General features: G+C 41.3%; 1 protein-coding gene across 3 annotated transcripts; it reads left to right on the top strand.

Annotated features, from left to right (window-relative positions):
* The first annotated feature begins 11,882 nt into the window (after positions 1 to 11,882).
* ANKRD50 (ankyrin repeat domain containing 50) lies at positions 11,883 to 50,751 on the top strand. Of its 3 annotated transcripts, XM_072119381.1 has the most exons (6): positions 11,883 to 12,103; positions 13,983 to 14,079; positions 15,475 to 16,307; positions 28,258 to 28,487; positions 43,490 to 47,040; positions 48,807 to 50,751. In XM_072119381.1, the coding sequence occupies exons 3-5, from the start codon at positions 15,832 to 15,834 to the stop codon at positions 47,035 to 47,037; spliced, it is 4,254 nt and encodes a 1,417-aa protein (XP_071975482.1). In that variant the 5' UTR covers positions 11,883 to 12,103; positions 13,983 to 14,079; positions 15,475 to 15,831; the 3' UTR covers positions 47,038 to 47,040; positions 48,807 to 50,751. The 3 variants fall into 3 exon arrangements, with proteins under 3 accessions (XP_071975482.1, XP_071975481.1, XP_071975483.1); XM_072119380.1 differs by lacking the exon at positions 13,983 to 14,079; XM_072119382.1 differs by lacking the exons at positions 11,883 to 12,103; positions 13,983 to 14,079; positions 28,258 to 28,487 and having other exon boundaries at positions 16,089 to 16,307.
* Positions 50,752 to 72,089: the final 21,338 nt, after the last annotated feature.

The following is a 72,089-nucleotide window of genomic DNA, read 5'->3' as shown; positions in this document are numbered from 1 at the left end:
AAAATAATCTTCATTGCACAATTTGGCATAACCAACATGCAGATGGAACAAGACATTTTGTATGGCTGTAATTTATTTCATATATGAGAAGTGATATTTTAGCTCCGAGAGTCCTTACTGGCATAGTAAAATGTTTACATGGCAGTATTTATGTTCCAAAGTAAAATTACCATGTGTCATTCCCATCCTGGCTCCGCAGTGTCCCTGGAGTCAATGCTGTAAAATACAAGACTCATCTAAAGAGATAAATCAAACAAGACCTTTGCTCTGGGATGTTTGTCAAAAATAAAGTTTATGGTACTGTAAATAAAATCAGCTTTCAGGAAATGTAAAGGACATGAAATAAAGGATTTTCAGAATGGACCTTAGTTAGCGGTGTAGTTATTTGTCATGGTTTGCAGTGATTATATGTTTTACAATAGTGTAGAGGTTTATAAGAAGAAGCGCCATGTGCATTGTGAAATGCATTTTTACTATTTTTTAATGGATAATTTGGTGATAAAAATGGTTGATTAACTTTTTCAAAATAATGATTGTATATGGGAGTCAGCCATGAATATCGTTCCTGCTATTCACAAAATACAAAATACGTATAATGAAGAAAAAACTAAGGCGACTGCCGGGATCTGGGCACAAAATCAACCATTAAAATCCATCATGATAAACCAGGGCCACATACTCCTAGATCCAGGCATTGTACCTTGGTAATAGTATTTTATTTGTTATCCATGGCTTCCTTCCTTCTACAATCAACTTTTAAAATTATGCTAATAAGGCAGAAGTATGTTACCAGAACCAAAGGTTAACAAAAACTGACAAATTTAACCAAAACAATTGTTCATTGGGTAAGTATTGACAACAAATCATTCTTTTAGGCAGAGCTATCTTCATGTTGAAAGATGTCAATCTTTTCCTAAATATTTGTCCTATAGTCACTACATGAACATTTCTGCCTGTGTATGATCAGCTGTAAGTCTGTATTATTTCATTCACAAAGCTTTCTACCAGGGTTTAGAATACTTTAATCCACTCACAATATTATCGCTTTTCTGTTTCATCTATTATATTTATTATGAATAATTTATGTATGGAGAAGAAAGCATGAATGTGTTTCTAAAAATGCACATACCAGTCAGGTAAAAAATACAGGTACCATATTTTTCGAACAATAAGGCGCACAAAAAAATCCTTTGACTTTCTCAGAAATCAAAGGTGCGCCTTATAGTCCAGTGCGTCTTATATATAAACCGCACTTATAGACAACAGCTGCCTTGAACTGTGCACAGGTCTGCCACCTGCTGGTCATTCATCCTTATAATCAGGTGCGCCTTATAATACGGTGCGCCTTATATATGAACCTAGACATTTTAGCAGGCATTTATTGATGGTGCGCCTTATAGTCCGAAAAATAAGGTACTTTCTGTGGAAACTCAAAAAGATTTTTTATATTTTATATACTAGAGATACAAACAAATCATGTTTATTACAAAGCTATGCTACATCCACGCACATGGTTTCACATTGTTTTGTATTATTATTTTTCTATTTATGATTTCAGCATAATTGTTTCAGTTTTCCTCAGACTACAGCCATTTGGCAACAAGGTATTTGCTTTACATTTTGTTGTACAAGTTATGTTTACACAGTTTTTAACTATTACATATGTGAGACACTGAATGGGTTAACTGTGGATGGGCGGTATGTTTCCCCTAGGTTTTCATACTATGCGAGGCCTGAGTGCTGAGGTTGAGTTGTCCAGCACCTTGGACACAGGTGATGGGAGCAGCCTAATCAGTCTGCATAAAGCTGCTGAGCAGAGCTGAAAGTGTTGTCTCTCTGAAAGGAGGCTGGAGAGCACACAGCCCTGACCTCTGTGCCTGGAGCAGCGACTTATTTTATGTACTAGTGGTGAGTTAGAGAAACTGTGTTTAGTTAGCACCCTGACGGGTAGGATTTTGTTTGTTTAATGCCTGAATGTAAAGGCTGTTTTATTTTGCTGCTGCAATAAACGCAGGCGAGACCTGTTTTGGACTGTACCTTGGTGTCACTGTCTTGAACTGCATCACAAAACCCCGCTACCACAGTCTCTACTGGGCCAAATCTCCCACACATAGTCCATAGGACTTACCTTCGATCAAGTTTAACCAAGAGATAAACATCAGAAATAATTTTCTGCATTTACCTTAGACAATCATTTTTACAGTATTTTGGAAATTAACCATACATAAGAAAAATATTTAAAGGGAACCTGCCAGCACCCTAAGCCCAGCAACAGTACCTTGTTATGTATTATACATGTCCCCCGGAGGTCCTTCTGTCATATTTCTATGTGCCAGCACTCCTGAAAAATCATCTTTTATTTGAATGTAAGACGTGGTTAAGAAGGTAGGGCTGCTCGTCCAGGCAATCGGGAAGCTCACTTCACAAGCATCGTGCGTAGCAGCCCTACCTGCTAGACTGCGTTCACAGGATTTTTCCTGGCACATAGAAATATGCAACAAGAACCTCCTGGGGACATGCATAATACATAACAAGGTACTGTTGGTGGTCTTAGGGGGATAAAGGGGCACACTGTATGCGAGACATTTTGGTTGTTAGTGTTTACCTCCTTTGTAACAGAGATTCTTTACTAAGCCCCCAATGCAGATGTAAGGCTCGTCCTAGGCCAACTCCACATGGCATTATTTTGTTCAGTATTTTGCATCAGTATTTTAATTTGACAGAAGTAGAAGTCAAATACATCTTCTGTGTTTAGGATCAACTTCTGATTTTGGCTTCCGAATACTGATGCAAAATACTGACCAGAAAATTACTGCCATGTAAAAAAGAACTTACGCAGACCAGTGGTGTAACTCTATTGGGCCCTGGTGCGAACTTTGATTCGGGGCCCCTATATAGCTAAACTCTCACTGCCTGTCCAGCAAATTACACATATTTGCGACACAGAATTATACTCATAGAACCTCCTTATACACCTTATATGTAGTGTCCATCAGCTCTTATTAAAGCAATGCTCACAGCAGCCCCCTTAATGAAATGTCAGCAGTCGCCCCCCTTAATGAAATGTCAGCAGAGACCCCCTTAATGAAATGGCAGCAGCCACTCTCTTAAGAAATGGCAGCAGAGGTCCCCTTAAGAAATAGCAGCAGAGGTCCCCTTAAGAAATGACAGCAGAGGTACTCTTAAGAAATGGAAGCAGAGGTCCACTTAAGAAATAGCAGCAGAGGTCCCCTTAAGAAATGACAGCAGAGGTACTCTTAAGAAATGGAAGCAGAGGTCCCCTTAAGAAATGGCAGCAGAGGTCCCCTTAAGAAATGGCAGCAGAGGTCCCCTTAAGAAATGGCAGCAGAGGTCCCCTTAAGAAATGACAGCAGAAGTACTCTTAAGAAATGGAAGCAGAGGTCCACTTAAGAACTGGCAGCAGAGACCCCCTTAAGAAAGAAAAACACTAAACTCCATGCTCACCTCACCCAGCGATCCCACGGCCTCCTTTTAACTCTGGCAGCAGTGCAGGCAGATGTAAGTCCATCCGTGCATCTTACCCATGCACACACTGTATGATGCGGCGGTAGTGCCGCTGCTGACGTCATCAGTGTGTACAGGCACAATGCATAGACATGCATCCGCCTGCCTGCGCAGCCATTGTAATCAATTGTATGTGTGTCTTACATGAATAGAATTGATTCTTCGACACATCTGATGGAACCCCCAGACTGCCGAATGGCGGACAGCGGGCCCTAGACCAGCTCCGGGCCCGGTCACACCTGCTGCGACCGCGATCATTACTCCACTGACGCTGACCAAAGTCATTGCAAGACATATTTGCACGTTAGACAAGCTTTGGATCGCTGGTGATTGACTAGGGTAAAAAGTCATTTCTAGAGTACTTTGTGTTTTAGCACTGCTTTTTAAATATACTGCACAAGACATAGAAAAGTCATGGGTAGTATTTGTGAGCATGGAAAGTTACTTCTTTTGCCTTCGAGAATCTATTGCCTTTTGAGGTTAAATACTTTCCAATCAATGGTATTGTGCCCTTGAAGTGCATATGTTACCATTTTTGTTAAAGGATTTAATTCCAGGGCACTATATTTAGTAAGTAAAAATTACAGTACCCAAAAGAACTAAACCATCTGCCAAATGGCAAGAGCACATCCAAAATACAAGATGAAAAAGATAATGATTCATGGTCATAAATGAAATAAAAAAAGCAACACAAGCTCTGGGGACTGTTTTAACTCAGACTGAAGCAAAGCAGAAGAAAATGTATTGAATATCTGCGCTACTTCAATCAAGTATCTTTCTCTTGCTCAAAATTATTAATACATTCTCTTTTCAGTTTTACTCTTAAGAAATAAAAACTGTGCATAGTGTATTTGCTGTGGCTTTTCTTTTAAAGGATATTTTGACCATACAAAACTGCAGACTATGTTAAGCTATTGTCCCTGGAGGGCAGTGTAAGCATTCGTTTGTGTTGTAAGTAGCAGCAGGATCATGAAAAATGTATTTATATTCCAGGATTGTAGCTGGACCTGGAGCAAACGTATGCACTTCCCTCCCCTCTGCTTGGAGTAAGAGCTGTAGAAGGCTTTTGGTTTTGTATTAAGGAGAAGCTGGTGAGGAGCGTAATTCAGAGATGCCACAGCAAAGCTATTGAGGTACAGTATTATGGTATAATGGGAAGTCTGGCTCTTTATAGGGAGATGGATCATTAGACTTAGTTCACCGACTCTTATTGTTTATGTAATTGCATAGGGAGCTGTTTTCAGGCAGCCAGTTACCCACCCTCAATCCACTTTTAACCCAAAAATATCAGGTTAAAGGGTGTGTGGTCACAAGATAGTGGGCAGGGCTACCCTTTTGGGGTTGGATTTAGTGAGGAGCTGACTCCTGCTGTTCACCTAAAGGAGCCAGCTAGTTTGATCCATCAGTAATTTGAGGAAATTTCTTCAGTGCATCAAGTCCAGCTACAATTCTAGAGTAAAAAATGCATTTTCCTTGGTCCTGCTGCTCCCGATACATACAAAGTGATGGTTACACAGATCTCCAGGGCTTCTACCTAACACTAGCTGCTGTTTTATAATATAATCTGTATTATGCATATCATTATAGAAATCAGTATTACTCTAAGTATATAAAGTGAAATATAAAAATGATGCATAAAAATAAAAATGAATATAAAATTTGGTACAAATTTCATACATTTAAAAAAAAAACTATATAGGTTTACAGAAAACAGCATTTCCCACAGCACACCCACCTTCAATAAATTCTATGATTTTGTGTATCACGACCTAATAAAAGTGGCACCGAACTCAGGTGTTAACCTTTAAATGCTACATATTTCACCTCTATCAATCATATTTTTTTTCAATCAACTTTTTTTCCCTTTATATTGCATCCAGCAATAAATACTTGTTCCAAATCCTACATGGTGGAAATGGATCTCCTAGATAAAATAAACATGATAAATGTAGTGGATGAGTATCAGTCAATTCTCCTTAGCCATGTTTTTGAATGGCTTTGTCCCCAAATAATGATCCAATAAAAATATTTGTTGAGTCGTTGTCATTGCTCAGGAGCAGAAAAAAACCTTCTTTACATCGCTCTGTGCCCTGCGGTACAAAAATCAATCTGAAACACCATTAACCTTGAGAATAAGTAAGCGGATGTTACCCTAGAGTCTTTTATAAATCTTGCTGGAGACAAAACTATATATTTATTATTTCAATAAAACTGACAGTTTTTGAATCTGGGTAAATGAAAACTTGGCATTAAAATCTCCTAGTAACCAGGGTAATATTATCAGATAGACTGCCCTAAGATTACACTGAATTCAACCACATAACAGGGTCCTGTGCACACAGCATAAAAGGTTCGACTTTTACAGATGCATACATTGGGGCACATTTACTTACCCGGTCCTGTACATTCCCCGATCCGGAGTTTCCGACGATAATGCACTGTGCCGTGATTCCCTTACATCGTGCGCCCGATATCCTCCATGTGTCGCTTCCCCACTCAAGTCTGCCTGAGTTCAACATCTTCTTCCCAGTGTATGTAAGTGCATGGCATGCGACACAATTTTAAAGTTAAAGGCCGCGCTCTGTCCGAATAAGTCGGATCATCCGACGGCCCGCCCCCGGATTTTTGTTGCATGATGCTCATCCCCGCCCCTCTCCATAGAGTAACATAAAGCCCGGCGCTGTATTCCATTGAAAGATAGGATATGTCCAATCTTCTACGGGCTACGGACTGGTACAGTGCCGCACATGTGCTGCACCGTACCGCTCCCCTACCGAGTCCATTGAAGTGTATGGGGGGCGTATATACGCCATATATACGTCCCCCATACGTTTGTGTGAATGTAGCCTTAGGAAGACTAGACATGAATGTGCTTTTTGAAGTGTGATAGTCGTTGTTTCGACAGCTAGCATAAGTCCTCACATCTTTTGTATGAGATAACACCAACAGCCATAGGAGAATATTTCCATTGGGCAAAATTGTAAAGTTTAGTAGAGTAGGGACAATGCTATTGGGTTATTTTTTAAGGAATGACCTAGGCCTTGTTCAACTCCTATTGAACACTAGGAAGGAGAATGTGATCCAGTGATCAGTGTTTCTGTGGAATCTGTGGAATAGCCAGGCTCAGGAGCCAGTCTCAACAGGGACAGCAGAGAGCTTCAAAAAGGGTCTAGATTTTTACATCAAAATAACATTGATGGTTATATTATAATATAGGTTTTTTTTTTCCCTGCATCCCCTTCCTCGCCCATTCACTTTATTTTTTTTAACCATATTAACTATGTAACTATGTATGAATGAGTATAGACAGTCGCCTACTTAAGGTCACCCTACTTACAGACGAGTTATAATAAAGGAGTCCTGGACATTTAGGACAGCCTTTGGCTTATAAATCATAAAAAAGAAGCAACATACACCCCCCCCCCCCTGATCCCCCACAACTGACCAGGAAGCAGGCATCATGTCATGTATAGTCGCTGCACAGAGGAGAAGAGAAGATTCTAAAATATACTCAGGATATTCTCTATTTTCCTGATATTAACCAAGGGACCGGCCATACATTTTCTATGGTCGGGAGGGCAGATTCTTATTAATAGCTTCTTCTGTCTGAACGATGCAGTGTGATCCTGCCCCTCCCCCCTCCATTACAAGACAAGCTTACACACAGACACTTCCTGTCAGCAAGCAGCATCTTGCACAGACTTACTCTACAAGCTACAGGCAAGATCTTTATAGCAGCGGAAGGAGGCATATAATAGAGCTGACTCTGTGGAATAGTTGACATAAAGTAAAGCTGACCGTGTGTGTTATAGGTGAGTTCACAGGGTGTCATTGTGTGTTATATCCATCTCATGGATCTCATCATCTCTGATCCATTTCATCTCTCTTTCTATGTGTCAGATACTACTGAATATTCAGAAACTACCGTATTTTTCGGCTGATTAGGCGCACCGGAGTATAAGGCGCATTAAGGATAAAGGGCAACTAAAACGTGTTGGTGCATACATAAGGCGCACCGGATTATAAGGCGCAGGCGGCCGCTTGAGATAGAAGAAGGTCCGGGGGCGTGGTTTAGATGCGGAGCAGAGAGGCATAGAGGCGACTCAGCAGCGCCACAGCAGTGACCCGCCTACTGTCAGCATGCCTACGACGGGGGAAATGAAGAAGAAAGAACGCCCCAGGCCCCTGCAAACTCCCGAACTTGGCGCCGATCGCCCGTACACATGAGCAGCAAGCCCACAGAGAGTAGCCAGGAGAACGTGAGCAACCCCCGCAACAAGGACACAGGGAGCAGAGGTAAGCGGGTTAGGCGGCCTATGAAGAAGCGCTGTGGCTATTTGGCCCGGAGCTCTTCCCGATTCATATATTAGGCGCATCGGACTATAAGGCGCACTTTTGATTTCTAAGAAAATCATAGGTTTTTTAGTGCGCCTTATAGTCCGAAAAATACGGTAAATGAAAGTGTATATAAACCTTGTGCCCTGTTAATCTAACCACATTGTCAGCACACATAATCTCATAGCACAGGGGAATCATGAAGTGTCTGCTTAGAGAGTCCCGCCCACACTCTGGAATCTTACACTGACCATCACTCAGTGGTAGGAGCTAAAACATCAATGAAGCTGAGTAAAATTGTAAAGTAAGGGGGTTAAAAATAAACCCCTTGCTTTATGTGTTTTTAAAAACACATGGAATAAAACTTGATTTTTTTACAGAATACAACCTGGCCCAGTGTTGAATATCCATTTTTTTCTGTTGTGTGTGTTGCTTCCACTCCTAGCCTCTGGAGTTTCCTTGCACAGTTGGGTGTGAAGAATAGAGGGTCCAGGGCATTGTGCTTATTGTGTTTATATGTTAATGTGCGTATATGTGTTGAATTATAGCGGTGGAAGGTAAGCAGATGTTTGTTTTTGTTTTTCACAGCGAAAAGGAGGTAGGGTGAGTAATTAGTTGGAGTACAGGGGACGTTATAAGTGAGGGGGCTGGAGAAAAGAGGCTATTATAATGCCCCCTTTTCTGTGGCCTGCCCTTATAAGGATGGAGCTACAGAAAAGAGTGCACTATAAAAAGGGGCTACAAAAAAGAAACACTACTACTGTGGGACATTGTGACTATGGGCTAAAAGGGGCACTGTGACTATTGGAGGCACTGACACTATTGGCTACTAGTTGATTGTGTTACTACTGACTAAAAGGGGACACTGTGATTTGGCCACTGTGAGGGGGAAAAGTGACTATTTGCTACTGTGTGAGGGGGACTGTGTCTTTAGGCTACAGTGGGGGCATATATAAGTCATACCGGTGTCTCAGCCTTGTGGTTTCCATCAATTTGCTGATTGTAATGGCAATACTGTAAAAATGTTACTAGTAAACAGCTTGCTTATCTGTTAAGGAGTAGTTAGATTTATACAGAAATGAAATTACAATTGTCCCTTATAAGGCAATCACGAGCTGGTGAAAATGAGTTTGAGTTACAATAACCTGCGCCAGAATTTAGGTGTAAACTGTTGTAGATTCTGTTCTGATACACAAGTGCTGTTGCAGAATTACAAATATGTCAGAGCCTCTAAATACAGATGTAGTGGATTTTATCACCCTAGATATAAATGTAGTAGACTATAAGATCCTAGATTCTGACATAGCAGACTTAATCACCCTGAATACAAATGTAGTAGACTAAAGGACCGTAGATAAATGAATGTAATGGACTTTATCATACTGGATACAGATGTAGTAGACTCAATTACTCAAGATATAAATATAGTAAACTATAGGATAGAGATGTATTAGACTATAGAACCTTAGAGATAGATGTCATAGACTACAGGCGGTCCCCTACTTAAGAACACTTGACTTACATACGACCCCTAGTTACAAATGGACCTCTGGATATTGGTAATTTATTGTGCTTTAGTCCTAGGCTAAAATAAACAGCTATAACAGTTATCATAGTTGTCTGTAATGAAGCTTTAGTGTTACTCCTGATTCTTATGACAACCCAACATTTTTAAAATGCAATTGTCACAGAGACCAAAAAAGTTCTGGCTGGGATTACAATGATAAAATATACAGTTCCGACTTACATACAAACTCAACTTAAGAACAAACCTACAGACCCTATCTTGTATGTAACCCGGGGACTGCCTGTATAGGACCCTACATAAATGTAGTAGACTATATCACTCAAGATACAGATGTAGTCGACTTAATCACTCAAGATATAAATATAGTAGACTATATGACCCTAGATACAGATGTAGTAGACTATAGAACCTTAGAGAGATGTCATAGACTCTAGGACGCTAGGTATAAATGTAGTAGACTATATCACTCAAGATACAGATGTAGCCGACTTAATCAACCTAGAAATAAATGTAGTAGACTATAGAACACTAGATGTAGTAGACTATAGGACCCTACACATAGATATAGTGGACTTTATTATAGTAGACTTTAGACTACAGGACCCTAGATATAGGTATAGTAGACTAAAGGATCCTAGATATAGATAAAATATACTTTATCACCCTGAATTCAGATGTAGTAGACTTTATCACTCTGGATAGAGATGTAGTAGACTATAGAACATTTAATATAAATGTCATAGACTATAGGATATATATGTAGTAGACTTTACCAACCAAGATATGGATGTAGTAGACTATAGGACCTACATTATGATGTAGTACAAAATGAGAAAATGAGTTTGACACCACAGATATAGATAAAGACTTGCGCCTGTTCTGTGTGTTCTACCACTCCTGGTTTGCCTGAGAATAATAGTAGTGTAACTAGAGCTACAGAGTCACAGGTTGAAGCGAGGCCATCCAAATGTACTACAACCTGCACCAGAATATAAATGTGACCTGTTGCACAAGTGCTGTGGGAGAATTACTAAAATGTCAGAGCATCCAAATACAGACATAGTGGACTTTACCCCCCTAAATAAAGATTTAGTAGATTGCATCACCCTAGATAGAGATAAAGTAGACTATAGGACCCTACATATAGAAGTAGTAGACTATACAAATCTAGATACAGACGTAATAGACTATAGGACCCTAGATACAGATGTATTAGACTATCACCCTAGATATAGATGTAGTAGACTATAGGACCCTAGTTATAGATGTAGTATACTATGGGACCCTAGTTATAGATGTAGTAGACTATAGTAGCCTAGATATAGATGTAGTATACTATGGGACCCTATCTATAGATGTAGTAGACTTTAGGACCCTAGTTATAGATATAGTAGACTATAGGACCCTAGCTATAGACGTAGTAGACTATAGAACAGTAAATACAGATGTAGTAGACTATAGGACCCTAAATATAGATGTAGTAGACTATAGGACGATAGCTATAGATGTAGTAAACTATAGGACCCTAGATACAGATGTAGTAGTCTATAGGACCCTAGCTATAGATGTAGTAGACTATAGAACCGTAGATACAGATGCAGTGGACTATAGGACCCTAAATATAGACGTAGTAGAATATAGGTACCTAGTTATAAATGTAGCAGACTATAGGACCCTAGATAAAGATGTAGTAACTATAGGACTATAGTTGTAGATGTAGTAGACTATAGGACTATAGCTATAGTTGTAGTGGACTATAGGGCCCTAGATGCAGATGAAGTAGATTATAGGACCCTAGATACAGATGTAGTAGACTATAGGACCGTAGATACAGATGTATTAGACTTTGTCACCCTAGATATAGATGCAGTAGACTATAGGACCCTAGGTATAGATGTAGTAGACTATAGGACCCTAGATATGGATGTAGTAGACTATAGGACCCTAGATACAGATGCAGTAACCTATAGGACCCTAAATATAGATGTATTCGACTATAGGACCCTAGCTATAGTTGTAGTGGACTATAGGACCCTAATTATAGATGTAGCAGACTATAGGTACCTAGTTATAGATGTAGCAGACTATAGGACTATAGCTATAGTTGTAGCAGACTATAGGACCCTAGCTATAGTTGTAGTGGACTATAGGACGCTAGATACAGATGTAGTATACTATAGGACGCTAGATACAGATGTAGTATACTATAGGACCGTAGATACAGATGTAGTATACTATAGGACCGTAGATACAGATGTAGTATACTATAGAACCGTAGATACAGATGGAGTAGACTTTATAGCTAGTGTTACAGGGACTGACTTTCCCTTTCAGTGGTTCTCCGGTGACGCGCAGCCTCCACATGTGCGGGTTACACCAGGACGCCTGGTCACGTGACGCCTGTTCGCCGCAAAGTGGCCAGAACTACAATTCCCATGATGCCCGGGGCGGAGCCGCTGGCCGCTGTCCAGGCTGTGGGGACGGGAATGTGGCCGGGAGCCGTGACGTCAGCGGGTGGGCGCGGCCACAGGCTGAGTGTCCTCCGCTTCCAGCAAGTTGTATGGCCGCGTCCCCTCCTGCTGTTTGTAGGCGGAGACCCCCGAGTGTCTGGGAGGAGCGGCCGCTGCACACACACAGCCAGACTGTGAACCCGAGAAAGAGGGGAAACAAAGAGCGAGCACCCCGGGGAGAGGAGCGCCCTGCAGCCGCTGCCTGGTAAGTATCCGTGTGTGTGTGTGTGCATGGAGCCCGGGGACGGGTGTGCCTCTCCCTGACACCCGGCCGCCCCCCGCTTTGCGCGACATTGTATGTGCTGTGGACGTGTGTCTGCTCGGCCAGACATGGATGGGAGGAGGAGGAGGGTCAGACATGGCCAGCAGCAGCACCACGTCCAGCCTGTGCCCGGGCATGTGCCACCCTCTGCTGGGGTCCTGGCTCTAAGTTAGGAAATAAGTGCTAGAAGTTTCCCCTGGGGTGCAGGGCACTGGTGGCAGTATGAGGGCACAGCTGGCATGGGCTGTGTGTGGTGCCATGCAGGGCGGGCATGCAGTGTGTGCCATCACATGGACTCTATGTACAGAGCTTTTATACTGGCCCCTTATTACAGGTGGCACTCGTGCCCTCCTGTGCCTTCTAGTAGCCACGTCTTAAGATTGCCCTCATTTAATAATATTCATCCTCACAGCAGCATTGAGATGAATTACTGACATATTTCCATAACTGGGACACCCCTGAAAGCTCCTGACAGCCCGGATGCCAGCTGCATGTTTACAAGGGAAGCTGTAACCTGACAAGTCCCTTTAAATGACACCCCAGCTCAGATTCCCTTATAAAGTGATGTTTTCAGTGAAATCGCATCCATAGACCCCATTACCCTGAAGTGGCCGACCACCCTCCAATACAGGAGGTTTGACAGGTGCCGGTTATTTTAGTGCGGGTTATGTCCATGTTCACATGATGTGTATTTTTATGTCACTTGTAAATTCTCAGTGTAAAGGTGTGTTTTCCCCGCTGTTGATACATGTGTTTGTTATCTCGCTAGCTTTGGGATTTTCAAGGCTGATTTCTGTAAAATTCGTAGTCTTGTTTTTAACCTGCCAGTTTCAACAACAAATCCATAATAAGGCAATCGGTGACTGCACTCGTATTGTGAGAATCTTCTATCTACTTTACACTTGCGCCAAAGCTTTCCCAAATGCTGTTTAGCTGAGTATAAGTGAAGGTTATAGGGTTACGTGTACAGCTCGGAAGCTTTCCGCACTCTTATGTTATTTATAATGGAGAATATCAAGCAGCTGTTGCGCTATTTTTTTCCTCTCTGAATAACGGAAACTCCCCATTCACATGGCAGTAATTGTGTGGCCAGATCACGGTCCCCCTAGAGGTCTATGGTACTTGGTTACAGTGCAGTGTGAGGAAATGGAGCCCTATATTCAACTGCATGGCTTTCAATGGAGACGGAAGGGGTGAAGAGTACTCGCTCCCCATCATTTCTCCACCTGTGGTCCAGTTTGGGTGAGCACTCGGCTGTGTGAATGTGGCTCAAGTGGTGGTCAAAAATGTATATACTCTCTCTGATTTGTTAACGTATTTGATCCTTCCTCATGCACATAATATAGTATAAAGGCTAAAAGAAGACAATAATACTTGTTCTGTAAATCACAGACTGTGTGCTGGCCGGATTGTACACACCAAACACAGTGCTTTGGACTCCTAGCATCATAGTGATATTTGATACAAGGAGCCGTATTACAATTATGGTCACAGTTCACCACTTTCACAGGGAAGAAATGACTATTCACCTAATATTTCACTATGATGCTCGGACTCCTGTTCCCAGAACAGCAGCCTCTGTGTAGCTGGAAGAAGTACAAATAAATGAATGCTGGTTCATTGTGAGCCCTAGGTAGTGGACAGTTCTGTATTTTACTGATTGTATGGAATACTCCTAAACCAGATATGAAACCTGGGTATATCCTGGTGAGTAATGATAAAAGAGGAGTGACACATGTCACATTCTCATGTTGAAACCTCTGGCTACTAGAGGGGGTATATTGGCTACTCCAAGTATCTAATAGGCTTTTGTCCCCCACAGACACCAACACCATACTTATGAGGCTAAGATCACCCCAACGCTGTGTTCTGGACACCTCGAACTGATAATAAACGGAGGACCATGCATTGACTTGCATGTAAGCAAGTTTCCTTTCCAGTAGTAGTGGCAAAAACGGCGGTGTAGTCTGCATCATTTTTGCCAGTGAAAATAATGGAATTTAGCAACTACCACCATGAACACTGGGCCAAACATATCTATGTATTTTTCTAAGGCCTCATGCACATAACCGTATTTTGGGCCGTGAGCTAGCCATACAAATTGTGACTACCTCACAGCCCCCATGACTTCTGTTATTCCCTTTCACAGCCCGTTGTTCGGGGCTTGAATATTACACGCAGTAGTCTGCATGAGACCTAAGGGATAGAGTGTAGGGTAGAGGGACAGAGTGACACTGGTGGGGTCAAGGAACAGGTCCGTGTCCATTTACTCTCTCCTATGATACCACTATTTTCTCCTGAAACGTGGATGAATCTGTGACCATGCTTGTATATTAACCAGCACAATAAGACTAGGGTCACATGTTACATTTGAGTTGCATTTTACAACGCGTTGCAAATACATTGGCAAAAACGCATATAGAAATACATGCGCGCTTGTTTTGTAGACTAAACCTTATCAAAGGCAGAGCCAATGTTTCTGTATACAAAACACAGGCCTTTGATGTAGGTTTTGTCTGTGTTTTTGTCTGTGTGAAGTCTATGACTGGCAGACCTCCCTTTATCAGTCACTGATAGGTCCGCCTCCTTGACAAATAACACTCAATCTTCTCCTGCAGCCTTATATGAATCTGCTGTATAACATGCTTCCTGCTGATTTCACTGCTTTTTCATGGTGACAGATTCACTTTAAATGTATTTTTTTCCATTAATAGAAAGCAGTATAGACCCGCTACACCACCTCAAAGCTTATCACACATCCTGTGCATTAGTGGATTAGTTTTCATTTAATAAAAACCACTTTAAAGGGGTTGTCCAGTCTTTAAAATAACTATATATCTGACTCGGGATGGGGCCTAGGGGGTCTCTTCTCCATCGCTCTCTTTGCCCCGCGATGCCCCCCATCAGTGCCGTGCCCCAGTTTTAGAGGCAGGTGCATCTGTCCGACTACTGCCACTCGCCTGCTACAGCATTAGCTTCAATGCAGTGGACGGGAGGTTGTACATGGCTATGACTGCAATTGTTACTGACTACAACCAATGTAAGTCATTGGGGTCTATCCAGGGAAGTGTTGGTATCTGGTACAGTGTGAACAGAGCCATTGTTTGTGTTGATACACGTGTGTGCGGTGTCTGTCCATTATGTGATGATCTCTATGATACTAATGTTGGTCAAGGAGGATTTACTGATTCGTGACTGTAGTTCTAAAGTAAACTCTTTGTATTCTTTTAAATAAAGTTATTGAGATGCTGCCTGGCTATGACGTGTACATACTAACGGCTGCCTCTTCCCCTTCTCCCCCTTGGTTTTTCCAGATGTATTGTGTCCTCCTGGTAGAGGAAGAATGCACATGTCTATGAAATCCAGATGCAGTGATGAGAGAACTTGACTTTGTGAAGCATCTGCAGCACGTTACACTTGGATGTAGGCAGAAGGACGGACGGGGACCTTACTCCATAGTAAAATGGGGGAAGACGCTGGGAGAATTGTAAGAGGCTTCTGTCTGCACAGCGACATATACTGGAACCATTGACTTCTGCCTGCATTCCACTCCCTGCTCTTGTTTGGGATATGTCACTACTGGAATTCAGCTCTAGTTCTTGCCCCGAGGTTTATTCTACTAAAGTAACACAGTTTGGTGTGAGAGCTGAAATTCCCACCCAGTAGCTAGAATGGCTCAGACGAGTTTGCTGCAGGGGAAGCCTTTCTACTGCAGGGAATGGATCTTCCACAAGCTGCAGCACTGTCTGCAGGAGAAGAGCAGCTGCAGCGCAAGCACAGCAAACAAACTATCACTGGTGGCAAACTCGGGCAGCAACGGAGGCAGCACTGGCAAAGGCACGGCCTGGGGATTACTCTTTGTGGGCGGCCCAGGCTGTGGGAAAACAGCCCTTTGTACAGAATTGCTGTGGCCCAGTTCACCTGCAGGCTTACAGAGGGGCTTGCACCGCCAGGTCTTGGCCTTCTATTTTTGCAAGGCACAAGACTCTGATACCCTATGTGTGGGAAACTTCATAAGGGCGATGGTTGATCAGATCTGTCGAGGAGGGCTGATGCCTGGATACGAGGATAAATTAAATGACCCTTCAGTTCAAAAACTTTTACAGCCTGGAGAATGTGAACGAAATCCTTCCGAGGCCTTCAAGAGGTAGAGTATTGCTGGCATATCAGTGGTTGTACAGTGTGCTGTCAGTGTTTACCTACCTGTGTGTGCTGGCTTAGGGGAATAAGTCAGAGTAGCAATGGCAAACGTATCTATTATCTACCAGGAAAAAAATGATTCAATTTAAGTATTTTTTTCAAGGTTCATAATACTTCTAATATTGGTGGGATCCCCACTGATCTGTTCTGTGTGTAGTGTCTGACTCCGACTAAAATATGAACTGTACTGCCAACAAACAACTTTGTTCTCTGCACTGTTACTGATGGCCTATACTGCGGATAGGACATCAATATCATAAACCTGGAATATCACTTGTAGGCTACATTCACACTGCCCCATGCAGGACGTATATATTGGCGATGTATATACAGCCGATATAAGTTCCCCATGACGCGCTACCGCTCCCTACCCTGTGAAAAGATAGGACATGTTCTATCTTTTCACGGCATATGGCGCTGTGCATCCTATGGAGAGGGGCGGGGGTAAGCAGTGCTCACCTTCTCCTCCTCGTCTCCCCACGTGCTGCCGTGTGCCCGCCGTGCTACGGTACAGCCAAGTGGATATCCACCTTCTAAAATCATAAAACAATCTCTTCCCCTCTTTATTCTCTTGGAGCTCACAATATCACTCTCACAGTCGTCCTCATTTGTGGACAATATATGACCGCTGCAGCCAGTCCATGTCTACGGAGCTGCATTACTAAATCTCCAGGAGGGTTAAAGGAAATCTACTATCCAGGTTGAAGAATTGTAAACCAAGTACACTGACATTCTGGTGTGTGCCTCTTCTGGCAGGATCCACTCTTCCTTTAACTTCTTATGTTCTTGTTTATACAAAAATGGGCTTTAAAAATTATACAAATGAGTCTGAGGGGCTCTGGTTTCGATTAAAGATATGGAGCCTTTTTTTTGTAAAACCAAGGGCATAAGAATTAACAAGAAGAGTGGATCAGTGTGCTTGGTTTACTATCCTTGATTCTGGTGGTAGATGTTTTGGAGAATAACTTTGTTTGTATACTGTTTGCAGAAGGTTCTAATTTAGATATTTTTAGTCATGGATAATCACTTTAATTTTTTCACTGTTCAGTCTATGTGCTATCCCGTTATACACTTGGACAGAAGATGTATGGAAATCTTTCCTATAAGTGTTTAAAGGGACACTGTCACCAGACTTTACTCCATTAAATTACGAGCCCTCGCAGGCAGGGTATGACATATATTATTTCTAAAACTCTCTATTTTACATAAAATCTTACCGGCTTTCAAGTAAAGCTCTTCCCCAAAGGATTGAAAATAATTAGAAAATGGTCATGTATTGCCCTAGATGGGTAAGACTGAGAGGCTGGAGAAACACTGTCCTTTCAGATGCTGATTTCTTATGTTCTGCCATGGTTCTTGTGTCATTATAAACATGAGAATCTCTTCTTACTGAACACATGTTTGCGGTTCATAGGGAATATGAGCTGCAGATAAAGATCATGTCTTTTGCTGGCTTTATCTTATATTCATTCGCTCACAAAACTACAACTATGATAAGATTATTTATTTTTACAATAAAAACAGAAAAGAAAGATGGGACTCGACATGTGACTATGCCCTTTCATACCATAAGTGAGTCGCCTAAGGTAAAAAAAAAGCAACTATTTTAAACTGATTTTCATATGCCTTTTGAGATGATTTTTTGGTGAACCAAATGCTTATGGACAGAAGGGGTTCACCAGTGACAACCAGTTTTGCAGATAGGTGGGGGTCTCAGTGATGGCACCCCCAGAGATCATGAGAACGGGGGTTCATTGTATCCCTGTTGTACTCCAGATGAATGTTGTACTTAACTATCTCTGTCACTGCCATTAACATGAATAGAGCACCTTGCTCATGCATGACTGGTTGCTTAGTTCATCTAGGGTAAAACAGAGATGCAATGGACCACTGTTGTGCTTGTGATCTGTGGAGGTCCCATCACTGAGACTCCAACCAATCGGTTACTTAGCCTCTATTGTGTGGATAAGGGCTAGCTGGTTGTCACTGGAGAACCCCTATAACCCCTGTAACGTGGTCAGGCACTTTCTCTCAGGTTGTCATCCCACTATTTCCTTAGAGGTCATTTGTTCTGTGATGAATGACAAGCAGTGTTCCAGTCACTATGTCTCCTCGGTCGCTGGAGCAGTCAGCCATAGTGTAATCTGCTGTTTTATCCGCTTCATCACTTCAGGCTGATATTCTCATCTGGTAATCTTCACTTGTTTGTAAGGAAAGTAACTTCTCTCCGTTAACAAAAACAACCTCTTCTGTTTAGTTGTAGTCTATGAGTGCAGAGATGAATAATGAATAGTGGATACAACTTCAGGGAGCATGGTGCCTGAAGCCACCCATTTTATATTTCTAACTAGAAAATTCTTAGTCTAATACTATATGATCTAAAAATTATAGGACTTGGTCAGGGCAGGGCTGTATTGTCGGTGACAATTTTGGTGGACTTTTTAAAGGATATTTTAAAATTTCCTTCGTCTGTTCTATTCCTGACCTAAGGATTTAAGCCAGGGGTGAGCAACATTCATTGGTCCCAGGGCCACATTGTCCTACTGCTCAACTTTAAGGGACCACATCAGTAACCAGCACCCTATATATGCCAACAACCAGAGATAATAATGGAACCTAAAACTACAAATACTGGAGACCCCATAGAAGGCAAAACAAATCCTCTCTTTCCTTCTCCTCCCTGCACCGCACTGCAGCCTCTTCTCTCGTCCATGTCCTATGCTGGTTGGATATGGTGGCTTCAGGACCCGGTGCAGAACCGTGGCTGGAGCAGGAGTGGACGTGGGAGAAGTACAGAATAGCTGAGAAGTATTTACCACTCCTGGGTCCTCGCCTGCGGCGCTGTGCTCTGGGTCCTGACCCCGAGCAGTGTCAGGGATCAGGGGACACAGTGGAGCACCAGGAGAGGACCCGGGAGCAGTGAGAACATCTAAACTGCACTTATCGTTACTCGGCCTCCTGCACCAATGAGTACTTCCATCTGTTATGTTACATCACTAATGGAAGTGCTCATTGGACTCTTGACAGTCAGCAGATTGTGGATGGCAACTTTTGACTTGACTGGCTGCTTTTAGTTTTTCCCAGTCATTTTTGAGAAAATTCTCTTTTTATGGTACTCTTTCTTTTTATGCAAATGAGCTTCTCTGTACACTGCTGTGGCTGCTACATTCTAGTTTTTATGCCCTATTTCTTCAGATACTCCCCATCAAGTGTTATAATCAATATACTTTAATTAAAAAAAATATAAATATATATGATATACATACATGTTTCTACCCATTATGCCGTTATCCAAGATTATCCATTTTTGTTACTAGACAAAATCCCCTGGTTATTGGACAGAGAGGGAAGCGGTCCAGGCAGGAGTAGCAGTAAGGACACATCGTGCTGCACCGACTGCATACAAAGTAGAATTTATCCAGAACACCTAAATTGGGAAAAATAATATTTAAGTTTTCTCTTTTCTCTACAATATGTTGCCAACAGGCCGTTAAAAAGAGGGAGGCAAGTGGTCACCCCCTGGTGCACCAAGCTCATTTGCATAAAAATACACAAATTAGTGGAAACTGAAAAGTTATTTCTGGATAGCGTATTTGGTATGCTACATATACTATATTTTTGGGGTGATTTGTTGCCTTATAGATGCCAGTGGTCCATTGAGGACCCCTCTAGGTGTAGAGGATGACCCTGTCTATGGTGATGGTAGAACTGCCTCTCCTCTAGGCGTAAAGGATACTACTTTTCCTGATCACAGGCCGGGGTATAAAAAGATCTTTGGAGAGATTATAGTACTGTCCATTCTAAGCCCCAAGTTTATAAACTGTCTTTGTAATTTTAGTTTACCCATTCCCCTAATAAGCATGGTTTCTCCTCCCTAAACCTGTTCCAGTTGAAACATGTCCTGCTTACACTCTTCTGGTACATACATGACACAACCTCTCATGTTTTATCAAAGAAATGGCAAAGCTTAGACTGGATATTTAGCAAGTGGTACATAATGAGAACAAGAAGAGATGCAGTGTGAAGTATGGTGGATACCCCCCGGGACTTGGATGCAGGTGGTAGGTTTTAGTCGTTTAGAATTGATATTTCAACAAATCTATGGCAGTGCCCGCGTACAGAGGTGGAATGGACACCTTGCAGCGAGGAGATACAAGGTGCCAATTCCAGAGGTTTTGCTGAGTCATTGTACTTATAAAGTTGCATTTAGGACACGGATAATGAATTTGAGCTTCTGTTTTATAACTTAGTTTGTTATGTACGCCTGCAGCTTTTATGAGCTGTAATAGTCTCTCTTGGGGTACTGGATGGCTAATGTAATCTTCAGGTCAGGAGCCAGCCCGGGAAAGGAAGGGGTCAGCACAATCCTAATTGACACTTTACGATGAAGGAAATGGAAACCCAGCTACTCTATGAGCCTCCTTTATATTTGGCACTTATTGTAGTATTTCATTCCTTGTTGTACTGCTGTAAGATGTCTGAGTGGTGTACACATCTTTTTATTTTGTTCTGGGTTTTTTTATAATGCAGATAAACACGGCCTGAGGCTGTAACGCAATTCAAAGGCTGCCGGGAGGAGCTTGGCCGGATTGCACATGCGTTTTATACTTAAATGCATTGGATGGGGAACAAGGAGCACTTGTTTTTCATGTAACAATGAAAGTGTGTTTCATTGTAAACGCATGAGTGCTCACGGGAAGCTCCTCCTCGCAGCCCATTGCATTAGGCGATATTGACATACATGTTGCACAACCATGTCTTGGACATCTCCACTTTCGTTTGACGCCTCTAGCTATTAGCCACAGCTGTGGTTGGCCAGTGATGAATATGGCATGTGAAATGGGGAGCTGTATTAGAGGTCACCAAGGTAAATAGAGGCAAGTACTTTGTCTCTGTATGTTACTACTACTACTATGTTACTACTGTATGTTAAGAAAAAAATTTTACGTGCTGAAATCCATAAATCACAACCTGTAACCAAATGACCCTACTGATGTTTTGTCGATTGTGCTACATTTGGAATTTGCATTTAAATGGTGTGCGACATACAGAAAAAATAATTGTGGAAAATAAAAATGGGAGCTCGAAACTAACAAAAAAAAAAGCTGCAGCATTAAGAATTTAATCCTTGCCATGTACGGGAAAATCTTTATGAAAACCCCTTTTTTTTTGTGGCATAAGCTTTGTGTCCTTTTTTTGTATTTTTAAATTACAGGCGGTCCCCTACTTAAGAACACCCGACTTACAGATTACTCCTAGTTACTAACGTTCTTCTGGATATTGTTAAATTCCTGTACTTTATCCTTAGGCTAAAATACACAGCTATAATAGTTATCAAAGGTGTCTGCAAATAAGCTTTATTGTTAATCCTGGTTCTTATGACAACTAAACATTTTTAAAATCCAGTTGTCACAGAGGCCCTAAAAAAAAATCTGTTTTGGGTTACAATGATAAAATATACAGTTCCGACTTGTATACAAATTCAACTTAAGCACAAACCTACAGACCCTATCTTGTACGTGAATGCAGTATATAGAAGTTTGTGATCCAGCTCGCCGTAAACAACCTTGATGTCCATAAAAGCGGACCTCCCTTCTGCAAGGGTAGAGCAATCTTGAAGAACATTTTCCAACGGTCCAGCTGAGCTGTAGACAAGTATTTCTTTTATTAGTATATTGTAGAAAAATACACAGTGACAATAAAAATCGCCAACGCGTTTCAAGCTACAAACTCTCTCTTAATCATGGCTATCAAACACACTATCTTTTATGTCCATATGTAGGGAAGACACTCCCACCAATGGTGACCTAATCGCCATCAAATTTCCGGTGTGAAGGGGGGTGTTTCCTAAAAGTAACAATATATGGACACGTAGATTGCAAGATGCTTAAATTACTACATCAGAACAATATCTATATCTACCAACAATGATCCATTAGAATTGTATTGTTATAGTATAGATTATAAATATCACATACAGGACAGACCAAAAGTTTGGACACACTAATTCAAGGAGTTTTCTGTATTTTTTATGACTATAACAATTGTAGATTCACACTGAAGGCATCAAAATGAGAATTAACACTTGTTGAATTATATAGTTAACAAAAAAGTTTGAAACAACTGACAATGTCTTATATTATAGGTCAGTGATGGTGAACCTTTTAGAGACTGAGTGCCCAGACTAGAACCAAACCTACTTATTTAAATGCAAAGTGCAAACATGGCAATTGACGTGGTAACATGTTGCTACCTGTTTTGTCACTGCTTTTAATTGTATCAGTGTCCTGAGGACACTAAAACAGTTGCAAGAAAGAGGAGAAATTCAGGTTATCATTGGGGGAGCTCCAATAATAATGCAGCCTTGTCTGTACCTCCGGTAGTCCAGGCAGTTAAGGATGTGTAGCTTTAAAATAGCCCTGATCACAGCGCATCCTGGATGGCCAGGGACTGCAGGAGAAGGTTTTGAGTCCTGTCTGGAAACTCTGTGCTGGGGTGAGGACCTGGGTGCCCACAGAGAGTGTTCCGAGTGCCCCCTCTGGCACCCGTGCCATAGGTTCCCCATCGCGGTTCTAGGTTCTACAAAGTAGCCACCTTTTGCTTTGATTCCTGCTTTGCACACTCTTGGCATTCTCCAAGGTTTTCACATCACAGGTTTAATAAGTGGGGGTTTCCTGCCTTATAAATGGGGTTGGGACCATCAGTTGTGTTGTGCAGAAGTCGGGTGGATACACAAATGATAGTTCTTCTGAATAGACTGTTAGCTGTTTTTTTCTAGCCAAAATACAAATTCTAAGTAAAAAAAAATGAGTGGCCATCATAAAGGTCAGTCAGTGTGAAAAATTGGGAAAACTTTGAAAGTCCCCAAGTGCAGTTTCAAAAACCATCAAGTTCTACAAAGAAACTGGCTCACATGTAGACCACCCCAGGAAAGGAAGACTAACAGACACTTCTGTTGGTCACCAGACTCAGAAATCGCAGGATAACAGCAGCTCAGATTAGAGAACAGGTCAATGCCACACAGAGTTCTAGCAGCAGACACATCTCTACAACAAGAGGAGTTGTCAGCAGCCTTCATGGTAAAATAGCTGCTAGGAAACCACTGCTAAGGACAGGCAACAAGCAGAAGAGACTTGTTTGGGCTAAGGAACACAAGGAATGGACATTACACCAGTGGGAATTTGCACTTTGCTCTGATGAGTCCAAATTTGAGATCTTTGGTTCCAACCACCGTGTCTTTGTGCAAGGCAGAAAAGGTGAATGAATGGACACTACATCCATGGTTCTCACTGTGAAGCATGGAGGAGCAGGTGTAATGGTGGGGGGAGGAGGGCATGCTATTCCATCCGGTTTGCGTTTAGTTTGACCATGTAAGGGTTATTTGACCAAGGAGAGTGATGAGGTGCTACTTCAAATGAACCTTCAGTCACCAGACCTAAACTCAATCATGATAGTTTGGGGGTAAGCTGGACCACAGAGTGAAGGCAAAACGGCCAACAAGTGCTAGGCATCCTTTTCAGGTGCTTACCACTTGAAGCTCAGAGAGAGAATGCCAAGAGTGTGCAAAGCAGTAATCAAAGCAAAAGGTAGCTACTTTGAAGAAACTAGAATATAAGACATATTTTCAGTTGTTTCACCCTTTTTTGTGAAGTTTATAATTCCACATGTGTTAATTCATAGTTTTGATGCCAAACTTTTGGTCTGTACTGTACATTGCATTATATAAGTGTCACAATCAATCAGACACATAAAAATGATCAATGCTGTGATGTTTACAGTCATATAAGAATAGTCGTTTAACATCCTTAAAGTATAATGCAAATGTGTTTCAGGCACACCCCTATCACACCAGAAATTTTATGGCGATTTAAGTCACCATTGTTGGGAATGTCATCCCTACATATGGACATAAAAGTTGGCAAGTTTGATGGCCATGATTAAGAGCGAGTTTGTAGCTTGAAACGCGGTGGCGATTTTTATTGTCACTGTGTATTTTTCTACAATATACTAATAAAAGAAATACTTGTCTACAGTTCAACTGGACAGCTAGAAAATTTTCTTGAAGCATGGTGTGAACACAGCAGAGGTGGGAAAAAGCCCATCAGAGCCACAGCTCAAGTCTCTTTTATGAGCCTGCACAAGCCATGATATTATGTGGCAGAGCTTGGATACAACCAGGGATGTGTCATTATCATTGGTTAATGCTATTTCCAATTGTAAGGTATCATTTTACATCAAAAATAGAAATAGGACATGCCTGGCATATGTCATCTTCCAAACATTAAGTATGTGGAGGAGACAGGAACAGGATATTTCTCTTGGCTTCTGACCAAGATAAACAGAGTGCCTGGCGGGTTGCATCTTAATGTGAGTCTCTTGGTTTTCTACCTGTAAATAACAGGAGATCTATTGATTGCATTGCTTTGGACTTGATGAAGATCTTTATTTTGCTGAATGTGTCCCCCCCCCCCCCCCCCACTGTCTTTCCAATGTCTGGTCATTGGCTAGCCCTGTGTGTGGTAGTTAGGGTAGCCAGTAAGTTCCTACTGATGCCTTTCTTGAGGTTTCTCCTATAGATGTGTTCCCACGTAGACAAGTTTCTTAAATGTTACATGTCACAAAATAATACATTCTCTAATTCAATTTTATAAACCAAAATACAGCATTTCACAGATATAAATCCAACCTGTCTCCATCAGTCCTTGCAATTTCAGTTACCACTGGTTTCCGACCCCTTATCTTCTGACTTTAGAGTCGGCAGCCATATTGTTTTTCTATCTGACACTGTGGAGCTGAGCTGTTCTCTGCTCTCTGCCTCTAGCCCATCCCCCTCCATTACAGGACAGAGCTCACACTGATACACACTGACTTCCTGCCGGCAAACAACAATACACCACATTGTGAGCTACAAGCAGATATGTTTTTTTTTTGGGGGGGGGGAGGCACATCATATCTAACAGTGTGTATAGCTGAGATGTAGCAAGAGCTGGAGAGTGTCACGTGTAATATGCATTTCATGGATCTCATCATCTCGTTTTTGATCTGTCTCCTCTCTCTATGTGTCGGATACTAGTAGAATGTTCAGAAGCTAAATCAGAAGTGTAGATATACCTTGTACCCTAATAATCAAAGCACATTGTCAGCACACTGTATCTCACAGCACTACAGGGATCATGAAGTGTCTGCTTAGAGAGTCCCTGCGCACGCTCTGGAATTTTACACTGACCATAACTGAGTGATTGGAGCTAAAACGGCAATAAAGCTAAAATTGTAATGTCAAGGGTTAAAAATTATCTTTATTCACATTGTGAAACACAATGAACACCAGGTGCCACAGTTTTTTTTATATAAAAATGTGTTTTATATTTTGGTAATTATTTTTAAGGTTTTGGTCACTTATACGTTTACCAGCCTAAGTAAAATGCCCTAATGAAATTGCCCATATTATGTTTCCCCCTGGTAAACTTTCTCTGCAGTCCACGGGAGCCTGGATCATGTGACCCGCCAGGATGCACATCTCTAACACTGATATGGGAGGAGTGTGAGCATTGCCCCCTTGATCCATAAGAACACAGGATGTCACCAGAGTCCTGTGGCTCACGTGACTCCTGCGTAGGGCCAAGAAAGTTTACCAGGTTAAACACAATATAGATGACCCTATTAATATCTTGTACTTGAGAAACTTTTATGGGGTAACCTCTTTAAAGAATAATGCAAATGTTGTGTTTCAGATCCATTGAATAAAAGCATATTTTATTTAACTTGGGGAGTAGTGTTGGGATGCGCTTCTTCTATCCGTCCCTTGGTTATTAATGATCCCACATCATCTTTACGCTTATGACTGTCTCAAGGTCATATTATTGTTCCCGTAAACTGGAATTAATGAATTGCAGAGATAAAAGCAAGTCACATCTACAGTCCTTGTGAATCTTTCAGATTCTGTAAAGCTCGGCATGAAAACAAGGCCCCTTTCACTATGGCAGCGCCGTTTTGTCTCCACTTTGTGCATCTCACAGTGTGGTTTAGTATTGATGCAGATTTAGCCATAGTAACCTGTATATGATATGCGTCGGTAACAAGAATGGCTTTGAGAAGCGGGCGCTTTTCTCGACCTTTGTGCTTTGAATGTTTTTGTATACAGTTCAGCGGGAGGTTTCCTGTTCCTATGTATACACTGCACTCATATCCCAGGCTGGAAATTTCCACTGGTTGCTTGGATTATCTGGATATATGGTGGCCATTTGGCTCTAAACATTCTGTCCTAGACATGTACATGGGCTTTGGAAAATTTCAGTAAATTGCTAAGGCTGTCTGACTATGATGTCCCTCCAATACTTTCTACTATGATAACTCCAAATGGTCACCCACGGAAAGAGGTCCCTGTGTGGTTCCTGCACAAGTAATGCAATCTGTCTCTTGGAAAACATATTTTTTTGGGATGTATTATTGAGCACCAAAACAATGGTACATAAGAGAAAAGATAATGTACAAAAACCAAACTAGTATCCTGAGCTCATTCTGAGCAGAGAAGGCAGGAGAGCCCTTGTAGATGAAGAATACCCAATTATAGAGGAGGGGGAGAAAGTGGTAACTTTTATGTGGAGAGACACTGTAATGTAACCAGGTCAGTACTGATAGGAGAGAGGCTGTGGGAGGATTGGGCATAGTACTACCACATTGAACAAATGACCAAACATGTGCCATGTTTGTCATTGAAAACTGAGGTGTTTTTTTTTTTTTTTTTTTGTTGACTATATACCAATCTAACCTCCTTTTGACTTCTGAGAAGTCAAGACCAGGCTTATCCCAAGATGCTGCTGTAATATGTTCGGTAGCCAAATAAAGGAGATAAGCTGCCGTGAGGCCTGGGTATTTTTAGTGTGAAGTCCGAAGTATAACAGCAGTTAGACATGATGTAGTGTCTAGATGCTGAATTGTTCACTTATTCCTACTCCAGTGTAGATACTTCAATAAAATATCACTGATAAAGAGCTGCTAGAGCATGAGAACTAAATGTAATGGATAGCTCTTTGATATCAGATTGCAAAACAAGAAAGACTTCAGCAAAAGTGTTGGGACCCTGCAGTGTCTTGGGAAGGTCCAGCAGGCACTTGTGACTTCAATTCTTCTTCATCAGTGATGGATGTTACCTCTAGACTACAGGCTACTCTTTATGGTAAAATGCGTCCCTTATCCTGTTTAACAGCAGTTTAGTTTATGGTTTGCTCAGTTTTCTGCTTATGAACTTTTGTTTTTCAAGAACTTGGTGACGAAGTCACACCAGATATCAGATGTTTATGGTTACTGAATCCCAATATAATGTACAAAGGGTACCCATACATTAGTAGTTACTGGCCAAAGTACCCCAACAACTTTATTCTCCCTTTTAGTCATGTTCATGCAATTGGACATTAGGCAGAATATGAATGCATTTTCTTTGGGATTAGATCGGTAGCCGCTTTGGAAAAGTTCTAGTGCTTCTTTCCCTAGAGAGTATGGTAATTTAGTACTATATAGACTTGCTTTGTCTGTTAATATATGTTTGTTTAAATCCACCTTGTGGAAATTTCTGGAATAAAGTTATTACTTGTACGAAATGCTGTTGAATTTATCACCAAACTTCTGAGATTTACTACAGAGAGTAAAATCCATGGTCCTCATGGCATGTAAGCTGACTTTGAGCTAGGGTTTTGCTACTGATATGTGATTCCTCATTTTACTCTGAGATCTGAAAGACACCCTCAGGTAAAAGAACCTGCTGAGCAGGAGACCTGTTCTAAAACCACAGATGATTTATTTGGTTTTGTTTTTTGCTGGTAGAAGATATAGGTTAGGCTGTGGACATTATGAACTAAGAAGTGGGGGTTGGAATATAATAATGTTCCTTCTGTTCGCAGGTGCATTCTTCTCCCTCTTTTGGCCTTGAATGCTCCTCCTCAAAGTCTTCTTCTGGTGGTGGATTCAGTGGATGAAGGATGTAATGTTACAGAAGGGGAGCACCGACCATCTGGCTTATCTGGAACCATAGCTGATCTTCTAGCAACACACCATGAGTTCTTTCCACCATGGCTACTACTTATATGTTCAGCCAGAAAACAGAGTAGAACAGTCACTAAAATGTTTACAGGTATGTGTTAATGTCACAATAAACCATCTGTAGATCCCTTCTAAAGCTGTGGAACACAGTAGCCATATTTGTCTTGTTTCGTTCTTCAGCTTTCAGGTCTTACCACAAATGGTGACAACTTGCTGCCTTATCACTAATATATGGATTGAAGGAGGAAACAATTCTTGTATATGTTAATACCCATTTATAATTAGAAATAAAAGGGCTCAAAAACCCCTCCCCTTGCATCCCACTAGCCAGAATTTCTCAGGGCTTGCTTTTATGTGTGTGGTAAAGTTCCTTTAAGAGAAATTCCAGTAAATCGGTCACACGTTTTATTGTGGCCTTTCATTTTTTAATCTTGTCAGCCTTTTCTTTCTTTAATAGCTATTAACATCACTTGTTTTATTGAAGTCCCGGCCTGTAAGGAACAAGAAAATTTATGGGTTTTGCATAGCTATGTTAACTATGTAAGTTTAACAAAGCGGCCCCAGAGTTCAGTGAAAGACCCCTTTGCTATTTATGAAATGGCCTGAGGCTGCGCTTTTGCTGGTTGCTCTCGTTGGTGGCCAAAGTTCACTTGGCTATTATGTGAGGGAATGAAAGTGCTGAACGTAGGCATAAAGCTTCCATGTGCATAGTAAATTCACATAGCTACCTCACTGATGGGAAGGAGGTGCATAGGATCAAATCCACTTCATTGTGAATATTTTAAATCTTGAAGTTTTTGTTGTATTTTAGATAAAACAGTACTTTGTAGGAGTCAAAATTAAGGTAAAGAGGTTGTCACATTACAAAAGGAGGCATTGGCACTTGCTCTGACTGACTCCAGCTCAATCATATAAATGGCCATTTATTCATATATAATAATACAGAGGCCATGGGCTTCTTCATCCATTAGCAGCTGCTTCCTTGGACTTTCTGGAACAGAAACTCCAGTGGTCAGTTGAATGCTGTTACTATCCTCTTAGAGGAAATCTACCACCAGGATTAAGGTTTGTAAACCAAGCACACATACATGCTGGTGTGTCAGAATCTGTTCTTTTTTTTAGCTTTTTAAGCCATTGTTTTAAAAAGTTCTAAAAATTATGCAAATCAACCTGAGGTGCTCCAGACTCCATTGTCATTTATTGAGCCTGGAGCCCCTCAGGCTCATTTGCGTAATCTTTTAAAACTTTTTTTTTTAGTAAAAACAACGGCACAAGAAGCTAAAAGAAAAACAGGTCCTAACAGAGGAGGCGCACACCAGAATGTCTGAGTGCTTGGTTTAAAAACCTTATTGCTGGTGGTAGATGTCCTTTAAAGTCACTGACTGCACATCACTAAAATAATGTTTAAAAATTGTCTGTGTATTTGCCTAGGTTTAGGTGGATGCCCCTGTTATGAGGGCCTGTCCATTTTGTCATATTAGTCAAAGAAGAATCTTAAAAACGAGATATTTTAGTTAATTTTTGAACCAATGTAAGATAAATGTGTCATAAATATATTGATGGATTTTTTTCTGTTTACCCCAGTGTGTTGAATAAATGGGGAAATGGCGTGGAAAATATGTGGGTACTATATATTCATACGCCATTCACGCTTTAATAGTAAAGGATCAGCAATTGCATTGGTGTTAACCCTTTTGTGATAGTGGAGCGCAACTATTCTAATGTAGTAGGGGTGATGTCTCCCTGTGAATAGTAGGACCGCTTATTTGATGATGATGCAGATTTTTTAGTCTTTGTTCTGTTCCTATTCTTTGTCTGTGAATGATTCAGAACTGGTCGTTTAGGAGCTTCCAGTGGAAAGTGATAGGATAGACATTGCTGAGACGATTAGCAATGCATGTAAAACGTAGGTGCATGTGGTTGTAATTATTTAGGACTGGGTGTAACTACTGCCCCTACATGCTTCTATTTGCATTTTACAGTTAACTGGATAATGTGGCCTCTTTTACTGGCAGATGATGACGGCTATTAGTGTATTGGGACAGCTGTTTTATTATGGACACAGCCCTGAGCATCCTGTGTGAAGAGATTCTGGGGGTGGGGGTTCTCAGGAAGTATTTGCAAAGCAAAATGTTCTCTGCAGCACATGGAGCTGACCATCTCTAACTATGAGATCAGGGCTAGACTCTTACAATAGCCCTAGTAACATCCTCCAGTCATGGATGGTTCCCACACCTTCTGACTTGGGAAGAATACGAATCTGGGGACTCGCCTTACCATTTTCTAACAATAAGATCACAACGGCTCACCTCGGGCAGGAGAAACAATGGGCTCATAGACGAGAATTTTTACTGCAGAAGTACATACAATCTTGCACCCATTGTAATCCATATAGTTCTTAATGCCATAATTAAGAACACATAGAGCGTTTAGAAACACTTTGGAGGGACTATATTCCACCTACTGGAACTGTATCGGGATTATGTTTTTGATTTGTGATTATGGGCGTTAAAAAATAAAGAGCTATTTGGATTACGACAGGTGCTGAACAGAAATGACTTCTGCAGTTAAGTTACAATGTTCTAGCATTTTCCATAAAGTGCGATGGAGAGACAGCTGCCTAGGCCTCTCTATTGGAGTCTATGGGAGTTGCAGGGTCCTTGTTCTTCCAGTAGGAAAAAGTCTCAGGCCCAACCATGTGTGAATGAAGCAACAAACATAACTATAGGGATGTAGGTTGAATGTACTGGTTATTAAGGGAAGATAGATACTCCTTACCTACACCTTGTGCAGGGGTGGCCTAAGAAACATGTTGTATGTGAGAACTTCATTAATTATAATTTATATATTCTGTAAACTACGCCACAACTGTCTATGGGCTATGCCTGGTTCTGCAGCTGCTCTACACATGTTGTCCAATATACAATACATACGTTACTATCGGCAAAGAATTAGATGGCATGCGGTAAATATGCAGGATTTCTGTTGTCTCCCATGTACATGAATAGTAGGGGATCTTTACTTCCAGCATCAGCTACAATGGAGGGTTTCATGGTTTCTGACCTATGAGCCAGGTAGTAAGCGCTAGGATTTGAGGAATTATCTGTCAAGGGTCCTCTTTAAAGTTAAGGTTTTTAGAGAAATCCTACAACTGATGGCCGTCTTGATAAAACTAACGATTGTTTGACATGAGAAGAGGAAGGAGGCCGCTGAGTAATGGGCTGCTGTCCCCTGAAGTTACATTCTGGCTTGGCTGTGTAATTGCTTGCAATGGTTATTCACAGGTTAGATCTGCAAATTCTAATTGCGTTTTGTCTACTGAAGAGTCCTATTGACAGTAATGGATATTTATCAAGGACAGACGGCTGCTCCGAAGTCGCCACTAATTGTTGGGGGATCGGGTTTTCACATTGGATACAGGATGAGCCGCTGTTTAGGATTCCAAGAAATGAAGAGGAAAGGGTTAGCTGGATGGAATGCTCCTAATGATTAATGTCCCGCTCCTTCCAAGAAAGCGGAGACAAAAGGCTCTGAGCTGATGAGAAACAGCTGTTAACTTGGCATTAGATAACTCTTATAGGTGTAATCGCCCTGCACATATTGATCCTCTGTACCAAAGTTCACCGCAGCGTTAAATAATGCATTTTAGATTGTATCTTTATTTTTTCCCCCAAGTACAGTTGTGCTTTGGTCTGCCTTTGCCAAATTTTATTTAATCATGGACACCCTCTCTAGGTCATAATGCGGTTTGCCAAGAACACGTGAGAGGTTTCACCTGTTGGCATGGGTAACACTTAACCGGTCGTCTAACAGATTTGTAGCAAGTCGGAATGCCACTATTATGTGTTTATGCTTTTTATATTATAATGTTCTAGGTATGATAAAATGTTGTCACTATGTGTTGTAGTGTGGCTTTCTTCTCCTATAACATTATGTTTCTTATTCCTTGGAGCTGTTTTACGGTGATTCCTGTAATCTGATATTCTAGGAGCCATTTAAGAATATTCAACCTTAAAGGGAAACTGTCACCAGATTTAACTACTAGGACCCTCTTATGACAAAAATCTCCCCGTTTAAAAAGATCACCTCCAGTCATGTGAAATTGAGCAGAGAAGAGTCATAATTGCCCGAGATGTTTATAGGCTGTCTACATAGTGTCATTTCAGACATCCCTTCTTTGGTTCTGTAGTACCTACAAATATTCCTTTGGTATTGTATTAAAGATAAGAATGTCATCTTTCAAATCGCTTTAGGCTTGTGGTTCTGTAGTTTGAGCTACAGAACCTAAGATACAGGCAGCTAAAAACATAGTTTGGAATGTGAACTGCAGATAAAAATCCAATTCTCTTTTTTTTTTTTTTTTTCTTAACTTCCTGCCTCTGTGGCTCTCTAGATCACAGAACCAAAAGTGATCTGAAAGATGACCCTTATCTTAAATATGACCTTGTTTCTAGATGCTATAGAACTAAAGATGGGTGTGTCTGAAGTGACGCTTCCTCTGCAACCTCTCATTTTGACTTGTGTCATAAAAATATGACTCTCTTGATCATTTTCACGACATTGGAAAATATTTTAAACAATTTTTTTTTATCAGTAAATCTCATATGTTTGTGGCCTTAATTTAAAAGAGAAGCGACAAACCTGACACTTGATAGGTGCGTATGAGCCACAAATGACCCATCTCTGATACTACCGGTGCCTTGGGAGCAGAAAATTGGGTATGTCTTAATTTGAAAAATTGAATTGGGGAAACTGGATTTCTCCCATCCCCTTTCCATAAAGTGGTAAAATTTTATATTTTGACCTGACAGGCTCTGATAAAATGTTCTCTGTTTTATTTTGTGCAAATGGCTTCTGTAAACTCCATTTACTTGCAAATTTGTGCTTCTGTGTGACATACATGGTGTGGCACACTATCTGGCCCTGATACCATCCACCAGATACACTCAAATAGTTTCTTTACATAGGGGACCTCTTTCTGATTCTTTTTATTGAAAGGGTCCTATTAATATGGGGGTCAGGTAATATGCTCTGTATTCTAGTGATCACTGTATTATAGCTGGCAATAACTGAGGTGCTCATCTAGTACATTATTTCCCTTTCCCTATATGCCGTTTCTTTTTATATGGAAACGAGTGGTGTCAGGTGAGTACAGTCACAGCCTGAGGTCCTGGACAGACTGTGCAGCATTGCAGCAGGACTATGACTTTCTGCAAATCATCCAAAAATAAGTGGATACTTCCTGAACCCAAATGACTCTTTCTTGATATTCATAAATCTCACAGAGAACATCTACAAGAAATTACTTCATTTTCACAGCAGCCACATAATAATAAAAAACCTTGGAAACATAACCTAAAAGGAGGAGCTGGAAGAGAGGCCTTAGCGGAGCTGCTCTGTCATTGTTTGCCTCTAGAGACTACTCCCATCGTGTTAGGAGAACTTGTCTTCTCCATTGTTGTGTATATTCAGAAATGATTACAGCGCCCACATTACAGCACTTTGAGAACAGAATTTTTATGTTACGTAGTGACCCCATCTCCTTGACAAGCGAACGGTGACACCTACTTTTGAGGAGGAACAGTACAATACAAAGCTATAAGAAGAGCTGCTCAAGAAATTCTAACTCAAAGCAGATACAATTATCATGTCAGGAGGGGTTGATCACAGCCGTGTGTGTGGATTTTTTTGTTCCTCTGCACAAGGTCATATCTTTACTCTTGCTCAGTAGGTAATAGTCCTTCTACCTCTGCTCCGCTCACCACAGGCCATCTCACAGGGAAACGGGTAACCTAGATTTGAAGAATGGGGAGGGGGTTTTTGAACACTCACAGGCAGGTAAATGGGAAGTGCAGCACACATTCATCTCTACTAAAAGGGGGATCTGGGGTGCACAAGGTATGCCAACAGTCAGGTCCTGCTGATAGTTAGCGTCTAATGAACGCTTCCATAACTAATGTTAAATTATAGATGGAAGTATTCATTGGGTAGTAGTAAGTGCGGCTGAGATGTTCTCGATGCTCCCTGGTCCTCTTCTGCTGCTCCACTCTGTGTCCTAATTCCTGATACTGGTTGTATGCGTCGGGAACAGGACCCAGACCAGAGCACCCACAGGAGAGGGCCCAGGTGTGCTAAATACTTGTCAGCTGTACTGTACCCGGGTCCTCTCCTGCTCCAAGCGCAGTTCTGCTCTGTGTCATGATGCTGCCACATATATCCAACACTGAAAACAGAGCAGAACGGCACATGGAGGATAGAAGAAGGTGCGGTGCAGGGAGGAGAAGAGCCAGAAAAGGAGAGGATATATATATTTTGTCTCCTCTGGGGTCTCCATTATTATTATTATTATACACTGGAGGTCTCCAGTATTGTCTTCTCTGGGCTTCTTCAATATTATTGTCTGATCTGGGTTTCTTCAGTATCGGTATTTGTCTGCTCTGGGAGTTTCCAGTATATTGTTGTCTGATCTAAATGTAGTATTTCTTGGGTGGTAGTTATTGCTGTACTGTGCCCTGTATAATTTCTATGGTAGCATTTTGTGCTGTGCTGTGGTTGTTGGTGCGTCCAGGATGCTGGTTACAAATGTGGCCCCTTAACGGACATCTACCGCCAGGATCAATGATTGTAAACCAAGCACACGGACATACTGATGTGTGCTCCCTCTGGCAGGATCCGATTTTCATTAAGCTTCTTATGCCCTTGTTTTTAAGAATAAAAGGCTTTAAACCTATGGACCCTGGAGCTCCTCAAGCTCATTTGCATACATTTTTTTTGTTGTAAAAACCAGGGAATAAGAAGCTAAAAGAATAGCAGATCCTGCCAGAGTGGGCACAGGCCAGTATGTCAGTGTCCTTGGTTTACAATCCTTCATTCTGGTGGTAGATGTCCTCAAAAGTTGAGCAGCATGACAATATGTCCATTGGACCAAGTGTTGTTCATGGCCCATAATCACCAGTGCAGCAATTGTGAGACACACTGAGGGAGCTGCAATGACACCTGATCTGTGTCTTGGACAGATTATATAGTTAGGACTCACTGCCGTAACCCCGTCGAGGTTTTGTGCGGCCCCAGCAAAAGATGGACTCTAAATAACATCTAAGCAAGGGGAAGAGGTGCAGAGTTCTGTACTCAAAGCTTTCCTAATAATTGTATGTGGGAATGATGAAAGCTGGGTATGCTTGCAGAGCTATGTGTATGGACGTGTGAGCATAGCCTCGGGAATGCGCTTCCTAATTTATTCCATCATGTTTATTTTTGAACTTGTTAAATATAACATTGTGGAATCTAATCCAACCGGATTGTCTAGAAGGGTTTTCGGTTGCAATGCCATACTAGTTAGTCACATGGATAAATTTGGGTTTTGCGATGGTTGTCATGGTAACAGGGAGAAGTCTTATGCGCAGCAGGTGTTGTGCCAGGTGCAAGTCTTTGCTGTTTTCCTCATATTCTCTCGTAATAACGTTTACCTGTGCTCTTCGCAGGCCAGGTGCGACTTTCTCTTCAGAAAAAACGTGCTGCGCTACACAACAGTGAAACCCTCTAATGCTCTGCATGTGATAAGACGCTTACACATTAACCTATGTAGTGTGTGCCTTGTGTCCTCCTGGGGTTTGGAGTGGACTGTTATGGAAGGGGGTTTCTATTTAAGCGACCAACTGCTTGATCCTTTTGTAAGATTATGTTTCATACTGTGGAAACGAAGCATGGGTAGAAAATAGTCACATATTCAGTAGTTCAATGAGCTTTCCAGGAATTTTGTTTGTTTTTGTGAATGATAAATATGGAGAATTTTATAAATATGTGACTTCTGATCAATAAAAGGCCAAAACCCCAGTCCCTCACTGATGAGCAATGGAGCAAAGCATTAAATAGTGCCTTGTGCCATAACTGCAGACATGACTTCCATTAACTGGGTGATGCACCTGTCGATGTCTTGCAGCCACCGATCTTGAGACTTTATACAGTAGATAATGAAGGCCCCGGGCAGTAGCCATAACACGCCGAAGAAGATCAAAAGACCTTTTTGACTACATTTTGGTCTGTTGAAGTGTCCATTTTATTGTGGACAAAAGAAGTCCTTCTTTCAATACCTTTTTGTTTCATAAATTTTAATTGAATCTGCCCTGGTAACTGCTTTATATTGATACGGCGACAATATTCCGCCTCCTCGTCTCCTAGCTCTTTTCCCTTTAGCTTATAACCACAAAAGTTCTAGAGGCTAATGGTTAATGAAAGGGATGGAGCATTGTGGCATATACAGGCAGATCCCGGGTTACCAACATGATTTGTTGTTTGTAAAATGTCTTTTGTCCAAGTGACAATTGGATTTTCAACATTTTTGTGCTGTAATTGGACCAAGGATTATCAATAAAGCTTCATTACAAACACTTTACGGCTGATTATTGCAGCCTGGGCCCAAATTAAAGCTTTAGTGGACAGAGAGGTCAGTCTGTAAATATGGGTTGTCTGTAAGTTGGTTGTACTTAGATTGTGGACCACACGTACATCTAAAGAGTTTTCTGTGACTTGTGTTTCTATTACTTTGTTAGGCTACATTCACACAATCGTCTGGGGGACGTATATACGTCCCCCATACACTTCGAGGGCCTCATGGCTGGAGAGGTACGGTGCGGCACCATCTTGTTCCGTAGATGGGTCATGTCCTACGATATGGCAGGCATACATCGTGTACATGTAGCCTTAGGATGGAATCTAAACTGTTGGTAGCAAATATTCTTGTAGGTAGTTTGCCAGTCTTTCTATATTTTTTGTGCTTTTGTTTTTTAGTAGATATTATTATAATACTATTCTTTATTAGAGCATCTGTATCCTATACTACTCCTTACTCAGTGGCGTAACTTGAAGCTGATGGGCCCCAGTGCAAAGTCTGTGCCAGGCCCCCCGACTATAATTTATGGTTTATAGTACTAGTCTTCTCATATGGGAAAGTGAGACCTTATGGGCCCCCTAAGCCTCTTGGGCTCGGGTGCGACCGCACCCTCTGCACCCCCTCAAGTTACGCCCCTGTCCATACTACAGCATCCGTCTCCTATACTACTCCATACTAGAGCGTCCGTCTCCTATACTACTCCATACTAGAGCGTCCGTCTCCTATACTACTCCATACTAGAGCGGCCGTCTCCTATACTGCTCCATACTAGAGCGGCCGTCTCCTATACTGCTCCATACTAGAGCGGCCGTCTCCTATACTGCTCCATACTAGAGCGGCCGTCTCCTATACTGCTCCATACTAGAGCGGCCGTCTCCTATACTGCTCCATACTAGAGCGGCCGTCTCCTATACTGCTCCATACTAGAGCGGCCGTCTCCTATACTGCTCCATACTAGAGCGGCCGTCTCCTATGCTGCTCCATACTAGAGCGGCCGTCTCCTATACTACTCCATACTACAGCATCCGTCTCCTATGCTGCTCCATACTAGAGCGTCCGTCTCCTATGCTGCTCCATACTAGAGCGTCCGTCTCCTATGCTGCTCCATACTAGAGCGGCCGTCTCCTATGCTGCTCCATACTAGAGCGGCCGTCTCCTTTGCGGCTCCATACTAGAGCGGCCGTCTCCTATGCGGCTCCATACTAGAGCGGCCGTCTCCTATGCGGCTCCATACTAGAGCGGCCGTCTCCTATGCGGCTCCATACTAGAGCGGCCGTCTCCTATGCGGCTCCATACTAGAGCGGCCGTCTCCTATGCGGCTCCATACTAGAGCGGCCGTCTCCTATGCGGCTCCATACTAGAGCGGCCGTCTCCTATGCGGCTCCATACTAGAGCGGCCGTCTCCTATGCGGCTCCATACTAGAGCGGCCGTCTCCTATGCGGCTCCATACTAGAGCGGCCGTCTCCTATGCGGCTCCATACTAGAGCGGCCGTCTCCTATGCGGCTCCATACTAGAGCGGCCGTCTCCTATGCGGCTCCATACTAGAGCGGCCGTCTCCTATGCGGCTCCATACTAGAGCGGCCGTCTCCTATGCGGCTCCATACTAGAGCGGCCGTCTCCTATGCGGCTCCATGCAAGGGATCCTATTAAAAAATACAAATGCTCACCCCCATATCCATGCTAGTTAGGGCAGTACAGTGGCTCAGTGGTTAGCACTACAACCTTGCAGCTGTAGGTTCATGTTCCATCCAGGGCAACATCTGCAAAGAGTTTGTATGTTCTCTCTGTGTTTTGCGTGGGTTTCCTCTGGGTCCTCTGGTTTCCTCCCACACTCAAAAACATACTGGTAGGTTGAGTAGATTGTGAGCCTCATTGGGAACAGGGAGCGATTTGGCAAGCTCTGTGCAGTGCCGCAGAAACTGTAGGAGATATAAAAATAAAGGAATTATTATTATTTATTAGTTTTTAGATCCAGCGTATACATGAGGGTTCTGCTGTGGATGGGTCCTAATGCAGGGACATTTGGGTCAGTCAGATGCAATCATGCAAGATATTGCAGATCACATGCCTGGTTTCTGGAAGGTTCCTTCTGTTTCTTTATTAAAAGGTGACCCGTAAAACTGATCGCTGCTTCTTTATAGGGTTAGAGTTTGTCATTGACATTTGACAACAAAGTAAACTGTATCTAGTTTCTTTTGATGTGGATGCCAAGATCAAAAGTCAAATTCATTATTTTTGTTTCTTGGTATTTTAGCATGAATAGAGGCATCAGTCTGAACCAGTGTGATTTCTGTTCAGCCTGAACAATGTCAACTATTCCAGTCCTTTCCATGTCCATAGATGTGTGACTGTACACACAGCGTGGCCACAATGGCTTCCCCACTGCGCTGACTTGTGAGCCACATACATATGCGCGCAACAAGCTTCTTGTTTGTGTTGGAACTGCAACATTTAGGGATCATATCACATAGTAAATATATATTTCTTTATATTGTGATGAATAAAACAATGCCATCTCTCATGTACTGCTGGAGGGCCAATGGCCTGCATTCTCCACATAACAGGTTTATGAGGGCATTTCCTAGCAGCAGGAGGTCCGGGTTTTATCTCTGCATGTGTTCAGCAGACACTTGTGAATGCAGCATATACTACTACTGGATAGGGGGGCTCTGGAGCCAGGTAGTAGCTACTCATGAGCTTGTGTCTGAGCTTTCATTTTTTTGGATGGAGAAATGGTATGTGATGTAGAGACCCCAGAGATCTAAATAAGTGTTTTACATCTGTCCAAAGCTTCGAAGACCGACAGAGGGTCCTGGAAGATGCTTTTATTTGTGATCTATATTTGGATATTTGATCGGCTTATAGAAATTATAGCCATTTAACCTTTAGTTATTACTTTTTAGGTTGTAGAAGCTAGTTGGGCTCAGTTCACACCAGCGCTGTGGTTTTCAGTTACACCCTCCTTTTTAGAAGTTGAACATAAGGTCTTCCATTAATCTTCCATTCCCCGTAGGTTTAAATGCATCTTCCGTTATTTATAGTGGGAAAAAAGATGCGCCATTTCCTCCTCTATTAATAAAGTGAAGTGGAAACTGCCAAACTCAGGTGTGAACTTGGCCTAAGATGTAAAGAGAATCCTCATTCATTAAAGAGCGGCTGTCCCAGTGACTGCAGGACTATAGTGGTAGTAATAATCTCTAATAAGACATTAGAGAGTAATAACATGGTTATATGAAACAATAGTAGTGAGGGCCCGATCGCAGGATGTTTTCTTCCCTCTGTATGATTTCTATTGGGACCCCCGTGTTATCATGTCATGCTCCTTACGATTTGTACCTTCACATCAGTGATGTGCACGCTTTGTCTTTCCATCTGGTTTTGGAGCACAAGTCTCTGCATGTAGTGACAGTCTGCAGCCTTCTTGGCATGCTGGAAATGTTAGGCTCACAACAGCTGGAGTGTAAACATGGGCTCTTCTCATTTATGGTTTTTTGCATTACTTGGCTTTAATGTGTCAAATGCAGAGGGAGGGGCTGGGGAATCCTGTGGAAATGCTTCTAGGGCCTCAATATACCGAAAAATTCCTGTACAACAGGCCCTGAAAATTAGTACAAATCCAGGTGGAAAAGACATCTCAACCTCTTTTGTCATTTCCTCCAGATCTCTATTTGCTGTCAGTGGTTTACAGTATTTTTGTTTGTCAAGATGCTGTAAAACCTGCCCAGACGTGTTCCTTCCTCCAGCACTGAGCTACCATAGTCAGATGGGCTTCTACGACGTGGCAGAGTGTATAAAATGTGTTGGTGCAGACATCATTATATGTGTAATTTTAGAGCTACTCTATAATAAAAGCCTTTTGCGTGATGCCAGAGCTTATAGTACTCTATAATGCCTTGTTGTTGACCACAGCATAGGACATAAATGTATTACTGCAGGGGCCCAATAGCAAAATTCTACAAGGACTGCAAATTCCAATTTTCTGTGCATCATGGGGCCTTAACAGGTTTCGGCCAAACTATGAGTGAATCCAAAGGTCTCTTAGGAGAGAGCAGCATCCTGCCCTCTATTCACTCACTCATGGGGGGAGATTTATCATGGGTCTCTTAGAGCAGAACTGTTCTAGTTGCACATGGCAATCATTCAGAGCTCAGCTTTTATTTTCCCACAGCTGTTTATTGAATTAAAGCTGCGCTCTGATTGGTTTCCATGGGCAACTAGACCAGTTTTACCTCAGAAACTTGATGATGAATCTCCCTCATGGTGTTTGCAAACCCTATACAACAACTGAGGAGAGAAGATTTGCCTAATTACATCGCTGTTAATGTTTGCGTTTATGAAATGCAAAAAAAGAAAGTTTAACTCGCTTGTTAATATTAGGATAAAGCAATGCATGCATTAACATCACTTTAATATTGCTTTTGTAAACCCAAATGTTAATAGCAATGTAATAAGACAAATCTCCTCTCCTTAGCTGTTGTGTTACGTTTCAAAACGCAATGTAAACGACATGTGTGAACGCAGTGTAACCCGCTCCACACCAGTAAGTCCTGCTAGTATGGAGCAGGTAAGTAGGACTTTCCTCCCTCTGTTTTGTGGGTTGTGAGGGTTTTGAAGGGTCATCCAACAATCATTCATTTATCTCCAATCTAGAATGTCAAAAATTGTAAACACAAAGGGGCAGATTTACTTATCCGGTCCGTTCGCGATCCAGCGGAGCGTTCTCTGCGCTGGATTCGGGTCCAGCCGGGATTCATCAAGGTAGTCCCTCCGCTGTCCACCAGGTGGCGCTGCTGCGCTGAAAAGCATCTGAACGCACTCGAGTTCACCGGGCCGGACCAAGTGAAGTTAAGCGGGTCCCAAGCGACACATTTCTTTTTTTAAATGCGGCGGTTTTTCCGAATCCGTCGGGTTTTCGCTCGGCCACGCCCCCCGCCCCCATGTTTTGTAGCTTATGTTACGTCAAGTGAAAGGGGGATGGATACATTGTCTTTTGGGAAAAATTCCTTTTTAAATGTCCATACAAAAAAGAAAATCCAAGTCCGCACAGTGAATGACCTGTCCAATCAAAATTGAGACAAAACTCTATTATCCTACATGTTCTAGGCTGATAGTGACCTGTCCACAGTGACTTAAGGTTGTTGCTGTGATTCAAAGGTGCCTCTAATAAATACTAACTTGTGAGGGATGGTTTAAATAGTTATTTATTAAGTTGCGATTAATCACTGTGTAGACTTTTGCTTTCCCGTTCACATTGGAGTCTGTTTTTCTTTTGATCGTTGTAAAAAATCTAATTAAATCTACTGTCATGTTGTTACACAATAAAACATAAAAAGACGAAGGGAGATGAAAACCTTTTATTGATGCCTTCCATAAAATGGTTGTGTCTTTAAGAAAGCTTATATAATTGTAATGTGTGCTGCAGATAAAAGCAAAGTCTAAAACATCTGATGAAAAGTCATTCCACTATAAAATCGGAAATCAGCTCTGCCACTGGAATGCACAGTCGTGTTTCTTCTCTTGACTGTTTGCTACATGTAACATAGTTACATTGGAGCTTATTCAGACAGGCTTGTCCTTTTCTCAGCTGTAAAAAATGCATGTGTGGTGTCCGTATTTTATCTACATACATTCCAGGGCTGTGGATAAAATGGTCCGACTCTCTGAGAAGATTTACACTTTCTTAACTACAGGCAGTCCCCTACTTAAGAACACCCGACTTACATACGACCTGTAGTTACAAACGGACCTCTGGATGTTGGTAATTTACTGTACTTTAGCCTTAGGCTACAATAAACAGCTATAACGGTTATCACAGGTCTCTCCAATGAAGCTTTATTGCTAATCCTGGTTCTTATGACAATACAACATTTTTAAAAACCAATTGTCACAGAGGCAAAAAAAAATTTGGCTGAGGTTACAATTATAAAATATACAGTTCCGACTTACATACAAATTCAACTTAAGAACAAACATACAGAACCTATCTAGTACGTAACCCGGGGACTGCCTGTATTTGCGCTACTGGGTAGATCCCAGCAGCGTGAATAGAAATATGTTTATTAGGAGCTGTGTCAGTTTTGGTTTACTCATAAAATTGGCGTTATTCAAAGAAAGCCCAAGTTCTCCAGGGGCGTCACCAGAGCCCCTCCAGAGCCTCCATGGGCTCTAGTGATGCCACCCAAAGCACTTGGGCCTTATTTGAAGATGGTTAAACAAAATTTTATGAGGAAACTAAAGGATCACAGCTCCTAATAAACATATTTATATCCGCAAACAAATCATCATAGTTAATAAAGTGGAAATCTAATGATGGATTTCCTTTAAAAAGGCTAACACACACACATGTATGTATTTGTTAAACACCTTTTTAATGTAAGTGTACTCACGTTTTATAATTGCTTGCAATTAATATAATACAGGGTAAATGGATTTTTTTTTCTACATTGTTCTTTAGTCTTCAGGTTATGGAATTTTATTAAAATAAATAAACATAGGAAGTTCAGAGGTGGCGACTTAATTGTCTGAAATGATGTTGGAATGTTACTTTTCCGTAGTGACAGTAGGATTTTAAAATCTGGTGTATTTTCTGTGTTTGACTAATTCTAAGAATATGTGTTCTAAGAAAACTGTATGTAGTTGTAGGTTTCTTTCAGATAAATGCCTTCCTAAGCTTAAGTAAGCATGTTCTTTTTTTAATTACAGGTTTTCGCAAGATAAGTCTGGATGATCTCCGAAAAGCCTACATAGTAAAAGACGTACAGCAATATATTCTGCACCGTTTAGACCAGGAAGAAGCTTTAAGGCAGCATTTAACTAAGGAAACTGCAGAAATGTTAAATCAACTACACATAAAAAGCAGCGGGTGCTTTCTTTACCTGGAACGTGTATTGGATGGCGTTGTAGAGAATTTTATTATGCTTCGTGAAATTCGTGACATCCCTGGAACTTTAAACGGTTTATACCTCTGGCTCTGTCAGCGGCTGTTTGTAAGAAAACAGTTTGCAAAGGTCCAACCCATCCTAAATGTGATTCTTGCCGCATGCAGGCCTTTGACCACCACTGAACTTTTTCATGCAGTTTGGACCAAAAACATGTCATTGACCCTGGAAGATTTTCAACGAAAGCTTGATGTTCTATCAAAAGTCCTTGCAGATGGGTCAGGAAACACTAAAATCCTCTTCCATTACAGTTTTGCAGAGTGGTTGCTGGATGTAAAGCACTGCACTCAGAAATACCTTTGTAATGCTGCTGAAGGCCATCGAATGCTTGCAATGAGTTTTACGTGTCGAGCAAAAGAGCTAACACCAGTGGAGGTGCAGGAGTTTGGGTTGCATCTTATACATTCAAACTTGCAGTTGACAAACTCTGAATTGGCGTTATGGATGATCTGGAATGGAACTTGTGTTAAAGACTCTCTTTGTACTGTAATACCAAAAGAACAAGAGGTGCTACAGTTGTTGGTCAAGGCAGGTGCACATGTAGACAGTGAAGACGACAGGACTTGTTGCATTGTAAGACAGGCCTTGGAAAGAGAAGATTCTATCCGCACCCTTCTAGATAATGGAGCCTCAGTTAATCAGTGTGACTCCAATGGAAGAACTTTATTGGCCAACGCTGCTTATAGCGGTAATCTCGATGTTGTCAATTTACTTGTTTCCAGAGGGTCTGATCTTGAAATCGAAGATGCCAATGGACAAACAGCACTTACTTTAGCTGCTCGTCAAGGACATGTAAAGGTTGTTAATTGTTTAATTGGATGTGGTGCAAATATAAACCATTGTGATCATGATGGCTGGACGGCTCTAAGATCTGCCGCATGGGGTGGGCATACTGAAGTTGTTTCTGCACTTTTATATGCTGGAGCAAAAGTTGACTGTGCAGATGCAGATAGTCGAACAGCTTTAAGAGCTGCGTCCTGGGGGGGACATGAAGATATTGTTCTGAATTTGCTTCAGCATGGAGCAGAGGTTAATAAAGCTGACAATGAAGGTAGGACTGCTCTGATTGCTGCTGCATACATGGGACATCGAGAAATTGTGGAGCATCTTTTAAGTCACGGTGCAGAAGTTGACCATGAAGATGTGGATGGACGGACAGCTTTATCAGTAGCTGCTTTATGTGTTCCTGCAAGCAAAGGTCATGCATCAGTAGTAAGTCTCCTGATTGAACGGGGAGCAGAAGTGGATCATTGTGATAAAGATCTAATGACTCCATTACTTGTTGCTGCTTATGAAGGACATGTAGATGTTGTTGACTTGCTCTTAGAAGGTGGCGCAGATGTTGATCATACTGACAAAAATGGCCGTACCCCCTTACTTGCAGCAGCCTCCATGGGACATGCATCCGTTGTTAATACTTTACTTTTTTGGGGTGCTGCAGTAGATAGCATTGATAGTGAAGGTAGAACTGTTCTTAGCATATCTTCTGCTCAAGGGAATGTTGAAGTTGTGAGAACACTCTTGGATAGAGGCCTTGATGAAAACCATAGGGATGGTGGTGGCTGGACTCCGCTACATATGGCTGCCTTTGAAGGTCATAGATTGATCTGTGAAGCATTGATTGAACAAGGTGCTCGGACGAATGAAATCGATAACGATGGAAGAATTCCTTTAGTATTGGCTGCGCAGGAAGGTCATTATGACTGTGTTCAAATTCTTTTAGAAAATAAATCTCCAGTTGATCAAAAGGGATATGACGGACAAAATGCTTTACGTGTTGCCTCACTAGAAGGGCATAGAGACATAGATGAGCTACTTCTTAGTCATGGTGCAGACATAAATGCCAAAGATGCGGATGGAAGACCGACACTTTACATATTAGCGCTGGAGAATCAATTAACAATGGCTGAATATTTTTTAGAGAATGGTGCAAACGTGGAAGCGAGCGATGCTGAAGGAAGGACAGCTTTACATGTTTCCTGCTGGCAGGGACATTTAGAGGTGGTCCAGTCTCTCATATCTTACAGGGCTGATGTCAACGCTTCCGACAATGAAAAACGTTCTGCCTTACAATCAGCGGCATGGCAAGGTCATGTGAAAGTTGTTCAGCTGTTAATTGAGAATGGTGCTCTTGTTGACCATGCTTGTAACCAAGGAGCCACTGCACTTTGCATTGCTGCCCAGGAAGGACATACTGATGTTGTACAAGTTCTACTAGAACATGGTGCTGACCCCAACCACGCCGATCAGTTTGGAAGAACTGCTATGCGTGTTGCAGCCAAAAATGGACATTTACAGATAATTAAACTGCTTGAAAAGTATGGAGCCTCAACTCTGAATGGGTGCAACCCTTCTCCTGTCCACACAATGGAGCAAAAAGCCTTAAATCCATCATCTACAAAAGTGCAGTCTTTAACAATAAAATCAAACAGCTCGTCCAGCACCGGAGGCGGGGATGTACATCCTGCAATGCGTGGTTTATGCAATGGTCCATCTCATGCTTTTAGCTCGCCTTCAGAATCTCCAGATTCTACAGTGGACAGACACAAGTCATCCCTATCAAATAATTCCCTAAAAAGTTCTAAAAACTCTTCTCTTCGTACAACCTCCTCTACTGCGACTGCACAAACTGTGCCTATTGATAGCTTCCATTGCCTTTCTTTTACAGAGCAGATTCAGCAACATTCACTTCCACGGAGTAGAAGTAGGCAGTCAATAGTATCCCCTTCTTCAACAACTCACTCTTTAGGTCAGAATAATTCTCCTACGAGTGAATTTGAATGGAGCCAAGTCAAGCCTAGTTTAAAATCCACAAAAACAAATAAAGGGGGCAAAGCAGAAACCTCAAATAAATCTAGTTCTGGATCAAAGAAAACCAAGCAAAGCGGCTGTTCCCAGACTAAGGTATTAGAATACGAAATGACTCAGTTTGACAAAAGAGTACATATTCCAAGTCCTGTGACTGGTATGAATGTACCACTAAAGCAGATCCCTGAAGACACATCAAAAATACAAATTACCTCAGTGCAGCAGGAGGTCGGTCGTTCGCAGCAGCAGTTCCTCATCCAACAGCAAAGTGCGGAGCAAAAGAAGAGAAATGGAATCATGACCAACCCCAATTATCACCTTCAAGGAAACCAGGTTTTCCTTGGTAGAGTTTCTGTGCCGCGGGCAGTACAAGGTCGGGGGCATCAGGATGTTTTGGATGGCTACCCTTCAACAGAAACTGAATTAGGCCTTAAACAGTCCCTGAAGCTTCAGATTGATGGAACAGACCCTAGCTTTAATTACAAAAAGGAAACGCCACTATAAATGGTAAGAATTTTTTTTAAATAAAACATTTTGTTCAGCATTTCCATAATATTTATCATCCAACAGTAGATGCGAAGCAGATAGGACACCATATACAGTCTGCAAGCAGCATGTTATAGAGTAGGAGTTCCTGGGCATATTGTTCCTTGTGTTCAGCTGCAAGCAGCATGTTATGGAGCAGGAGTACCTGGGCATTTTGTATCCTGTGTCCGATTTATGGCTTGATATAGAGCAGGAGGAGCTGAGCATATTGTACACTGTGTTCAACTGCTAGTAGCATGTTATAGAGCAGGATGAGCTGATAGATGGTGGGTCAACAAAGCGCAGGGATGTCCATTAGAGTTGAGGTGAGAGGTATAACAAAAGCTAAACATACTGCTAAATCACAGTTTACATTTTCCTCTACGCATTACTCACATGTTTCATGGCGATTAGATATCTCATACATGTTACTGGGTTTTATTGCAATACTTGAATGCTAAATAAGATTTTGTAAGTCCTGATAAAAATGAAGCAAAATACTAGTACATATACACATTTATTCTGCCCCAAGGAACAAACGAATCCTGAATGTTGAAATCTTGTTTGCCCACTTCTTCCCTTGGCGGTTTGTGGCCCTTACACACTTAGATTTGTTTACCAGTCCTGCTGACATTAGGTGGAGGGCTCAGGACTTATTGTCAGGTTAGAAGGTGCTTGTGGTAGAAATCATAAACTTTCACTTTAATGTATGGGGGACGTATATACGGCCGACGTATGGGCTCACGTACGGCACCGTACCGCTCCGTAGCCCGGGAAAAGATAGGACATGTCCTATCTCTTCCCGTGTTACGGCGCCGTGCGCTGTATCTCCCTATGGAGAGGGGCGGGGGGTGAGCAGCGCTCATCCCCATCTCCTCTCCGCAGCGTCGATGTAAGCCCGCCTTACTACGGTACAGCGGGCATACATCGTGTGAATGTAGCCTTACACTGTATATACTGGCAGCAAATTACCATGAAAGTGTTAGCACATACATTTTTCCTCTGGAGGGGTTGCCAGTAACACTTATGTCCTATCTAAACATGGTTGTCTGGTTGAAGATTACAAAAGGATACCATGGGGGAAGGTTATCATGGGTTGTACTCCAGGTTTTCCCCTACGTAGGTGTGCAAGGCCAGTCAGATCCTCTTGCTATATCAAGCACTAGCAAAGGGAACATCACGACTGGCGCAGTCATGATAAATCCCCCCCCCCTTCCGCTATAACTTCAGAATGGGACTTGATATCGTGGCATAGACTGACTTTCAATATGGATTTTATATCAACAATGTGTCATTTTGGACACAAAATCTGTAAAATTGATCCTGGTGACATCTGTGTAGAAATCACCGCTGTCCAAAAGTTATGGTGAGACTCTAGTTTATGCCATCTGTGTAGTTCAAGCACAGCAGGGAGGAGCCTCTCCTTTTAGCCCTGTTAATAAATAATTATATATTATATAGTTAGCATATTCTGAAGCACTTTTACAAATCACAGATCACAAATGCTGCATTACAGAATACAGACCACATTATGGAACGATGGGAGTCTCTGTTGCTCTTTCCCGATTTGCATGTGATTAGATGTAAATGTCTGTGATCAGGAGAAGCTCCTCCCCACTGTGTTTGAATTAAGTTTAATGCAGCGTGTGAACACCGACTGAAGGTCTTTCAACCTCCCAGCATTGCACGTAAACCTTTTATTGCGAATGTAAAAATAAACCTCCTAAATTTATCCTTTCCTTTTACAGGTTGCAAAAGCACACGACTATAGTATACTGGAGAATAGAAGACTCCCAACAACCATAAAATTATTGGTTATGGCTTCCGTAACATCTGCAGTGATATTGACTTGAAAATCCCTTTAATGTGCCTACCTGTAGGCAGCGTAATGTTTAAAAAAAAAAAAATGCTAAAAATGTGCTTAAAGATGTTTTGTGCACAGAAATGCACTTTGTAACTGCACCTAAAACCCTATTTTTTCCTGTTTCCTCCATTTAAAAACAAGTGCAGCTTTTCAGATGGAAGTGAAACATAATAAATATGCATGTCCTGCCATGAACAGAATTACTCCCCCCTCTCGTCTTGTTTCTGCTGTGAAGTAAGAAGACGTGCGGCTAAAAGAAGTCCAGTCCTGACAGCGTCTGAAAATAGAACCTGTGCAGGAGTTGTAAATGAAAAAAGCCTATATTTTCTGCAGTATTTACCTCCAGTATGTAATTAAGAACCCGCGTCTTGCCCGGACATGCCCTGCACAGTCAGAGTCACGCAGTGCCCATCCCCCTTTGCAGTGGAGTTGAATGTATTAAAGCTCAACTTTCCTTGGATCCATATTTATCCACCACTGACGGTTTCAGTGTTATGTATTTTTCTGGTGTTAATGTTCTTGATACTTATTTAAAGAAACTTTGTAACCAGTTATGTTGTCTTTGTCCAGTGAGAGGAAGGAGTACATATCTACCTGTTTATGTCAGCAGTGGACAGATACAAATGTGTCAGATACTAACCCTAGTTCCCTTACATAGTAATGTTGAGGCATATTTATTTTCCACGCGCCGCTCCTGGGTAATACTATAATCGTGACGCCTCTGCTGAGGGATTGCAACATGTTATCAAAGTTTAGAATTTTCTTGTCCCTGTGGGACATGTACTTAGTGATAAAAACAAGTTCTTAAATAGTAGCCTTAAGAATGCTAATGGCTCATATGAAAAGAAGCGCAGTCGTTTTCCTGTACTGCTCATTCACCGCTCTGTTAAGGTTTAAAAGTTGCCAATTTTTACGGACTGTTGATTTAAGTGACTATTTATTATTTTTTTTGTACCAAATAAACTGTGTCTGTCTGTGCCTTTCTGCCCAATCAAACTAATTCCAGCTCCATATAGTGGACTAAAACCCTTCTACTGGAAGAAAGTGGACAAAGATGTTGACAAATGCTGGCGCACTCCTCTCTACAGGCCCCCATATGCATGAAAGCGATTTCATCTGACTCCTATGGCCAACTGTGGTCAGTTTGTGAAATGTGGACAACGCGCTGGCCGGATTGCACGGACCGGCCACAGTGCAACTCCATGTATCATAGTGCTATATGTAGCAAGGAGTCCCTGCTTCCCCACAAAACTTTATGATTAGAGGGTAAGAAGGGACTCCTTGCATCATATCAAGATGACACACTGAGTCCCACTGACACACTGAGCGCTGGGTTTTGGTCCATGATTCTGGACAGCGCAGGGTTAGTTTTTCACAGACCGACCATGGTGGTGGAAAACCTAATACCTATGCATAATTTTCTTGTTACTCTGTGTCACATCTATAAGTAACATAAGGATCGGGCAGTTTAATTGGTGGATTTGGACGGTAACCGTGCTTAGCAGCGCCCCCTTTGGTCGTGATTTTTATCTGGTGCCCCTCCCCTGCACTGAGATCTCCCGGGATTGCACTACCCATGCACAAGAGTTCAGTGTGAGGCACTGTGGTGCCAGATGGTACTGGTGATTACATACAACACCATAGCGGGCGGCTTAGGGAAAGGTTTAGTGAGCAGAGGGCAATAATTCTGAAGATTGGTACCACCCATTAATATTATTTCATAAATGACACTTCAGCCACTATATGGTATTGTAGTTTCATAGGCAGAAAAGAGCGGATAGACTTCCATTAACAGCTAATTGACAGTCGTTCGTTATTGGTTTTACATTTATTTTGGCTTTCAGTCAGCAGCTCCATTTCAGAAAAACGTACCACAATCGGGGGAAGGGTAAAAACAAATATATTTTTCTCTTTTGGTCATTTTTACCCCTCCAAGAACTTGTTTTAACTGGTAAAACCACTAGTATTTTTTTTTTTTGGTTAAAAGATGCATCAGCTGGAAGAAGTAAGAGCTCTTGAATATTTACATTTACCCTATTATTTTGTATCATCCAATGTGCTTTATTATTGGTGGTTTTGCTTACTAAACTCGGCAGTATTTCATTTGTCTGTATAATGTTACTTTACAAATCATTTACTCTGCTATGCAAATGTATTTTGCTCCATTCTTTTATGGGAAAAAAACATTCATTTTACATTTTGTTCTGTTCTTGAATGTAAATATCTAATGTAAATTGAATTGAAACATTGTAAATTTCTTTTTATTTTATTCCTTGTATGATATTCAGCAAAAGACTCCTATGTATATTAAAGTGCATAATAAATATATTTGCTTTTCATCAATTCTCATTACTCTTTTATATGTCATTTGAGGGTGTTGTCCCATGATTTAATATATAACAGGAAGTTTATATAGGAGAAAACTACTTTTATCTGTATCCAAAAAGAGTACTTTTATCTGTAGATATTGCTGTTACTTAACATATATTTTGGGACTATATCATGTTCTTTATAGCAATAGTCAGGAGGAACCAGCACTGCCTCTCTCAGCAGGATGTCCCACCATTATCTTCAGTTTCTATTATCAGCTGAAATTCATCAGACAGTGATTTGCCAGAAGCTTGTCTTTGATGTGAATAACACTCTCCTAAAGTTTAAAGGGAACCTGTCACCAGGGACCTTGTTTTCACTGAAGACTAGTTGTAGAAGCCCATCACACCTGCATTGCAAATACGCCTTTCTGTCTTCTCTAAGCATTTGCATTGAAATATAATTGTGTGTTATAACTTTCCTTGCACCCTGACAGTATCCTCTGTGTAGTTACATAGGTTGGGCTTTGGTTTGGATGCATTTCAAAAAACAACATGTGACTTGTCTGTACTGCAGGCTGCCTCCATCTTTGTGCTCCTGTACAGCTCCTCCCTCTCCCACTGATGTCAGCACACCAGGATGTGAGTTCTGTGAAGGAGCAGGAGGAGGGGGCCAAGATCTGAGGAGTTTGCAGCACAGACAAATCACATGTTTGTTGGGGTTTTTTTTAACTGCATCCAAACCAAAGCCCAACCCCTGTGACTACTCAGAGGATTTTGTCAGGGTGCAAGGACAGTTATAACACACAATTGTATTATATAATGTAAATGCTTATAAAAGGCAGAGAGGCGTTTTTGTAATGCAAGTGTGATGGGCTTCTGCAACCTGTCTTAAGTGAAAATGAGATCCCTGGTGACAGGTTCTCTTTTACACCCTTCTAAATAAGTCATGAAAGTTATTAAAGATTTCAATACTTTAAAGGAAATCTACCATCAAAATCCATTATGATAAACCAGGGACACCTACTCATAGATCCATGCACTGTGACTGTGGTAATCTTCTTATATTTGTTATCCATGGCCTCCTTCACTCTAAAATCTACTTTAAAATTCAGCTTGAAGGGCTCCTGGCAGTGGCATCGCAGGGGATGCGACCGACCCTGGAAACCGGTCCGCACCTGCTCACCGTTCAGACGCTGATTGCATTACTAGGAAAAGGCTCCCACTTCTTAGTGTACATTTGCACCCTGTTAGCCACGGAGAGCCGAAGAAGAGTGGAGAAATCAGGGAGTATATTTGCTGGTGAACCTTCGAGAATACTAGTTTTCTTCGTCAGAGACCACTTTGTAAGGTTTGAATCTCTGCATTAATTTATACTCCCATTCTTTTCTTTTCCTCTGTGTCTTGAAATGTCTCATTAAAAAAGTAGTCTGCAAGTCTTCCATAGTGCAGTCCTCTGTGGAGAAATATGCATCTACTCGGAGATCTTTTCTTACATATTTAATATCAAATCGGTGCAAGCTCATTTGTGGAAACGGGCAAGTTCTGGCCTGTTTCCCCAACATAAATGCCTGTGGTTGGACACTGTTCACACATAATAACATATACCACATTAGAAGACCTGCAGGAAAACATCCCCTTGATCTTATGTACCTGCTGTGATTGAGGTACAGGTACATAGTAACCCGTGCTGACATGTTTTACATCTGTTATGCAGACAGGGTGAGGTACCATTTTCTGATGGGGTCTCAGGGCACTCCGGACAACAAGGTATGGTGGTTGCCAGAAGTAAAGAAGAGGAGGGACTGGGAATATTTCTTTACGTCTTGAATCTTTATGCAGGATCGTTTGAAGTTCTTTGTCAGTATGAAGTAGGATCTCCACGAGTGGGCTGTAAGTGACTACTAGGGGTACCGTGGCCTCCTGTTGCGTCTCCTTATGTGTGAGTTAATGGTCTCTGTTGATGGCTGCTTTACTTATTTGGTCTTCAGTCACTTTTGGTCTGTAGCCCAACTGTAGAAATTCAGACCTGAGCTCCAGGAGGTGTTTTTCCAGGTCTGTCTTCTCTGAGTATATATGGTTGTAGCTTATGGCCTGGCTGTATATGAAGGATTGTCTGGGGTGGAAGCGGTTATTTCTCAGGTAGGCTGTTCTGTTGGTTTATGGTACATTGTTGTGGTGTAAGTGTATCTCATTATCTGAGTAGCTTAATTTCACATTGATGGCGGTGTGAAAGTTGTAATCCTCACAGAATTTAAGCAGGGCCTCCTCACCTACAGTCCAGATGATCACAATGTCATCAATATAACAGAGGTAGATCATGGGTTTTGTGGTGCATGTAGATGAGTAAGCACCTTCCAGTTCAGCCATAAAAAGATTAGCATACTGTGGTGCACACCATGAACCCATTGATGTTCCCATACACTGTAGGTACAGATCCTCTCCAAATGAGAAATAGTTGTGGATGAGCACAAATTGTATGAGATCTGAGACCAGTTCTGTTGGTAAGTTGTGCTTCTCCATGTGTGCCCGGCAGGCTGTTATTCCATCATTGTGGGGAATTTTAGTGTAAAGAGATTCCACATCCATGGTGGCCAGTTTTGTACCATTAGGAAGAGGGCCTACTGCCTTGGGTTTATTTAAGAGGTCAGTAGTGTCCTGGCTGTAGATTGGAGTATTACTGACCAGGGGTCTGGAGCTTCTGTAGTCCGCTAAAATCTGCTAATTTTGTCATTCTTCTCTATCAGGCCTACAAGAAATAGGTATATACTGTAGGTATATGTATATATATCTACAAGACAGATGTTTTTATAGACCACACAGAATGGGAGAAAGATGCATTACCATTCACATCTACTTCTCTGCCCTTATTTTCTCTAGTAATATTTCTTTAGGCTTGAGGGACAACAATATAATAAGCAGAATCCGGCTATAAAGTAGCATTTGTTACTAGCAATGAATGACTCAGTCATAGCAAAAACGTGTTTTGTTTAAGTACAAGAATCTTAAGAACTTCATTTTACAAGTAAAGTAAATGAGTAGGTTGTGAATAAGTCCTCCGCAAACAGTGATCTTTTTATTTCATGGGAAAGAAAGTAGCGTAGACCAGCAATGGGGACAATCACCTCAATTGTATTCTCATCTATCGTACCTCAGTTCTGCTGTGCTTGCAGGAATACTTGTCAAGTAGTATGAAATGTATCCAAAAGCATGGCTATCGTATGGTGTCTAGCACTAAATATGACCTTGTCTTAAAGGAGTTTTTAGCGCCAAACAAGTTAGGCCCTATCCACAGTATAGGCCTTAACTTGCTGATCGGTGGGAGTCTCAGCAATCTCTCTCAGCTCCATAGGGATAAATGTAGCAGAACAGACAAGCTTGGCTCCACTCATTTGGGGGAACGATGAGGGGTGCAACTGAGGTACCACGGACCCCCCGTTCTCGTGATCTGTGGGGGTCTCTGTGATGTTAGGCGATCAGCAAGTTAGGCCCATCCTGTGGATAGGGCCTAACTTGTTTGCTGGGAAACCCCCTTTAATAATGCATGGGTAACTGTGCTAGCAAATGGAAAGCACACATCCCAATAATAGGTTCAGGTGCAGGAGGCCTCATATTTTGTATTTTAGTAGTATAATTTTGCTGATTTTGTTGTTTTTTAGGGGGTAACAATTCAGGAAAAAATTTTAAGAAAAAAGAACAATTTTCAAGTTTCAAATGTTCTACCTTTTTAGACAAAAGTCATGCCACAATTTATATTTTTGGTGCCAATTTAGTTTGGAAGTGCCTTATATAAAGGTGTATGTATTATAAACCCCCACAAGTTACACCATTTTATGAACCTAACATCTCAAACTATTCATATCCATATTTTGGTAGTCTGTTAATACTTTTATTTTATCTCAGGAATCAAACAAATATTTTGGATTGGAAATGTTTACATTTCAATTTTTGTATAAGAATATTCTCATTTGGCCCTAAAATGTACACATTCAGAAGTTATTAAAGGTAAAACAGAGACAGTTTGGAAACTACACTCTTCAATGAATTTATCTAGGGTTGTACAATCATTTTAACCCACGAGATGCTGGCCAAAATGTAATACAAAGTGGAAGGTACAGATTAAAAATGGCTTTTTAATCTCAAAAGTGCCATTTTAGTGATGAATGTATTTTGCCCAACTCATGCCACTACAGACAAACACCGCAAAAATCATTCTGCAGGTTGTCCTGAGTACTGCAATACCCCATATGTGGCAATAATTGACAGTCGCTGCACACAGCAGGGCCCAGAAGGGAAAAAGCTAAATTTTGATTTTGGAGCTCCGTTTTCACTAGACTGGTGTTGGTGTGTCCCTGAGGTACCAGTACAATAGAAACCCCAAAGAAGTGAAGCCATTTTAGGAAAGGGACCCCTCAAAGACTTTGTCTTGGTTTATATGAGCATTTTAACCTCTAAGATGCTGGTTCAAATGAAATACAAAGTGAATGGTGCAAAATAACATTTTTTCTCAAATATGCTATGTTGGTGCCAATGTATTTTGCCCAACTAAGGCCACTGGAGACAAACACCCAAAAATAATGATGGTGGTTCTTTTGAGTGTGGCAATAATCTACAGGATGGGCACATGGCAGTGCTTAGAAAAAAGAACTGGCATTTGGAGCACAGACATTTTACATATATGTTTTTTGCCATTATGAAGCATTTGTCCCAGTTCAGTAGAAACCCCTGACAACTATCCCTGTTTGGAAACTACACTCCTCCATAAATTAATCTAGGGCTTTAATAAATGCATAGTATAAAATATCCATTATATCATCTTGTACCCTGCTCCTGCCACTGGAGACAAACACCCCAAAAATCATGATGCTGGTTCTCCCGGGTACAGCAATACCCCATATGTGGCAATAATCTACAGGCTGGGCACATAGCAGGGTTCAGAAGTAAAGGTGCGGCATGGGTCATGATGTATAAGCTGTGCAGAGTACAATAGGGTAAATCATCCAGGACATAAAAAATGACATATCCAGGAAGGTGTGTTAAACCCTAAAACAATCCTTCATACATAATCCAGGTTTCTCGGGTCACATGTAAAACTGGTAAAAGGTTTGCCTCCTTATACCCCTTTTAGAGCGCACCCTGCACCTTTTTTGGTCCTTCCCTTGCTGGTAATTTGTGGAAATTCTCCTGGAAAGTGCTGCCCTGGTACAAACTGTGTGGCCTGGCTTCCAGAAATACTAGTACTCCCCCTTCCTGGTCTCCAAAAATCAAATGCTTGACAACCACCTCTTGAAATTCCAGGAAAGTGCCCCTCTGGCCTGCACATCGATGTAACACATAAGCATTATATAGTGCTATCTGTATGATGTGCACCTTGTACCTATTGTAGTCCAATAATCAGTCCAGCTTTGGGGGTTTCCGTACTGGTACCTCGTACTGGGACAGAGGTGCTGGTGTGCCCATTTATTGTTGTTAATACAAGGACCTCTCTCTTGTCCTTCTAGTTAACACACAATACTGAGTCGTTGCAAAGTTTTTCCCCTAGCAGCGACTTTGGGAGACCTCTCTGATTCCTTCTCACAGTGCTGCATGCCACAGTTTTTCTGGAAGTGAGGCTAGTGTTAAAATTGTCTACATAGAGGTGCTACCCCTAGTCCAGTAGTGGGAACACCAAATCCCACACTATCTTCCCTGTAACACCCAGGAAGGGGGGATGGGGCATTCTGGTGGGACTATTCTGGAGTCCTTCCCTTCATACACTCTGAACTTGTATGTGTACCCTTTTGTACTCTCACACAGCTTATACCTTACCCTCTTATTTGGCAGGTACAGGCGGAACTGAAGTCTCCCTTTGAAATGTTCCAGTGACTCGTCAATAGATATGTATATAGTTTCATAAAATTGGCACTCAGATAGTCTATGATGGGCCTGACTTTATATAGACAATCATCTGGGGATTGTCGGCATAATGTAAAAACTTATGGATGGCCTCAAAGCGCATCCTGCTCATCGCCATGCGGAACATCGGGGTGAGGTACAATATGGCTTCTTTACTAGCCCCATAAGCAGTACTATACCCCAATATTTCTCCATCTCTGCTGCACTGACAAGGGTCCCCCTGTGGGGTTGTGCATAAAAAGAAGTGGGTTTTTGGGCAATATGTTTTGGAGCTTAGAAGTTGGTCTGAAATACTATCATATCAATTAGGTCTTCACTAAAAAAAAATCTCAAGAGTCCAAAGGCGCCTTCTCGTGGGTTCCTCTGTGTCATTATGGGATGACAAATAAAGTGCATTGTAGGGAAGTATAAATGAATAGGGAAATATATCATACAAATTGGTTTGTTGGGGAAAAGGAAGAGGGACAAATATAATATGGTGGAATGCATGGGAAATGTGCACATATCACATATCAAGTATAAGCATGCTCAAAGTAACAAACATAGTAAATGGAGTTCATTGGTGGATAGACGTACGAGGGGGAGAACTGAAAGAAGCAGTCGTGCTGCTAGGAAGGGAGGCAGAGGAGAAAATACTGCATATAGCCGTGCAAGTGATAGGCACCGGAGCTCAGTATGAGTTTCCGGTTAAAATTGCTGAGGGTTTGGAAGTAGAGGTTGAGGTGTGAAGGCACAAGCAGTCTCCGTCCTGCAAGTACGTCACTAGGCCAGACAGTACAGGTGCTAGAAGTCGGAACAGCGGCTGAGGGTTCTTGTAGATGTGTAGTAATATGGTCAATAGATATGAAATAAAAAAAGGGGGGAAGTAATGGAGAATGTATTTAAAAATGTAAAAAATGTATTTGGGGACTCATAGTGTGGATATATAATTATGTGTGATAATGTGAATATATATGGGTGTGGTATGTAAATGAATATGGGTGTACAATAAAAAAAGTATATGATATGGTATAGGAATGGATATGGGTATGTATTGTCATAGAGTAGGTGTATGATGTTGTAGTGAACGAATGGAGAAGAAAAGGAACAGAGGAATGGAAAGGAAATAGAAGTATAAAAAAAGGATTACCAAGAAAAGAAAAGATAAGATAATAAAAAAAGAACCTGGAGCAAGGGAAGGAGTGGAGACCTAAAGAAAATACCTCGCCAGTCCGGTGTTCTATCAATTATTCACATATCTATGCAGGGCCAGATTAAGGTTGGTGGGGGCCCCTGGGCACAAAATCTGGTGAGGGCCCCCACTGAGTGTAGCATACATACACTATTCTCATAGCATACACTGCTCACTATCCACTATCCCCGCAGTAGCACAGCTACATACAGCCCCCTCACCCCCAGTAACACAGCTACATACAGCCCCCTCACCCCCAGTAACACAGCTACGTACAGCTGCCTCACCCCCAGTTACACAGCTAACAACAGCCGCCTTGCCCCCAAGTAGCACAGCTACATACAGCCGCCTCGCCCCCCCCATAACACATCTAATATACAGCCGCCTCACCCCCACTAACACATCTACATACAGCCGCCTTGCCCCCAAGTAGCACAGCTACATACAGCCGCCTCGCCCCCCCATAACACATCTAACATACAGCCGCTTCACCCCCAGTAACACATCTACATACAGCCGCCTCAACCCCAGTAACACAGCTACATACAGTCGCCTCGCCCCCAAGTGGCACAGCAACATACAGCCGCCTGGCCCCCAAGTAGCACAGCTACATACAGCCGCCTCGCCCCGAAGTAGCACAGCTACATACAGCTGCCTCGCCCTCCATAACACATGTAACGTACAGCCGCCTCACCCCCAGTAACACATCTACATACAGCCGCCCCACCCCCAGTAACACAGCTACATACAGTCACCTCACCCCCAAGTAGCCCAGCTACATACAGCCGCCTCGTCCCCCATAACACATATACATACAGCCGCCTCACCCCCAGTAACACCGCTACATACAGCCGCCATGTCCCCAGAAACACAGCTCCATACAGCCGCCTCTCCCCCAGTAACACAGCTACATACAGCCACCTCAACCACAGTAACACAGCTACATACAACCGCCTCGCCCCCAAGTAACACCGCTACATACAGCCGCCTCGCCCCCAGTATCACAGCTACATATAGCCGCCTCACCCCCAGTAACACAGCTACATACAGCCACCTCATCCCCAGTAACACAGCTACATACAGCCGCCTCATCCCCAATAACACATCTACCTACAGCCACCTCATCCGCAGTAGCACAGCTACATACAGCGCCCCGCCCCCAGTAACACATCTACATACAGTCACCTCATCCCCAGTAACACAGCTACAGACAGCCGCCTCATCCCCAGTACTACCGCTACACAGAAGCTGCCTCAACCCCAATAGCACCGCTACACACAGCCGCCTTGCACAGTCCCATGTAACATACACCTCAGCCCACACCCGCACACAGTCCCATGTGACATACACCTCAGCCCACACCAGCCACACAGTCCCATGTAACATACACCTCATCCCACACAGTCCCATGTAACATACACCTCAGCCCACACCAGCCATACAGTTCCATGTAACATACACCTCAGTCAGCACCAGTCATGCAGTTCCATGTAACATACACCTCAGCCACACCAGCCATGCAGTCCCATGTATACTGCCACTTACCCTTCTCCACGTGTAGTTGTAGTTTGTCACAGCACAGCTCCTGCTTCCTACTCCTGCACCGAGAGGAGGCTTCACAGGCGGTTCCGCCCCTTCTCGTGACATCACAGTTTCCCCACAGGTGTGGGGGGGTCGCGATCGCAGGGGGATTGTTGGGATCGCGGGGGGAGGGGCTTTGAATTTCATGTTCACGATTGAGACCTAGTAGAGTCAATGTGCATAATCTATGGATCTAATGGGGCACATTTACTGAAAACTATGCAGTTTGCACCAGATTCAGTATTTCTAGGGCTCATACTTTATGAATCTGGCGCCCTATGCACTTCTCCGACAGAGTGCTCCACTTTTATTTTCATGGGCCATGCGACACAATTCTGTTGGACTTTGAATGATAAATCTGGCGCACGGTCCAACTGAGCACCGGAACGCCCCCTTCAGTCTGATTTAACCTTTCTCTTTTACATTCATAGATATATGAATAATTCATAGAACACTTGATTCAAACTGTACTTTATTTTCTGAACATATATTCCCTATAAATGTAATTTCTTAAATCAGAAGCCTAGTGTTCCAATATGTGATCCAAGATCCAAGGCTTGTTGACTCAATTTACCGCTTTAAAACATTTTGCACAGGCTGCTTGCAGATTTTAGAGGTAAATGACACCCCATAAGGTCTTCTGTGATTTTAAATAGCTAACAGTTCATATCTCCCATAGATGAATGAAGTAGTCATAGAGTATGGAAAGCTGAAGTTGGCAGAGATAGATGGCCGCAAGCACTTGAAATGGTGAATTCCTTCATGAGGCGATTAAGGATCTCTTTTTAGAGTAAGACGTTGTTACCAAGTCACAAAAACATCAATGTCCACAAGTCAGTCTTGTCTTTATGTAAGGTGTGCTGACCCCAAATAACATACCTTTACACAGAAAGGTAAAATTAAATAGGTATTCCCATTTTAGACATTTATGGCATATTCAAATAAGAGGGGTTACAATTAATGTTATCTGCAATTCCAAAGATTTTATATTTTTTTTTTAGGATTAGGCTGGCACACAGTCCCTTAGTAGTTTTCAGAAACAGGTTAAATATACATACTGCTGGGTCAAGGGGGACATCAATCTCCAACATGTCGCATGCAATTAAAGCTTTTATTGTTTTCACCTTCATACAACCTCATACGTGTTGTGGCCAGATCTATAAAACCCTCACAGCTCAGGCAAGTTTTTAGAAACTATTTGGGCTTGCTGAACACTATATTGAGGTCTTCTAAACTGTGACATACCCCCATTGGAATCTGACCAAGCATTAGCTATGGAATCTACTGGCTCCATAGGTATTTTGGACCCAGCAAAAGCTAGTGGCAGGTCCTTAGTGCTAGAAAGTATCAATGGAATCTGCATTTTTAATATATAACTTTATGCAGGTGCTGTTTAGTTATATACAAGCTATAGTATAGATTCAGGGGTTTAAAGTATATGGTTTATACATGGAGGGCACAGTGTGGTCAGTTGTGATGGTTATATATTATGTAGTAGTTATCAAAAAAATTGAGGCAGCACTCCAAAGTGAAGATGAAAAGAAGGAAGGGTTTATTCCAAAACCAGCGACGTTTCGGTGTTTATCACCTTTTTCAAGCCTTCATCTTTCAATTTTTTTGATAACTATATCCATGTAAGTTTCCTACCAGGACTGTTGAGTCTCTGCACCCCCCCTCATTTTTAGGGGTCTTTTTTGACATTGTGCTGCTGTGGACTTTTTTTCTTTTCCTATATATATTATGTAGTAGTTAGATTTATCAGAGACACTATACTGTTTGTTAGCCATCATGTTTCGTCCAGTGATATCGATTTTTATTTGGCGGCTGTATGGCCGCTTCATTTACTTCTATGGGCTCTACACACTCATGCATCGTTGTCTGGACAGTCTTTTGTTGTCATTGAATGACACACTGGTTGCAAGCAACCAACAGTCTATTGGACAATGAATTGCTAACAATTACGTGCAGAAGGGCTTACTATGGTATTTTTAGCGACATGGTGTGGGGAACTGCAAAAGCTTAAAACATCTGGTGTAAAATCTGCAGCAATGGCTTGCTATGTATTCATGTACCTAATGGAGTCACTATACTTCAAGAGGTACCATTCTACAGGGAGTACTATAAAGACTACAATATTGTGTGGGCTGAATTGAGAAACACAGTGAAAAGAAGGAGAAACGTCAGTCATGAGTCATCACATATAATTATACTATAATTATGCAGAGAGGTCTTTTTAATTTTTTTTTATTTTTATCAATTTTGTTTATTATCTTTTATTTGGAATCAGTATGACTATTCAGTCACTATGTGTTGGTAATGGTTGTGGTCTTGGTGTGGCGGTATAATACAGAAGTGTTGTGCTGCCATTATTCATTCATGCTGTAGTGGAAATGGTAGTGGCCATGGTGTGGTAATATTATTTATCAGTATGGTGATATTATTTAGTCATTATGCTGAAAAGAGTTTGTATGTTCTCTCTGTGTTTGCATGGGTTTCCTCCGGGTACTCTGGTTTCCTTCCACACTGCAAAAACATACTATTAGGTTGTTTAGATTGTGAGCCCCATGGGGACAGGGACCGATTTGACATGCTTTGTGCTGCGCTGCGTAATCTGTAGGAGCTATATAAACAAAGAATTATTATTATAATTATTATGTTGTTGTAACAGTAGTGGTTACGGTATGTATCAGTATTTTACTGAAGCATTATAGTAATTTTATGCATTTATAGTAGTGGCCATAGTGCAATGTACTACTTTTCTTCCAACTAATGTGGAGTACTGGTAACCTTTTATTGTATAGTGGGTTTTTCAATTATCTTCTTTATTTATTTATGTTGCTAATACTAGCATAAAAAGATATATTTTTTTCTTTGTAGTTGTTCCATATGACCAACATTTCCTTACTCAGTGATCTCTAAACTAGAATGGGGATCTTGTGGCTTTGCATGCTATCTGTTGTGGTTTTTGCTGAGCTTACATTATATAAATATAAATCTTTCTTAAAAATCTTTGGGGCACATTTACTAAGAATGTTGGAAACTGCACTCAAAGTGCTCTGTCCGTGTATAATGCTGGGTTCGACAGATTCATTAAGAACATGCACAAGAAATCTGGCGCTTCCCTGCGCTGTCCATACAGAGTTCTTCAACTTTTTTGTGGTGCACCATTAACATAGGTTGTGCGACAGACTTTGCATGTTAAATACGGAGCTTGGTCTGACTAAGTCCGGAACACCCCCTAAATTGTGTCGCATGGAGGCTAGTGCAGCTGCGCCACAAAACGATCGCGTGCGACATAATAGTGGAGCGGATGCATCTAAAAATCCTTTGCAAGCAGTTTACACCTAAAACAACGTGCAAAGTCTGTCAGAAAACCGACGCAAAGCCTTAGTAAATGTGCCACTTTGCATGACATCTACATGTAATGGACATTGGAATATCCTTTTAACTATTCCCTAACAAATGATTAGACGGTTTTTCTGTTGTTATTTTAATTGGCGTATCCCCCTAACTGCTGAATAGACAAGAGCACCAGATATTTTTTAGTAATATTTGTTTAAGCCGTGGCCTTGTTTCCTACCATGGAAGGGAAAACATGATGGAGTATTGATCAGTTGTCCTCCTGTCTAGCTGCTATTGCTTGTTCACATGGTAACTCAAGAAGTACTTGACAATCTATCTCCATATATGAGTGTCAGATCTCAGCCTTCTTATTAGAACGCTCTGTTATTTCTATGAAGATACCTGATGTATCATGAACTGCAAGGGAAATAACACGTTTCCTTGCTTTGCTATTGAGGTTACATTATTACTTTTGATGTTCTTATTCTCGCCTGAGGTTGATTTGACAAAACGCTTTCATGGCAGAAACTCTAGTCTGTTACAGAACATTACAATCAATTTTCCTTTTCAGAAATCATTTAAAGGATGCAGCGCATTCAATAAACCTTTTTTTCTAACTAAGCATAGACAAATCTTCTCCCACAGAAACCTCATTGAATATGGATTTTGTCTGGCATGTTATCCTTCGATACATCTGCTCACACAATTTTTATATATTCTAATGACTTTCACTAATAAACATTGTGCTACATCCAGGCTGTTAGTGACAAACAACTATGGAGATGCCACATAGTTTCACATTTAAAAAAAAAACTACATTATTAATGTGATTAGTATGATTAACCAATTCATTACACTGAAACGCATAGTGTGAATAAAATACCAGCTTTTTTAAAATATAGTGGATAGAAGCAGCACCTTATTCTCTGCTAAGACCTCTTTTGTGTACCACGTTTCACTACACAGTAGTTGACTACCTAGACCAGTGGTGGCGAACCTATGGCACGGCTGCCAGAGGTGGCACTCGGAGCCCTTTCTGCGTGCACCCAGGCCATCACCCTAGCAAAGACTTTGCCAGAAAGCACTCAAGGCTTCCTCTTGCAGTCCAAGACAGCCCAGGACATGCCATGCCCAGCGCTATTTTAAAGCGACACCTCCTTGGCTGCCAGCACTACAGGAGGAGCAAGAAGGTATGGACAGCGATGGATTATCATTGGAGCTCCTGCTCTGGGTCCTCTAATTCTTCCTCTTCAGGAGACCCTGGAGGGAAGCTAAAATCCAAATTTCTTTCCTTCCTCAGGACACCAATACAATTGAAACTTGTGATACAGCAGAGATCAATAGGTTAGTGCTGAAATTGCAGTACTAAGTTACTAAGGGTCCATCAGACGCATTGCCCTTGGGTTTCCCAAATTCTCCGTTTTGCTCTGAATTACCCCGGGTTTTTGGCGCACGCGATCGGATTGTAGCCCATCGGCGCTGGCTTTCATGTGACACAAATTGGAAGGGGCGTGGCCGTTGGACAACCCGACTGATTCGGACAAACCACGGAATATAAAAATGAAATTGTGTCGTAAGATCAGCACTCACATGCATCGGGAAGAAGGTGAACTCCGGCAGACCTCAGCGGGGAAGCAACATATGCAGGAAATTGGACGACTGATCTTAGTGAATTGCGGCAGCTCTGAATCCTCGTCGGACATTCCGGATTGGCGCCATCAACAGGACGGGTATGTAAATGTGCCCCTCTGTCTCTAAAAGGTTTGCCATCACTGATCTAGACCATGTTATGGAGTGGCCCAGGAGCTTCATGTTACTCCAATGCTACCAATAGGGGGTGCCCAAAATGATGACAAAATTTTGACCAATGTCCTAATCTTAGCTGTTGTGACCCGGGAAGGCCGTGGTCACCCTCCAGCAGGTCATGTCATCCATATATTGCATCATTGGCATTCAACTTGAATGCTACATTTTCTATGCTGCCTATAGCAGTCCCTCTAAAACAAACCTTAGTTGTTCTACTTTTTTCTAGGACGGAATGCCCATTGCAGGTTTAGTATTTTCTTATTCTAGTTTTATTACAATATTATACCAGCTCCCCTGCAGCCACCAATTTTACCTTGCAATCATAAATTTCTGAAGAAAGTATAAAATATTTTATGTTATGAATTTCTACCCCAAATAACTAAATATTATCTTCAATAAAATATAATGTTGAACTGGTAAATGGAGACTGAGGAATCCTTAACAATGGTGTTCAGTCCCGGGCACACATCGCGAATGAAAGCACATCTGAAGTAATGAAGCGTGGAATAAAGCAATCTAAGTGTAAATGAGGAATGGAGGGATAAATGAAATTGTTTCTATAGTATAATTTGCAGAAGCATAAGACATAGTTTTATACTCCCCCATTGTATGTATATAACATAGTAATATATATATATAAAACATTATTATAAAATTAGGAAAATCACTTTTGCTTTGGTTTATATTTAATTTTTAGTGTCTTTTCTAGTCTTAGATTTTACTCTGTGATATTATTAGGCTTATCCAATAGATAAAAATACAACATAATAGGCCATCCTACTCCAGACCACTGAACCTGTTCACACTTGGCCCTTCTTTTGACATGTTAAATACTTCATTACCTCCCCTGTGTGATGACTTTGTACAATGGAAAAGATGACTGGACTGTACATTCACGCTTGCTTAGCCTAAAATAAAATATATACACGACCGATTAACTGGACAAACTGTTTCTAATGAGTGTAAAAATAATGGGAATGCAGGGAAATATGAATGATTGTGTATCATATTCGTGTCGCCACAAAAAGCCGTAGCTTATGGATACACAATGCCTTAGAAAAATTTACAGGAATTGATCATGTATTTTATGTTCATTACTCATATAAAGACATGAGTGTCTTCAAAGATTCACTTTATAGAAGCTTAGCCAAATTTAGATAGAGATCCAAACCTATTCAATCCAAATAATATTGGTCCAATTGTCTGGAAATTGGTATATAATCTCTTCTTGCCCTCTGAAACACCGTTTTTTTGTGCAAGCTCCTAATTTTTTACAGTTTTTTTTTCAATTTCCCCTTGCCTGTTCACCATCCCTAAGCTCTGGGATGAGGGCAGTAGTATTTTACAAGATTCATCTGAAGCAAATCAGAAAAGATTTGGATTCAATTTGGTGCTTGAAACATTGGAGATTTGTATAGAATCTCTGAACCAGTGAATATAATCGCTCATCCCTATACATATATAATTATTCATAAGTAACTCCAAACGTACATCTAAATTTATTACATGCACTTATATAACTATTTTCAAGAAATAAACTTGAGGAAATAAGATCAATCCTGGTTGGCTTTAGGGCTGTGTGTCTTGTCTTCAGTGGGTTCTCCTCACTTGGCGTTACAATTATGACCACCATAAATTGTATCAATATTTCTGAGATTAGTTAGTGGTTACAAGCTAGAGATCCTCTGCCCTTAAGATTATCCTGGCTCTATTTCAGGGGTTGAATGGGGTCAGAATATAGGTCTGACCAGGGTTAAGACAGTTTGTTGAAACGCTTCAGTCTATACTTTGATGGATGCTTTTATATGGATTCAAATAAAGGACTTACGACTTTTTGAGCTTGCTGTTGTGTCTCTTTTCTTGGATTATGTGCCCCATGTTTTGGGCACAATCGGTCCACACTGGGTGATCATTGGTAATGGAAGTGGAAACATTTTCAAGTATAATTAGCCTGAAAATGCCTGCAGTATATAAATAGTTTATGTGGTTAAAATGATAAAAATATTTAACTTCACTTCACTTGTAATACAGGATCTTAGCTGTAATTGCTATTAACCAGTAGTGGGTAGAGGATGTGTGTTTTGCAGAACAAGATTTGGGATGTTTTTCATCCCATACTAAGTCCTTGGCTTCCGTAGCTATAGTGACATTCAAACAAACAGGAGCTCCAATTCACATCCATCTACATGTATGTAATAAATCAGGTTGTTCATTTTAAGCCAATATGGGTTCTTTAATTTAATCTTTCGGCCAAAAATATCTCAAGCCCACTAAGCTTTATGTGCCTTGCCATCCTTACCAATGCGCAGCTTGACATTTAGACAATCGTCATTCAGCTGTGAAGTCTCAGAGGCTTTACTTCCCTAATAATATGAAACATTTTCCACAGACATTACTCAGTTTCTTGGCATTGGTCTGTGTTTTTGAAAAAAAACCTAATTCTATTGATTCAAGCCATTCCTCGGGGGAAGTTAAGCATCTTTATGCAGCTGTAGCTCACAGCTTTCCCCTGTTACTAATTGCTATCCCGACAGAATGTGTAATGGTGGAACAAAATGCTGCGATATGATGTTGGATATTATCTAACCATTTACCATAGGCAGATCTTATTCCCATATTTCTTTTTAAATGGAAATAAATATATTAAGTTATCCTGTTCTGTGTAGTGGAGTCACTCTAATGTTTCTTCATTACAATGTGATTGTTTTTTTAATTAAACTATTGTAAAGATTGTTTTGCATGAAATGTCACAGGCAGTTTAATGATTTGCTATTTTGCTTCCTGCCTTTCCTGGAAATTGCTGCTGTCAAATTTAGAGTTTATAAAGATGGAGAGGTATGAAAGGGATATAATGAGTCTTATACTTGTATGGAGAATTTATATGGGAATTTTTATTCCATTATTTGTTTTACATTTTTTTACATCGTCTCACATTTTAGTGATTCCACAAAGGTAACACCTTTAATTAGAGCAATACATTTCCTTTTCACTTTCTCTCTGAAAATATCATCCTTAAGGTAAAAGAGCAGAATGAGAAAGTAATAAGGAAAATACATGCTGTAGCTCCTATAAACGTCATATCTGTCTAACTATAATTATCCTAAATTGAAAACCTTTAAAGGGGTTGGCCAGTCTTTTACATTAGTTGCCCATGTGGCGTTACTGCCTTTAATAAGCCCTGAATGCTCATCAAGTGATTCAGCATTCCTGATACTTATTGTGCTGCCTGCAGACTCTCCATGATTCTTTGTTTACACGTATGACTACTGTGTCTGTCGGTGAGAATGGACTGTGAGAGAGAGACACGGTGGGTGACTCCATGAGGGTGGGCTGGAACAGTAGGAGAGAGGAGGCTGTGTATATATGCAGAAAAGGCTAAAGCTACAGGTACATATACATGCAGAGGCATGTCTAATGGAAGTGATTTACTGATTTTAGAGGCCAACCACTTTAAGGGATCTCCTATGCTAATGTTACTTTTTTATTCAGATGAGAATACCATATAATGCTCATTCAAATTATTAGGCCACATGCGCTTGACTGTATTATTCATTATTAAGAAGACTCAGAGTAGATGCCACACAGATGACACACAGCTATCACCCATTTGAATTTGCATATCAATTGCCATGTAACACAATCATGTGAGCCTTTAGGGCAGGGACCAGTAATTAATTTTCTCTTGGGGTTACATGAGAAATTGAAATGATTTTAGAGGGCCAGACTAATATACTAATATACTTACCTTTACACTTCCTATGTACTATATTGCGTACATAACCTATGGCTACAGAGAAAACTGTAAATAAGACATTACAATGATTCGATGAATATGTGTAGGACCTAATTACATCATTATATAATGTAGGGGAGCTAAAATTTTTCATCGATCTCTTGTGGGGCGGTCAGAGATAGTTATAGGGCCGAATGTGGCCCTCAGGCCGTACAATGCCCAGGTCTGCTCTATGGGGTTGGAAGAAGATAGTGACATAATTTGTCTTTCTCTAGCTTTAGAGAAGAGGTGGTTCTACGAGACAAGGGGGTCTCCTCTACACCTAGAGGAGAGGCGGTTCTACCATTGCCAAAGACAGGGAATCTGACAGAGACTATGGAACTCTCTGCCACAGGAGGTTGTTATAGTCAATACTTTGTACATGTTCACGAGAGGCCTGGATGCCTCAAACCACTTGCTATTTTTGATTGATGCTTTTTAACATCATACTTTTTGCTATTTATATTCACATTGTGATAATTGTTTTTTTGATGTATCTGAATTTCCCTGCTTTGACGCAATTCACACAGTGCATTTTTATATACACCTGTAGTTGGGAATAATCATCTCATATCATGAATTCAATGACTAGTGCACCAAGAGTAATGGCCTGCTGTAGGTTAATTTTTAAAATGGTATTAATAATTAAATAATTTGGCAGTACTAAGTGGGCGTAGTCTCCACCGGTTGGGGTCAAACACACCATTGGAGCGCTGTGCTCCCTGGCTACTGATCTTACACCCTCCGCAATGGCAATCCACACTATTTCCTTTATTCATTATGCTGAGACCAGTTGGCTGGTGCTTCTACCTATAATGCATTATAAACATATACTCACTTGCAATTATTATGTCTCGCTACATACAATAGTAGGTAACGTTATTCTGTTTTGTAGTTAACTTTTATATTCAATGCCAATTGTAACAAACATGCACATTCAGAATTGCGGTTTAGAATCATTGTACATGTACTCTTTGCATTGATTTGAAAAATTTTAAATAAAATCTAAACTAAAAAAAAACATTCAAAGGGGAAAAAGTTGAGGTGCAATATTAGAAATTGGTGTGGATTTATTATATGATGGTAACCCTGCTCCCTGCCCCCGCATGATACATCGTGCTGCTAGGTACGGCTCCTCTACTCCCCTCCACACCTACTTGATGTGTAGTTGGCGCAAGGGGGAAACTTGTGGTAAAAACTTGTGACTATTTCTGGCATACAAGCCTTGATAAAACTCTCACATTGCATAAATCTGCCACAACTTTAATTTTTACTGAAAATATATAAGTTTAACCACAACAGAAAAATATTAGGGGGAGATTTATTAGGGCTTATATGCCAGTTTTCTGGCATAGAAGCAGTGAAAGAATCCTAATATGTTTGCGCACTGCGAGAAATTGCAATTATTCTGGCGACTATGTCACCTCAATGACATTAGGGCGTGGATGGAGGCAGCTGGGGGTAGAGTGGGCAGGCTGGGGGCATTTTAGAAGGTCAGCAGTGAATGTTTGCAGGTTTTTACTCAAAACTACTCAAAGTCCGACATGGCGTATTTTTGCGCAACATGGCCAGCAGATACAACATGAGGTCTGAACTTCATGCCGCCATGGAGGTGGAGGAGGGACTTTAAACCCTTTGTGTTGCAATGTTTTTTGTTCTTTTTTTGCTCATTCAAAAATCTATAACTTTTTTAAATTTTTTGTGCACAGAGCTGTGTGAGGTCTTATTTCCTGTGTAACAAATTTTACTTCTCAGTGACGTTATTTATCCTTCCATGCCCTGTACTGGGGAGCAGAAAAAAGATTCCAAATGTGGTGAAAAACTCATTTGGGTCACTCTCATGTGGGTTCACTCTTTCACTGTGTGCTCCAAAATCTACGTTGACTTTATTCTTTAGTTCGATATGATCACCAACTATATATTTATAATATATTTATAATATATATATATAAGTTTTATTGTGTTTTAATACATTTCCAAAAGTTAAGAAAAGGTGTACAAAAACAATTTGGTTTCGCCATCTTCTGGCGCTAATAAATTTTCATACTTCGATGTACAAAGCTGTGTGAGAAGTCATTTTTTCCGAGATGAGCTGACATTTTCATTGCTACCATTTTCAGGATTGTGCGACTTTTTTATCACTCTTTATAAAAAATGTTTATGTGATGCAAAATGGGGAAAAAGTGGCATTTTGAACATTTGGCTGCCATTTTCCATTATGAGGTTCACTGCCATCAAAAAACATTTTTATATTTTGAGACACATCCATACCTCACATGCTTGTAATTTTTACTGTTCATTTAGTTTTATATCAGTTCTAGGGAAAGGAAGGTGCTTTGCATTTTGAGATCTCTTTTTATTTTTTGCTATTTTTTTATATGCAGCAAACTCCACCTCTGTATGACGAGTGCTCACCCCATAAGCCCTCTTCATACAGCCTTAGTAGTTCTGCGCTGTACCATTAAGAGATTAACATACCCAGGCGCCTGGAGCACCATATATGATAAGTCTCCCCCACAATATTTAATTGTTTTGTTTTATATCCATTAAAGTACTGCTTCTTTTCTTGTACAGCAAGTTTGACTTCTTATTGAATTTGGTGTTACCTAGATGAAAGCATTTGAGAACTGTGTACTGTATTTAATTTGAAGTGTAGGGCCTCTTCATATATCGTGTGATAACATATGTTTTCTTTCAGGTGCACTTGAAAGCAAAGAAAACAGGTACTTTATGTACATGAAATAATTTGTAAAGAAAAATGCAAACACAGACAATCATGATGGCAACACATTAAAGAAAACAGAAGAATGTGACTGCTATTATTGAAAGGTATCATTGTGTAAGGGGTTTACCCATTGTTACTAATAACTCAGATAGACGGATGGTAGACTAGTCCTACTGACATGCTCCTTAGGATATCTTCTGATAGGAACATCTTTTAAAACATCCAGAACTGTGCAATTTTAGGAAAAGGGAGCTTTAAAGATTATGCAAATTAGTTTTAGGCGCTCAGGGTAATGTCACTGCAGCACCTCAGCTTCTAATTTATTCACTCCGCTCCGGTGATGTAAGCCGGGGCGGCTCAGAATAATTTGCGCTGTTCTGGATTATAATATATATTATATATTATATATATATCTTCTATCAGATGAAATCCTAAGGACCATGTGAGTAGTAACACTTCTATCTCTTGTTGATACAGGCAGTCCCCGGGTTACGTACAAGATAGGTTCCATAGGTATGTTCTTAAATTGGATTTGTGTGTAAGTCGAAACTGTATATTTTATCATT

This window comes from Engystomops pustulosus, chromosome 1 (genome assembly GCF_040894005.1).
Source record: "Engystomops pustulosus chromosome 1, aEngPut4.maternal, whole genome shotgun sequence".
NCBI lineage: Eukaryota > Metazoa > Chordata > Amphibia > Anura > Leptodactylidae > Engystomops > Engystomops pustulosus.
This window is presented reverse-complemented; position numbering and strand designations above follow the sequence as displayed.

Coding starts and splice junctions, on each gene's coding strand:
- ANKRD50 (XM_072119380.1), top strand. CDS start 15,832: ATGGCTCAGACGAGTTTGCTGCAGGGGAAGCCTTTCTACTGCAGGGAA. Junction 16,308..28,257: donor CCTTCCGAGGCCTTCAAGAG/GTAGAGTATTGC, acceptor TTCTGTTCGCAG/GTGCATTCTTCTCCCTCTTT. Junction 28,488..43,489: donor AGTCACTAAAATGTTTACAG/GTATGTGTTAAT, acceptor TTTTAATTACAG/GTTTTCGCAAGATAAGTCTG.